Source organism: Sinohyriopsis cumingii, chromosome 12 (genome assembly GCF_028554795.1).
Source record: "Sinohyriopsis cumingii isolate HCF-2022 chromosome 12, ASM2855479v2, whole genome shotgun sequence".
Taxonomy (NCBI): domain Eukaryota; kingdom Metazoa; phylum Mollusca; class Bivalvia; order Unionida; family Unionidae; genus Sinohyriopsis; species Sinohyriopsis cumingii.
The window spans coordinates 5808572-5880257 of NC_142972.1; the positions used below are offsets into that span (position 1 = coordinate 5808572).

Sequence of the window (71686 nt, forward strand, 5' to 3'; positions counted from 1 at the left end):
TGTGTGCTCCCCTTGTATCGATTATGGAGGAACACTGTTCAAATTTGAACAACTTAATTTTAATTGGATGCGGTGGCTTGCCGCCGAATCAAATGAAATTTACAGACCCGAAGCACAGAAATATCTGCTCGATACGTCAAGGTGTCGATAGGGTTAACATATCGGAACCTTGGCTAGCGAAGATGCCATTCCCTGGATGTACATTTTTGTCAAATGGTTACAAGTAAAGAAGATAATGTGAAAAAGTAAATAAAACAGCCGAGAATTGTAAAATAATTTGAAATAGCATGTAGCCTCGTAAAGTTTAATTAAATCTGTTCTAAGTGTTATAATTTTGCAACTACAAACAGACTTAGAAATAGTTTTGCAATTGTATTTGGAAAATACAAATTGTAAATATTGTTTCAAGTATTATTGAATTAATTTTTTGCATGAAATGCTATCTTTAAAAACATGATTATCATATCCCTGAACATTTATATGTAATGAGGCACATATTATTTATCTGTAGCAACAACAACAAAAATAATGTCATAACCATATTCCTTGTTTTCATTGATAATTCTTTTTTTCCGTCACCACATTTATTTACATTAGCTTTTTCAGGTTTTAGGTGGGTTCCAACTTTGGCGCCATGCGCATGTGCATCATTGTTCTGTACAGAGAAAGACTGATGTTGAGGGACATCTTATCCTTCTTTTAAAGAAAACGATTTTTTAAAATAATTTATAATCATGACGGACAAAGAAGGAGGTATTTATTACACATAAATATGCTTACTATGCCATTTACTGAAACAAGTAGTCAAAACGGCGCCATTTACCATTATGTATATTTGAAACTATTGCCGCTTTTTTCCTATGTTGATTTGTTCCCACGTTCTTTTACCCGTCATTTGATGCTAGTATATATTTACACATGTACACATTAGTGATATATTCTGTGTAAACCGTTGAAGCGATGATTAGATGGTGATAAAGAAATCGCGGAAGTTTAAGGCAGGCTGTCCATGGTTGCAATGTTATGGATTTGTATGAATAAGCTGCCATAGCTATGCGCAAGGTATTTTGAAACACCTGTAACATTAACTTCTTTGGATTTATCATGGTCTCATTATTACATATTAATATTTTCCCCCACAAACCCAAAGATTAGCTATGCGCAAGCAAGGAGGGGATAACTCTAATATGCTTTTGAAAACTAACGTTAGGCCCGGAGATCAGAACAGGTCTCTCTTTGCACCATACCCTGTTTTAAAGTGATAACGTCTTGCTTGGAATTATTGGATTTTGTTTTAAGTAAAAAAGACATCTTGCGTATGTGGCATTATTTTAATTTTAGCACGCGTTTTAAGGTGAGCAAGGGCACTACGAAGGATTTAGAGTGCTAGTCCGAGTTTGCACTCCCGATCAAAAAGTTGGAATTTGCCAACACCATTTGGTGTTGGCATAGGGTATCCACTTACTAGACAGTCTGGCAAACTTGAATGACTTTTCATAAAGATATACCTGCATGCAATCGATAGGAATATGATTTATTTTCTAACAAATCGTGAGCACAGCATTTGTCATGTCTTTAATCTGCAGACAGACAAGACGAAAGTACATTGTTGCTGAAATTTTTCAATAGGCAGTGGACTCTGACCCAACACCCCAACAACATTGTTCAAATATCAGAAATGGGGTGGCAAGGGTCAGAGGAAACTTGGACTATTAGGTTGCATTTTCTCCTCTTATTTGGCCAAATATGCTCTCTGCACATAAATTTATAGAAAGAGTGATTGTACTATTTCTTAAGATTTTGATTTTTGTTTTAGCTGATGTGCTTTGCATGACATTTAGTTTTGAATTAAGTCGGTAAGACATGTTATCCAAGCTGGAACATGCACTACCAGCATGATGGAAGTAACAGTACATAGTGACGTCATTCTCAAGGCGCAGAAATGTTCCCTTGCAAATTTATATCAACTTTTTGACTAAAATCGGCACACCAAATGGCAAATTCATAACTTTTCAAACACTAGATGCACAATTTTAATAGGGCTGATCACCATCTTACGAACTGGACTGCTACTCTGCTGATTTTCAGCACCAACCTACATTGTTATAAATACAACTTTTTCACCTTCCTGCTGAAGTGTTGTTAGCTATAGTAACGTACATTTTGCAATTTTGATTCACCTGTATTGTAATAATATTTTGGATTAAATCAAAGCGATATGAATCTTAATGAACAATCAGCTTCAGTTTGCTCCAATTACTGTATGTAGAAAAAATTTGAATACCTGTTTTAAATGTGCTTTGTTTATTTACTTGTATAAATTCAGACTTTTTGGTCTCAAAACCCCTGGAGGTCTTTTTCATTTTCCCCTGAAATTCGAGTAGTAAACACATTTTGAAAGCTATTTCTGAATACATCCTAAAACACCAAATCCCATGTGATCTTTCAATAACATACTGCCTAGCTGTTTTGGAAACATCGTTTTTCATTGGCTATTTGGCTCGCTCATGAGCAGAAGGGTAAAAGTTAATGTTCTTTTGTTTTGTGTTTTTTTTTTTTTTTTTGCTAAAAGGAGCCATTATTTTTGTATCGAGGCCACTCTTTATTCCAAATGCCCATCTTATCCTACTTTTTGCAATGGTTCATCTGTCTGTTTGCAGTTCATATTGGTTTGCCTTTGATGTGAGGCCAAAAAGTCTAAAATCCGGACACAAAATCAGATTCCGACCACGGCCAAATTTTGGGTAGAAAAAAATCGGGTCCAAAAATGAAGATTTTCCATATATTTTGTAGTGCAACTAGATATTCCAGATTATTTGGTATCATTGTAGAGCTACATCTGTCTACCATTCTATAATACCACCCACTTTAGTCTACCATCCATGACGCTACAGAGCTCGGCAATATGCTACTACCTCCTGCCACACTAACTCATCACTAGGGGTTAATGTGTTAAGATCTTAATATTTATTTCGTTTTAGGTATGATAAAAAAATATTTACATTTTTGCAAATTCAATTCCCGTTCAGGAAAAAACTGTTGATCTCCAATAGTCAAAAATTTTGATGGCCAGTTATTTTTAGCTTTAAATTTTTTAAAAGCTCTAGGCATAATATCTTAGGGTTTATGTAGGGAAAAAATAGAAATATGTAATGAGACCATGATAAATCCAAAGAAGTTAATGTTACAGCTTGAAAATGCGTTTTTCAAAATACCTACTAAAATATTTTAAGCGTAGCTTTCATTGTGACATCACAGCATGTGACATTCAATCCAGATTGTACCGGATCACACCTTTATGTTCACTTTGTCCAAAAATGTCTATTTACTTTAACATTGATTTTGCCATGTGCACCTCTTGAGGCATCTACATAATGACCTTCCAAAGGAATATGGATGTATACGAATCCAAATGAAGTGAATACTTGCCACTTAAACGTATATGTAGAATCAAATTCTAAAAAGTGATACCCATTACCTAAATATTTGGTGCCTACATGACCCGTGTGACTTGTACTATTGACTCCAATGCTGTATTCTTGTGGGTGCTGTATTATTATGGCAAATGGGATTTCCCAAATAATTTTGAACACTCTCTGTCTATTGATTGTTTGCAGCTGTAAATCTATAGTCAGGAAGGACGCAGATCTGTAAGAGCGCAATTTTCTAAATGGTGTCAACATTTTTTGGTGCCATATGTACTCGCGTATAAGCCTGTTTGCATATAATCTAACTCCCCCCAACTGAATAGATATAAACATTAAAAAGTGAATGGCCCGCATATAAGCAGACACACAACTCCGAGACATCACAAGATGCACGTGGTAAGTTCTAAATGCATTTATTTAGGCAAACTTATATTAACAAAAATTACCTGTATACTTCTCTCAGGGATGGCACATATCATTATTAAAAAGAAATGGTATTAACTTGTTTGAAAAGGAATTTATTTAATTTTCTGTTTTCCTATTGTCTCTGCCTAATTTAGATTTGTTTATAACTTGATTGAACAATGACAAGAATTGAGCATTCACAAGTTGCTGCAACACCACCTCTCCATTTTGACACAGTTATTGTTTGTTAATGCATTATTGCATTGGACATTTTATATCAGTGCACCAGAAAATTAATTTTTATTTTCTCTTGAGGTTGTAAGTATTGAACTTGTTAAAATGTGGTCCCAGTATGACTACACAACAAACAACAATACAGTTTGATTCAAAGCTTGCAATTAGGCAGCTGAACATATTTACATAATGGTGCTACTGCATGTACATTGTAGGTTGGAACATGCACTGAACAGAGATCTTGGAAACGCTTAATTACACATATTCAGATGCTAATTTTTGATATGGGACGCAGAAAATCAGTGAGGTGGGAGTCCTCCGTATGCATGTAATAGGTGTGTGGCAAAATTCAAAGACTTGCCAGTCCTGCTTCAGCCACCTATTTTGTGGGAAAATGTGTTGATCAATTAGTTGTGCTGATATTTACAATGACAGAATTCAGTGACTGAAAGACCCCTTGGTGTACATGTTGCCATTTTATAAGAGTACATAAAAAAAAGAACATGATGCAATAGCTGGTCGACAATTTCAAAGGCTTTGACTGGCGCCCTGGTGGGCAAATGTACTGATATTTACAGTGATTGAATTAAGAGTCAGAAAGACCCAGATATGTACATGTGGTCATTTATAAAAGTACATCAAATAAACAACTTTAGCTTTCATTATTGTTTTCATTTCTGAATGTATCGGAATAAGTAGTGCACGAGAAGCAAGACATATTGAGACTTAGACAAAATACCATTCGTAAATTTGGATAAGTATGTTGGGGTTAAACGGCAAACTTACGAAGATTGTAATGAGATTCAGAAGAGTGCTAAAGCTGCTAGAATTGATAGTTCAGATAGGACACTAGCTACGTGTAAGAAAGTGTGTGATGCCTAGCTTAGTGTTTAGAAAAAGTTCTTACTTGGATTGGCAAAATTCAGTCTCAGATGGACGAACAAGAGCTATTTAAGAGGTACATAGACTAGTTTTTATATTAATTACATTGACAAACTCTTGCCGACTCACAAGCATTATGTTTTGATTGCTGATTGACCATTAATCCTTTTCCGAGTAAGATATCAGCTTTCAATTTCCTGCAAGATATCATTTGATGATAAAACATACCAACAAGTGTTTTAAGATCAGAATCAGTGATCTGGATATATATTAATTGCCTCTTGTACACTATTTCGTTATAAAAAATAGTTTGAAACTGTAAGTGAACCAGTATGCCTTATGGGAAATAATGGCAGACTTCGCTAAGTCTGGGATGTACCAGTTTATTAGATTGTCTGTTTTCCTAAATCGGGCAAATATTTTCAGAAAAATATACAAATCATTGAAAGCAAAGACAAGGTATTATTTTATTAATGATTTAACTTTAAACTGCAAATTATATAGGTCAGAAATGTATAGAACAATGCTATGTTGTGGAATTCGCGAGATGCGCTTTAAGGTCTAAACTATTTTCTGACTTGATACGTATTTGCAAAAATACGGGGGGGGGGGGAAACAGCAAATCAGATACTATTTAACCATTGCCTAAAATTACTACTAGGACAAATAAACCATAAATTTGCAATCCTGTCAATGGACTGTTGTAATGAAGCTATATTAAAGTGAGTGATTACATTACGAAAACCTCTCCATCTAAATATAGATGCACTTGCGTCTGTGTTGATTCTATAGGAAAGAAGGGACTGCAGCTTTGATGGTGGCACTCCTATTTATACCAAAATGGGAGTCCTGGACTCCTAGTTTTAAAATCCTAGCGAGGCCTCTGGCTAAATGAAGTACATCCCTTGGAGTCAAAACATGGCCACCACTGTACTAAATTTAAATGATACCTCCAAAATACAATAATGAAGTTTCAGAAAATTATGCTAATACTGTCAAAGCTGAGTTGTTTGTTTTGATGTAAGCAACCTTGCACCATACCTGTCAACTCTCAGGGAAGAAAAAAACTAGATTTTTTTGTCATTCGACGCCTATCTTCTGATTTCCTGATATCTCCTGATTTTTGCAGAGAACTCCCAATTATTACATTATGTCTTCGATTTTCATTTCTTCTAAAAAAAGAAAAGTCCTGCATAAATGGATATATCGTGTGCAATCCATGGAAGCCATGTTCTGTTGTATCACCTGTGAATATTGTTGTGACGATTACTTTACTACAATGAATTCACATCTTCACTAAATAGAATGATATGTTTAAACACTATTCACATAAATTTAGCGCTTTTTTTTTTACCTCTACAACAATACAAAAATCAGAAAATACACGAGAATAAAAATATAAAGCACAACAATATAATTGTCATCAATTTCAATCCTGGGAATGATCGCTATGAATTCTGTAGCTTCATATGCTATATCACCATTCCCACAAAAGAAACTTACAAGAGTGAACAGTTGGCATTTTTATACCGTAAATATGAATGTTAAATACCATCGTTAAATTAAAAGATGGAATGAAAATATGTGTCCCGTAGCTGCCAACCCTCAGGATTTTGGTGTGAATTTCATGACATTTTCAGTGATTCAAGGATTCACACTGCAAGCAACATAATGATGAATTCCCCAATTTTCAATTATTTTAAATCTTTAATAAAATAACCGATTTCCCGTTAAGCGTTAGTTGTGATATTGGCAGTTGCCAAAATTATCCAGTACTTCTGGTTATGATAATGGTGGAACTATAGCTGATTGGTACAGTTGGCCGGTAGCAAGCATTTTTGCGTATTGTAATCTATATGTATATGAGTAGTTTTACAAATGCTTTTGAGAGTAACTGGGGCCTAACTGGAATTTTGCTCTGCGCATGCACAGCAAACATTGATTTGGCATCGCATCTAAAAAATGTCTTCACCAACAAGGAAAACGAAATGTATTTCACAAAAAGTGAAGTTTAGTTTGAATATACCAAAAATTGGCTGTGCATTCAGTCATCAAATACAGATATACATCATGCAATTTGCACACAGTATGCTACAAATTTTAGCATTGGGCATGGTGGCAGAGATGATGTGAGGAATAACTCGGCAGCAGATTTCAGCTCTGGAATATTTTAAGCCATGAACGGAAGACCTGCAAGCTACCAATGCTGAAGCATTGTTTATGAGTTTTCTTGTTGAACTTAATTTAACTTTGTCAGCTGGAGACCATGCTAAACATTTGTTTCAACAAGTATTCCCGGACTCTAAGATCACTTCACGAACTTATGTCAAAATTCACTAATTTTTATCTCTATTTTCACTAATTTTGAGCCTGGAGGGTTGGCAGCTATGGTGTCCTCAAAACACTAATCCAGAATACGCATGTTTTATACTGTATTTCTTACATTTTTCAGTACTTAATAATTTTCCGTACACATTCCAGTTAGCAAAATAATAATTTAAATTTATCATAATTGTTCATACATATCAATTTTTTATTGAAAAAAGTTAAATTATCGGACATAACATTTTTAAATAGAGTCTCGTCATAGTAATAGTTTTCACATCCAAATTTTCATTTTTGCAGAAGGTTTCCAAGTTTTATCAAGTTGTTGAGGGAGTGAGAGACAGACACAGATGCATGTCAGACACTGCATTCTGTTGAATACTTGTATAGCAACAAACAATATAGTCTCATCATAGTAATAGTTTTCACATCCAGATTTTCATTTTTACAGAAGGTTTTGATGATGCAGTGGAGGAAAGAGTGATCAACGAGGAGTATAAGATCTGGAAAAAGAACACACCATTTCTCTATGACTTGGTAATGACGCATGCCCTGGAATGGCCAAGTCTCACTGCACAGTGGTTGCCTGATGTCACAAGGTCAGTAACAGTATTACTTGTACCAAAGCTTTCCATGAAGCTGGAAACGGTTTTCTTGTGCAAGCTTGAATTTGACCAGTCCAGTAGGATTCAGCAAAAACGTAACGCACAGTTAATAATAATAAGGCCAAACACAAAAAGATGTGTTTCCAGTTGCAGTGGTTTTGACATTAGGGTAGGCAGGTTGTTTTTTCATTTTAAGCATTATGTGAATTTTGTGTTTTTATAAATTTTTATTACTGTAGGGGAAAATGAGAAACGGGGAGGTTGGCTGGATGTTTTGTTTGGCCTAATAAGAAAATTTGTAATATGAGGGTAACTCTGTTATAATATAATCTTCTAACCTCATACCCTCAATTTTAACCATTTTACATTTTTGGTACACATCTATTATGTATGGAAAAATTTAAGAGTAAAGTCTGATCGTTATAGCTGTGTAATTATTTTTCATGTAAGAAATTTATTTTGCTTTAAAATCAAAGTCAGTAAAGCCACGTGACCAACCATAGCTGCCATTTCTCATACTCGAAATTTACAAGTTCTTCGTCTGTGTCTACATTACAGAGTCATCTGAATTTGATAATTTATAAAAACTAATTGCTACCTACATAAATATAAGTTATTGAAGCTTTCATAGTTGCGATTCTAATCGTGAATAGTTCTGAACGAAATCCGCGACCTCCATTTTGGAGAGTGGAGAATATGACCCAGTTACTTTAAATAGTAGATTTCGACCAGAGCATGAATAGCAACTATGTGATCTGACGTAATGGTCATTCACAGCAATCAATGAGGTATCTAATAGGGGTTTTTCCCCTAAGGTGGCTCTATAAAAACACGCTAAATATGGCCAATGTTTACAGCAGGTGTCAAAAGGCACTTCCTTGCGAATGGAGTAGAGGCGTCAAAAGGCGCTTTCATGCAAATGGAGTAGAGGCATCTAAAGGCGCTTACATGCAAATGGAGTAGAGGCGTCCAAAGGTGCTTGCATGAGGTAAAGGGCTAAAGCACAACTGGTAAAATCCTCAGTCAGAAGATAATATAGTTCTCTGCTTGACCTCAGGGTCACATTAGTATTTTCTAAAACCAACCATTACCATATGGAAAATAACCTAGAATGGTCTAATGAGCCTTGTTTACTTGCAACACAATAATCTATTAAATTCATGTGGGATTCTCCAAAACCCTGACCCAGATCAACGAATTTACCACTTCTTGTTTACCTGAATAATAATTTGGTTAATAAGCTCATACACCTACAATAACATGAAATAAATATAAAATTTGTTAAAAGTAACAAACAATTAAATTAAATATACATAACACTGTCCATAATTAACTGGTCCTACGTTTCATAATACAAGAAGACTTAATGTAATCAGTGATGTGGTAAATTCAGCTATATGCGAATGTCAATACTGTGTAAGTTATTTATGTCATTAAACTTGGAAAATGAAGAAAAAACACAAAATAAGATACTATCATGTGTTTGATTTATTATTTATTCAGTTTTTATTAAATTAAGCATGTTCAGTTTTGATTGACCAGGACAGTGATGCTAATGTTCTTGGGACAAGCTTGTTTACGTCCATTCTAAGTAATGACTGGCTATTACCGTCAGCTAAACCACCTGTTCTTACTAATTGTGTCAGTATGTAAAAAGGCAATTCAAATGGATACCACTTATTTTTTCAAAAGATACTCAGGAAATAATTTTCTTGAAGTGTCTGCCCTTGATGAAATATTTCAGTCTTAAATCGCTATGTATTCCAAGATTTTAGTCTGGATTGTAGCAGCAGACCTGGTTTTGGTTTATGTGACTGAAGTCAGGCATGCAAGATAAAGAAATCAAATTGGAAAGTCGTTACAAGTTTCAAGTAGCCAACTTGTATTGCTGTGTTATAAAACAACAAACCAAATATCTTCCCATTAAGTCTGTAAATGTTTGATAGAAATGTTCTAAGACTAAATTTAACTGATCTTGTTTATTGTCTCTTCAGGATATTGGTTATAGTTGTGGCTTCTCTTCTTCCATTTTAGACCTGAGGGAAAAGACTACTCTTTACACAGATTAATATTGGGGACCCACACGTAAGTGAATTGCCAAACTTTATTGCTTTCAGGTAAGTTTACCTTAAATGATAGCTTTCTGATATTATGTAGATATTTGTTGATGTAATCAGCTTCTATACCTTTTCTTTTTGTAGCTGACCCGGCCTAAAAGCAAAGAAGTCATACAGTACAGTGCAACCCCACTATAACGCGCCCTGTTATAATGCGAATTCGGATATAATGTGGTTGTGGCATGGCTCCCGAAATTTTGTATATTCATTCGTACATGAAAAAATTATTTTTTGGTCCAAGTACATGGAATAGTGTTTAAAATTTTTTTATCGTTTTGGGGAAGAGATCACATATGAATTTTAATATATACGATCGTGGCGTAGCTTCTGAAATTTAACAACTTTGCCAGGTTCTTGAGGTCTTTTGCCAAAATAAATATCAGAAATGTTACTTATTACTGATCCACGAGTAAAGCCAGTAAATCGTCTTTGTGATCGTCTTCAATTAATTCTGTATACAATCGTTGCTCAAACAATAGCCAACATGTGTTTCTTCTTTAGCTGCATACACAACCAAGTTGCAGACAATGTGGTGGTTGATAAAAGATTCTCACAATTTAATAACCATTAAAAAAAACAAAAGTTGCCAACATGTTTGCTGGGCTTGGCGACATTATTAGACGCATTCAGTTGACCAGTAAATAATGTCCACTTTATTAACTGGAAATTGAAAGGGTATCAAATTGTACATGTGTTCAGCTTAAAAATTAGTTCTCTGGTTTTACTTGGGTATGGTGTGTGTTTTTGAACTCGTTATTAATTTTCTATTTTTCATTTAAAAAAATATTTTATCGTTGTGGAAAAGCAGGTTCACAAATGCAAGTCGTTTTCTGCACTTTGTGCAATGGTTAGTATAGTAGTTTTCACACGTTTCTTTCGATATTCACAATATCTGAAGAAAAGTTATATGCACACTGAAAGCATGTGTTGGTTGTTAATTATTCTTGCTATAGTCATTCAAATGAATAGGCATACAAGCGTTAATTATTGTAAATTTGCAATGGATAAATGTACACGGAAACGCATGAGAAAATTTTAGCAGTATGAAATTTGTATAGACACCGTTCATAGACCCTGGAACGTAATGAACCATACATGTGCTTCGTCTTTCTTAACCTAATTGTGCTGTTAATTTTCCCACTGAATTCAGTCACATAATAATGTGTGACAAGATTATTGAATAGTTTAAATATTTATGCAATTTTTGCAATGGAATTACAACATACATGCTAACCATTGCACTTTTTTCACTAAAGTATGCCTTATGCGTAACTATTCGGATTACATGTTTTCGATATATCCCCATTTTTATCAACATCCCATTAATCCCACAGACCATATTCTAGAAAAGACGGCTTCTATGTAACTATGACATAAGAGTATGCTTGTCCGAAGACTTGCATGCACTTAACTTACAGTATTATGTTCTATTTATATCAGTTGCCCTACTTCAAGAAACATGCTGGTTCCTACTTTTAGCTGTTGACCTCTGTTTCTATTTATAACAACTGTATTTAGGAGGGAACAGACTGGTGTTCTGTCTTTTCTCGCAGATCCTTTGTTCTAATTCAGAACAGAACCAGTCTGTAGGTATTTGGTGCTAAAAGTCAAGTGAGATTTTTTTTAGTTGATGCGTGTTAGAGCAGAAATATTTGTCAAATTTCACAAATGGATTAGGAAAAGATGGAAAATCAGTTCAGAGATGAATACATGAATTATACAATGCAGCGTTCCATTCTAGGGATCTTCATGTCCTTTGCATTTAATATTGGTCATGGTGGTAAAACAAGAAACCTTGAATTGGCTTGTTTACTAACTCCAATACTGAGGTAACTTCTTTTTATACAGCAGAACTAAATTGTGGACACTCGCATAATCTCAGCTGGTACAGTGTTTTGAAATGTAATATGAGAGTCGGTTGCTTTTTAATGCTCAAAGTGTTATATACAAAAACTTGAAGCAATAATTGATGTTAAAATTCCAGATGGATAAATAAATCATTTTGTACATGTGCTTCTTGAATTTTGTATCATGTTATATGTGGATTACTCTTTTTCTGCTGGGATTACTCTTTTTGTCCACTTGGATTAAAATTTTTCTTTGCCAGGGTTTGGCTTGTATGTACATGTATTATGGATTAATTGCAAGCCTTGACAGTACAATATCAGACGGCAAGTAAACAGGTTAATACTCTGTTCATGTTGGATATTAGACGTTGAATTCAGACACAATGATCTGTGACAAAATTTTTGAATATTGTAAATCTGTGTGCAATTTTTCAATGGAATTACATGCATTATGGATGAACTGCATGCCGTGACAGCATGATAGTAAATGGTGTTGATACTCTATTTATAATATACATGTATAGCCTTTCTTGTGCTGACAAATGGCGTTAAACCATACCACCACCACCACCCTCTAGATGATGAATTCCTGAACATAGTTTAATCAAACTTGGTATGTGAACATGTATCATCAGATTGTCTGTCATTTTTTATAAACCCTTTCAGGTCGGTGAAGTGGTCCAGGAACAATGACATCTACACATTACTGCAAACCAATATTCCAGTCCCACATGTCTCATTTTGATCATATAGTCTCTGATTGGTTAGTGTTGGGGTTTCCCTATAGTAAATATTTATTTTGTAGTATGATTATTGGATACATTCAGACTTAAAAATAAGGTCCTTACCAAGAAAGGGTGATTTTCCAGTCTATAAATGTCGATCTTTGAACTCGCATAAGTGTGTCCAGAATGTTGGACTTGTCCGATGATGAGTCAGAAACTTATGGAAAATTTTTATCATGAAGATGGGGAGTATTTAAAGCACTGGAGAGATATTGTTGGTGATTTTAATGACACGGGACTTTGAGGGATTTGAATGAATTCACCGATGTGTTTGAGACTCGTGAATTTCATCAGTGGACTAAATCTCATTTGATACATATTATTCACATGTATATTTAATCACCGTATTTTCAGATATTTTATAGTGTCTTTGTATTTTCAGAAATAGAAAAGTTTATAAATGTGAATGCACACCATAAGGGAGTGTCTGTGCCAAATCAACACAAAGGTGCTTGGACTGATGTCACCTTGTCAGAAATTAACCCATGTTATGGCCTTTTGAAATTGATGAAGTTGTGAAATATGACAAGAGATGAACTGTATTGGTGTAAAAAAAAAAGAAATTCTGGCTTGTTTGGATCAAATTTTGTAGAGATTCTGTCACATGATAGGTTTGTCCAGGTAAAATGCTGGCTTCATTTCAGAGACGATCCAGGTGAAAATCTTAAAAGTGACTGATTGCACAGAGTAAGGTTTATATTAGATCACTCTTGTCAATAATTTAAGTTGCAGTATGTTCCAAGCACAGAAGTATCATTGGATGAAGCCATAGTACTATATAAGGGTCAACTTGGATTCAAAAAATGACAGGCAAACCTGTCAAGCTTGGCATCAAGTTGTGGGTGGTTGCAGGTGCAGCATCATCAGCACGTTGCTACAGTTTTGAAGTCTACCTTGCAGAAAATGGAACTGTTGTTGACAGAAATTTAGGTTTGGCAGCTAGAGAAGTTACTGATTTAACAAGACCGATGTAAAAACGAAAAGTTATGTCATCTACACTGAATACTTTTGCACTTGTCCTCAGCAGATTATCAATATTAAGTGAATACTTTTGTGGCAGAGATGCACAGATTGAAAGGACATTTGCAGGATGCCTGGCTAGAGGATCATCAGACTGTGTGGTCCCTTACTTGCATCTTATTGGAAGGACAACAATAGAACATCAAGATCTCTGACACATCTTACTTGGAGTAGAATCAATACACATTAATGATGTTAGTCCTACTGTGCAAGATGTTGGTTCTGATATGCATGATGGGAAGTTGATGTATTAACTGCCTGAATAATTAGTGCTGCATACCATTTTCCTAGGTTAACCGACTTCAGAACTTGAGGCTATGTTTTCAAGAATATATATATCTCGTGGATGACAGCCTGTATTGGCACAGTTTCATAGATAAGAGTGTAAAAGCTTTAGTCGTGCTGCGCTTGTGATAATACCATGTCCATGCTGAAGTTGATCCAGGCATAATCAGGTGGTTGGGGTTTTCCAGAATATATTGGACACAGTTTCTAAGGCCAGGAAGGGGTCCGAAATTGCAGCTTTCAAAATCCTTTTCATAATCCAAAATTAGTTTTTTTTTTTTTTGTTTTGTTTTGTTTTTTTTTTTCTCCACAAAACCAAGATGTCCAATCCTTTTGATGAGCAGCATTACTTTGTATCTGTAATGAGTTCCATGAAAAATGGTAAATAAACTAATAATCTGCATAAATTTTACTTAAAGTTGTTTTTTGTTGCATGTTTACAGCTAATTGTGACCAAATTTGTTGCTGTCCTATGCCGATTATTCACTGGCATATCCTTAGTCCGATAAATCAACCCCCAAATCTGTGTTGATACTGATGGACAATATGTGAGTATGATGTCACTTGTTCATTAAAATGTGCAATTTTGCTGCATGCAAATCATTCTGGAGAACTTAAAAATGGTCACAGGACATATGGTTGTGCAAATTCCAGGCGTGATTTATAAGTCGCCAAACATAAGATTTTCCCTGGATATTTAATGTACATGTCACCAAAAGAACCCTTCAGCCGATGGTAAGTGAGAAATACTGGTACATGTATAAAATGTACACTAATGTGCGCAGCCAAAATTGGCAGCAAATAATTGCAGCTTTAATGAATAGGTGATATCAGCCCCTAACCTGAAAATCAGTATCATAACAGGCGAGGGACTGATTTATCAGCTGAGCATAGTCTTTGTTCAGACCTATTATATGAGCAAAAGTTAGAGATTGCAGTATGATTTTTATTTGGATTTATGAGCAGACACTAAGAGGTATGCCTAGTGACATAATCAACTGCGTGAGAATTTGTCAGATGTGTGATAACTGGTCCACTTGGGCCTTTTCTCTTTTTGAGTAGGTCGGATGAGCAAAACCACTTGTTGATAGCTAGTGTCCAACTGCCCAATGACAATGCCCAGTTTGATGCTTCCCATTATGACAGTGAAAAAGGAGGTATGTCTGGTTGTTGACCATTTACAGAATTGATTAAAAGCAAATTTATTCTTTGCTGCTTAAATCATGGTGACTTCTTTACAAGTAACATGAAAAATTGCAGGCAAGTATGTCTTTTTGGGAATTGATAGTACTATCTTACTACTGTAGCAATATTTGGGAATTTTGAAGCATATTTAATCATCTATATATGAAATCAGTTTTGTTCCGTTAGCTCTGCTTCTCATAGAGATGTAAAGCTCGTGCAATGGCCTGCTGTCTGTTATCTTCCATTGGCACAAGTTTGTTGTCGCTCTTTCTCCTAAAAGAAATCGAAGATTGCAGTGTTTCCCTTTACGCACATTTGTGAAGTCAGGGACACACGCTGGAGAAAATTGACGCACACATTTTGTTGCCGTCCGTTTTTTTGAAGCAAGGGATTTGCATAATGCAATCAGGATTTTTTATTTAATATCCAATGCGTTGGACGAAGGGTGGCATCGAGTATACTTAGAGCATAGGCATTGACTGGTTCCCCGCTTTGTTTACTCCCTGTGTTGGGCTCCTCTATTAGTATAGCAGTGGAACGCAGGGAACATAAGAAATAAGGAACCAGACTAGCATAGGCAATGTTATGACGGAGTAGCTTCCCCTAATCTCACGAGCTCTCACGCGATTTCCATTTAGCTCAGCAACATGTCATCTTGATGTTTAACCTCAATGCTTGTTGCACTAGAAAGTGATCTCCAGATTAAACTGTCGTGCACTAAAAATCATTAGCGAAGAAAGTGAAAGAAGCAGAACACAAAAGAATAACTGTGGATCTAACTTTAATGAAAAATTGAGAAAATAATTCCCTTGACTGGAAGACGGCATATCCATTAAGATTACCGGTGTGACTTCTGATAGCGTGATTGCGAAGACTGCAGAAGTGAATAATCCTTTTGTGACAGGGTTTAAGAATTTTAACAAATCTGCTCTCGTTCGCCACAAGATATCTGGAGAACACATTATAACCCAAGACATTCTTTCACAACAAAGAAATCAGTAAGCTTGCTGAGACAAATGCGTTTATTTGGATTACACAGTCAGGGGGTCATTGCAGATTTTGTTGGTTTTTAACTTTGCTGCAATAAAAGAAACTTCAAGTGTAACATATTAGAAACAAGATGAATCATTAGCCTCCTTCATTTTTGGATAAATTTGTTCTAGGACGAAGTACAATGAAACCGATTATAGTACACATTTTATGACAGGCTGTAACTTGACTGCCATTCGGTTAAAAATATTTATTAGGCTTTTTGTATTGGCTTGTATGTAATAAGATTATAAGGAGACTGTTAAAATTATGATTTTAAAAGAAAAGTTAACTAATAACATTATTCTTTGAATGGACAATGCATTTGTTTGTTAACTGTGCATGTTGGTTTATTTGTATGTTGAGAGAGAGAGCGAGAATGTTGTGCAAGTGGCAATATCCTATTTCAAGCTGAAATAGTACGAGTTGGATGAAAATTTGTCAGTATATTTTTGACCCCCACATTTTTTATTTGACCCCCAGTTCTGACACCAAGGTTTTTTTTTTTACCCTCAGTTTTACACCCCTGGGGGATACACTGAGATTGCCTTTAACTTTTGCACACATATTCATCCCATGGTTTACTTTGTTGTAAATAAAAATGGCAGCCAGTATCGACACTGGTGACCGTCATAAAATCTTGTCACTCCTATATCTGTTTGGTCCTGAATGAAATGATGCCCTCGGGCATTTGGTATGGCCACCATCTTGAGAATCTTGTTGCTGCTATCGTTTTAAATAAATTGTCAACCAGGGAGACTTACTATGATATGAAGTTTGTCAGAAATGATTATGGTGACCCTTGGGCATCCAGTATCTACCATAGAAGCCAAATTGGAAATCTTGTTTCAAGTACTATCCCAGAACATATAGACATGAGGTTTTCACTGAGTTACTTCTCATAATATTTATTTGGTCGTAAAGAAAAATGTTGCCGGTCATTGGTGGCCGTCATTTAAAGCAATGTGTAATTGAAAACTGTGGCATTGACATGGGGTTTTGCGGTCAAATAAAAAATTGGTGGGGGGGGGTCATTGAAACATAAATGAGGGTAAAGAGAAACACTTTCTTGTTGGGTACAACCCTGTCTTGCCAAAGGTGTACATAGATGAGTCATGTTGGATGCAATACTGTCTTGCCAAAACTGTCATTGATTTACATTTCGTGCTTCTTGCTCAGTCCATTTTTGTCTTACAAAAATGAGGTCACTTTGATTGATATTTCATACCTTGAAAGTTGAACATGCTTCTAGATTATAATAAAAAATAAAATTTTCCTATACATTGTATGAAGTACCTGCAGATTGTATCAGATTAATGAAGTCAACTCTTGTTGCAGAGTTTGGAGGTTTTGGATCAGTTAGTGGGAAGATTGAGATAGAGATCAAAATCAACCATGAAGGTGAAGTGAACAGGGCTCGCTACATGCCACAAAATCCCTGCATCATTGCAACAAAGACACCGTCCAGTGATGTGTTAGTGTTTGACTACACAAAGCACCCATCGAAACCTGGTAAGTTTTATCCGAGTTTGGCAAAATTAGGAAATAAATTATGCATACATTTTGTTCTTCTTCATTTTTTAAATTTATTTATCTCACCTGGCCCATGGTATGATCTTGGGTCTGGCATGCATCATCTGACATCTGTCAGTAATTCTTATTTTCAAATGCTTCTCAAAACCACTGTACCAGTTGCAACGTAAAAAATGACAGGAGCATGTTGACATGAAGGCCTGCCAGGTTTGTACAATTGATACTAATCTGCCGTATTAATGAAAGATAAAAAACAATAAATGGCTTCTTAAAAAATCAGAATTTTTACCAAATTTCAAAGAAAGTATCTGGCATAAAGTACTTGATTATTGACATTGGATGCCAGGCCATGTTCAAATAATGCTAAAAATAGAAAAACTTTCAAACAAATTCTCAAAAAAGATTGCTTGATAGAATTTGAATAAATTTGACAGCATCATCATCTTGGTCCTTGAGTTTCTTTTATACAAATACTGTAAATCATCAAATGTGACCAATATTACTAAGCTTCAGTTTCATGGCACTAATACTCGATAATGCAATGATGGGATACATCGTAAGAAGTATTACATCATTTAGACAAAATGCAATGTAAACCAGCTGTAAGGCCATTTTCGGTTTTCTTAACAAAGGTTTTAGTGTTTAACTGCTTGTTGATCAGTTTTCAAATCTGTGCTCACAGGTTTGAGTTATTTATTATACAAAACATTTTCAGTCATCCACACTTATTTCACTTTACATAAAAATGGTAATATGATCAAAGAAACTAAAATAAATTTCTTTTAATTTTTTAAAGAAAATTCATACAAATTGACACCATATCAGTGGAGGATTTTAGAAGGTACAGTGGTGTGTACCTTTACTATCAAAAGTTTGTGCATTTATTCTTTTGATTAGTCGGCTATAAAGAGAACATATTTTTTATTACTTTAGATCCCAGTGGAGAATGTAGTCCAGAACTGCGATTAAAAGGCCACCAGAAAGAGGGGTAAGCTACAAGGCGGGCCTCGTTAATATGGCATTCCTCATCTGCATTTTATCATAAATAAGTTTTATCAAGGATAATATCAGATACGATATCAATGAACAGATTTAAAAAATCTCTGTCCATGTCGAATCATTTTAATTGAGCTTCAACATGAGTCATTTTGGCACCTGTCCATCCAATCACCCTCAACATGAGTCATTTTGGCACCTGTCCATCCAATCACCCTCAACATGAGTCATTTTGGCACTGTCCATCCAATCACCCTCAACGTAAGTCTTTTTCGCACCTGTCTATCCAGTCACCCTCAACATAAGTCTTTTTCGCACCTGTCCATCCAATCACCCTCAACATGAGTCATTTTGGCACCTGTCCATCCAATCACCCTCAGCTTGAGTCATTTTGGCACCTGTCCATCCAATCACCCTCAACATGAGTCATTTTGGCACCTGTCCATCCAATCACCCTCAACGTAAGTCATTTTGGCACCTGTCCATCCAATCACCCTCAACATGAGTCATTTTGGCACCTGTCCATCCAATCACCCTCAACATGAGTCATTTTGGCACCTGCCCTCAACATGAGTCATTTTGGCACCTGTCCATCCAATCACCCTCAACATGAGTCATTTTGGCACCTGTCCATCCAGTCACCCTCAACATGAGTCATTTTGGCACCTGTCCATCCAGTCACCCTCAACATGAGTCATTTTGGCACCTGTCCATCCAATCACCCTCAACATGAGTCTTTTTCGCACCTGTCCATCCAATCACCCTCAACATGAGTCATTTTGGCACCTGTCCATCCAATCACCCTCAACATGAGTCATTTTGGCACCTGTCCATCCAGTCACCCTCAACATGAGTCATTTTGGCACCTGTCCATCCAATCACCCTCAGCTTGAGTCATTTTGGCACCTGTCCATCCAATCACCCTCAACGTAAGTCTTTTTCGCACCTGTCCATCCAATCACCTTCTTGATTAAACTACATGTAACCAAAAATCTTTTTTTTTTTCCTTTTATTTGAATTCCTATAGATCCCACCCTCTTTTGAATTTGGAAGTAGTTTGAGTATGCACTTGCTGCTATCGCTCTCAGTTTTGAGAGATGCATCAATAGCTAAACAAGATCACAATGGCCAGTGTTTCCTCACTCATTAATTAGAGACTTATTCATAATTCTGCACCATAACAATTACTTGCAGATTTGACAGCCAAAATATTGCTTTAAATGGACTACCACTAGTACTTTTATTCATTATACCTGAAATCAGTAAACCAGAGGTGTCAGCATACGGCCTGACAGACTCGTTAGTTTCAGTTTGTATGTTTATTATAGTTCATGATATTTGTGGCCCGAGTGAGGCACATTTATATCAAATCTGGCTCACCATGGCAAGTGAGTTTGATACCCCTCCATCCATGCAGTAAACATTAAATGTACTGGCAAGGAGAATATAAATATATATAGAGAGAGAGAGAGAGAGATTTACATAAATCAAATGCACACTGGTCTTATGAAACACAATGCAGTTATTTCATTAAAAATGCCAGTTCATGAAGAATTTAATATTTTGTTGGTCTTTGATGGAATTTGTGAAAATTCATTGTTATATGATACGTTAACATTATTTCATGCATGCTTATGTAGACATTTAATCATGGATTTTGCTTGTAAATATGTATTATGAAAAAGTTAACATCATGAATTAAAAAAAAACTCTTAAAAATAATATACCTTTCTAATTGACCTGCATTTGTATTTGCAGATATGGTCTGTCGTGGAATCCAAATCTAAATGGTCATCTACTTAGTGCTTCAGACGACCACGTAAGATTTTAAACTTTGTGAACATTTATAACGGGAATACGACTGTAGATAACTTGCACCCACATTTGCTGTGGCATAATTTGCCAGTGTTCCTGCTTTTCATTTTTTAAAGTCATTAGTAGAATAAATAGAACAATCCTGATTTTCTGGCACCCAGTGCGACAGCAGGTCCTGTAGATAATAAAAATGTTTGTGCTCTATTTTCATTGTGAGATATAATCATACATTTTTTTATACAAATTTCATTGTTATATAGGTTGCACAAATTTGAGTGGAAATTCAATGTTTTGGACTGCAGAGCCTGGTACAAGACCTGTTCAAAATGTACTTTTTATTTTGACTAATGGGAGTGAAATTGAGTGGAGGTGGGAGCATTCAGTAAGACTAAATTGTATGGTTAATTTTCATGTCTGTGTTTGCAGGCAAGAAGAACAGCTATTTGATTTGGTAATGGCATTCGCATAAGTGTCATAATTGTTTACATTTTCTTTTTCTTTCAAGAGCCAAATAATTCTTAGTTTCACAGCAAGACATTTTTTTTTTTAAACAGATTCCTTGCACAGGTTAGCTGTCTAATGGGAGTGGGACATGATAGTTTTATAGAAAGATTTGGTGGAATGGGTGCATATTTAAAAAAAAATAGAAATGCATGTTCTATTATATTGTGTGTTTGCAAATAATGTGAATTGATTTATTTCTGTGTATCAGGTTTTTTGCATTTCAAACTCGACACATTCATCATTATTAAATTTGTGGATTGGGGAAATATCATATTCTTTCCAATTTTTATTACATCTATTAAATTCTTGGTTTGTAGCAACTATAAACATGCAAACATTGGTAACCTATGAAATACACAAACATTGGCACCCAATGAAACGTAATGAAGATACTGTATTGTTCAAAACTATTTCATATTGTGAAAAGGCCCCAAGTGGATACAAGGTGCTCATGTTGACAGATCACTCACATCCCTCAACTTTGAGTTTGAGTCTTGCCTTGATCAGTATGGGTATGTGAGTTTGAGTCTTGCCTTGATCAATATGGGTATATGAGTTTGAGTCTTGTCTTGATCAATATGGGTATGTGAGTTTGAGTCTTGCCTTGATCAATATGGGTATATGAGTTTGAGTCTTGTCTTGATCAATATGGGTATGTGAGTTTGAGTCTTGTCTTGATCAATATGGGTATATGAGTTTGAGTCTTGCCTTGATCAATATGGGTATATGAGTTTGAGTCTTGTCTTGATCAATATGGGTATGTGAATTTGAGTCTTGCCTTTATCAATATGAGTTTGAGTCTCGCCTTGGTCAGTATGGGTATGTGAGAAAGCTTGCAAGTAACTTCCAGAGGGTCAGTGGTTCTTCACAGGTCCTGGATATTCCTCCACCAAATACACTGGTTTGCCATTTGTAGCTTATCATCTGTTGAAAAATAATATTAAAACATCAGAAAATCAAACATTTAATATTGTGAAAATTCCAAACTTATTTTGAGACTTGAATGTGTTCATTCTGTTTCTTGCATGCTGAATGAAGCAGCCATCTGATGTTCTATTTTCAGACCATTTGTTTATGGGATATCAATACTAACCCAAAAGAAGGAAGAGTTATTGATGCATTTACCATCTTCACAGGACATACATCAGTTGTAGAGGTATTTGCTGCTATATTTTTATGGCCATACTTAGCATATAAAAGGGGGGAGATAACGTGATTGCTTCTTTTGATCTGTCTATCAGTAACTTCATGTCCTAAACCTCTTGATGCAAATTCACCCAACTTATTGCATAGGTTGCCCATATGATTATCATTTGCAAGAGAATTATAGTTTATTTTTCCCACCCCTGGTTTCCCTTGGAGTGGGGCAGAGGTCATATATACTTTCATTTCAGTTGCATCTGTATTTACAAATCCTTTTTTAATAAACTTCGTACATGTATTTGTTAGTGGAAGATGCAAAACCAGTTAGTAAACTGAATTATGACCCACTGGTCATGGTCTGGAAAGAGGGGGATGTGGGCAGTTGGGGAGTTGTGTGACTCCGAGGAACATATAATAACAAGTATATCAATTTTCATGGTAACCACAGAAGTAGCTCATAATATGGATTTCATGAATTTATTGCGTATTCGTGTTTTATCTGGGGTTAGAATTGGACCACAGAAACCTTGAAGTCGACCTCAGAAAAACCTAAACTTAAATTTTGGCCTTGGAAACCTAAAAAGCCTTTAAAATGAAATGAACATTTTTAAAAAAATTTAATTTGAAAAGAGATCAACTACTCTACCCCAAGCCCGTAAAAAATGCTTTTTTCTTGGCACATTTTTTATTCTTTCATTAGGGCTGTTACAGTAAAATATACATTGGAACCAGGGAAGGTGCTTTTTTTTCATTAGGGCTGTTACAGTAATAATATACATGGGACCCAGGAAAGGCACTTTTGATGTGAGGTACTCACTCAGAGTTGCAATTTAGAATTATCTTATCTTTTTAATATGAACTCTGAAATCTAAGTACTCTGGGATATATTTTTAAAAAAGCTGCCCTGGGTACCAAGTATGTTGGTTAATAGCAATTGCTTACCCATGGCTATTGTTTAGCTTTCTTTTTTGTCTAAAAAATATGATGTGAGTGTATCCAACACCTGTTGGTGTACATAAAGTAACCCCAAGTCCATGGAGGAAAAAAAATTCTGCATAAATATTTGGGAATAAAAATGAATGGATAAAGTGAAACCATTAGATATAATTATTGAAGAGGCCAAGTCGCAATTGCAGTTAGGAAACACTGCAACAGGCAGATTTTCTCTAGTGTTTGGCACATGTCTTATCACATCAACAAAAAAAAAGATGTTTTGCACAAAACGGGGACAAATGAGCTGCCTGAGGAATTGCATTATACTGACAGTTCTTCACTCTAAGGGAGGATGTATTCACATCAAACAGATGGTATGTTTTTTATCAGCACGAAAAAGAAAGCTAAACAATAGCCATGGGTAAGTATTTCATAATTAAAACAAGTTTTTCCTCACACAAAAACTACATTTTAAATGGAACAGCCCGTAGGCAAGCCTAGTGGTTGAGAAAGCACACACGTTTCTTTGTATTCGCAGATGTTTTTTATCTTTTTTTATTTTCACTTCATCTTTATTTTATCAAATTTTTTATGTTATGTTCACCATGGAGATAATCTTGTAACTGCGTTGTTTTGAACCTCAACACATTTTTAAAACCTTGAAAATAATCTATTTAAAAAATGCCCTCAACTTAAAAAATTTAATTTCACTTCTGATCCTGCATATCCAGATAATGACTTGCCATCCATAAGTTAAGTCACTCCATTTATGGGCTTGACATGATGACGATTCCCATCCATAAATTAAGTAGCTCCATTTCTGGACTTTACGTGATGACGATTCCCATCCATAAATTAAGTGGGTCCATTTATGGACTTAACGTGATGACGATTCCCATCCATAAATTAAGTAGCTCCATTTATGGACTTCACGTGATGACTATTCCCATACATTGTAAAGAAAATATATATTGTAAATTAGGTTCTTGTTCTTTTGTCTGAATTTCACATGTTTACTATGTTTACATACTTTGGTTCATATCAGTGATTTATGATACAATTATGCTGTCTTGGTCAACTGTAATGGAGAACTTTTGACTTCTGATTCCTATAGACTGTTTGATGTTTTAATATGTAATTGATACTAAGTCTTCTAATTGAAAACATTAGTCCCCTTAGTTATTTTCATTTTGAAAGAGGTGGCGAGGAATTTTTTAAAAAAGTTTTACAGTGAAATATATACGTAACCCAAGGAAAGCACTTTCTTTGTCTAGTAGTCGCCCATAGATACAGTTTAAAATTTTGTATCATTTTTATATTAAGTAGTACCCTAGCATATATATATATATATATATATATATATATATATATATATATATATATATATATATATATATATTAAAACTGCATTCCCAGTGTACCGTGTTTGTTTAGATAGAATAGCCCTGACATTGACAGTATGCATCTTGTCATTTACTACATGTCTTAGTGATTTTTTTTTCCATTTGTGTCAAAACTGATTACATTTTGGGAGGCTGAAAGCATAATTTAATTACAGTGGCATCAATGCTTTGATTTTGTTTTTGTTTTTGTTTGATAAAAAGTCACATACCATACTGCAAAGCATGGTTTACAATCATGGCATACTATTTGCTATTCTCTTTTTGCTGACAAAATATCTTGTAGTATAAATTATAATACAGCATTCATCTGTTACATGTGCACTATATTTATTAACTATTCCATTATTTTTCCAGGATGTGGCATGGCATCTGTTGCATGAAAGTCTGTTTGGGTCTGTGGCTGATGACCAGAAGCTTATGATGTAAGTTCATTCAGTGCTCTGCTTAAAAAAGAACGCAAAAATGTTAAAAATTGGATTTGTGATATAAAAAGAATTAAGAATTTTATTTTATTAGTGTGAAAATGTTAACTAAATTGTGAAAAGTCTGAGTACATTATCTTTTTGTGAAAAGCTGGCTTTGAGATGCCTTTCTGAGTACAGGACTAATAGCATTTAAACTTTTGCTTTTTAATTACCAAAGGTTTAAAGATAAATAGCCTGTTATATTGTGCATTAGGCTTAGGAAAACCCTCGGCTTTGACTGGATGAAAATTGGCTGAGCCGTGTAACATTACCACTCACTCATCCTTGGGCTGAGAAAATGCAGATTCGCATCTTGAGATTAAATCTGTTTGCATTTTCTACCCGTAACAAACATTGATATTCAGCATCACCTAACCTCCAGCTTGCATCAATTATTGATTTCTTTTGGCTGTTTTTGGCTGCTCGTTATCAGTCATGCAAAGGAAGCTGACTTTGGAATTTTTACACAGGTATTTAATACAGACTTGATATTAAAATGTGTCAATATTTTGTTTGGAGAGAAGCATTCTGTATAATAGACAGCTAAATAAAATAGATCAATGTACAATAAGAGACCTAACTACAATAATTCAATTTCATGCCTAGCCCAGAATTTCTTAATGGTGTTTGTGTTTACAGTGATTTATTTAAGTACTCTAGGCATCTTTGTAATCTGGAGAAATTTTCCTTTTCAATACGCTGTGCCACAACTTTATGAGTTAGACCTGTAAGAAGTTGAGAGTTGAATGTCAAAATTTTGGGATTATCTGGTTAGACAGTGTTAGGTTCACCCTTAGTCATCAGTATTTTGTAGACTATCTAGTTTTATTGATACATTGTTATGCCAAAGTGAAGATACCAGTAGATATTTTGGTAAGTGTGTAATTACTTTTCACAAGAAAACTTGCTAAGTTGCATTTTAATTATCTTTGCAAATTCCCATGCAGTGTTTCCTGCAGTGATATATTTATGAAGCACATGTTGAGACTGATTGGTCAAAATTTAATGATGGTCATAATGTAATCTAGTTCTTGTGGCCAGTCAGCAAGCTTTCTTCAGTAACTCCATAGAAATTAAGGTTTGAGTAAAACAGTTTATAAAAAAGTATGTCCAGTCCAATTCCGCAACAATCCTTGTTAAGTATTCATTCTGTATATTATTTAACACATGATCATTGTAAAGAGTTTTCTGATTGGTCAAATGTTTCTACTCATCCACGTAATCTTTGTGTAACAAACTGATGGAAATGGAGAGAAAGAAGCATGCTTGTAAAATGTGGCATCTCAAGGTTTCGAGAGAACAGGTCACAAAAAGTTTGGATCAAAGTTTTAAAAATGCGTGGAAATGGGACTGGCTGAGGTGTAGAGTTGATGGAAATGTTCTTGGTCAGTTCACAAGAAAGTGAATGGCAGATTACTGGCATCTGATTTTTGCAAGAAATGTTAGAATTTTGCTACTCACAGTTGTTAGAGTTTGGAGCAGCAGCCAGCACCTCTAAAAGAAGCTGAAAACTGAGAAATTGAATATCAGAAACACAAATTACAGCCAATAATAGAAGGTGCTTGAAAGGAAAAATAACTTTGAGAAAAAAAGGGGAAAAACTGGCACATCAATATCAACAGATTGTGACCAATAGGGGATGAGACAAGTTAACTCACATATAGTTGATGTATTTGGGTGTTTCATTTTATAGATTTTTTCTGAAAAGAGAAATTGTCTTATATTTGTTGCAAAATGGACAAATCATTGTGACTGAATAACTGACATGCACATTTAAAGCAATATTATTGAAAACATGTTGCTATGACATTGAACACTGAAATTCTTCAAGTATTATTAAAAGTTTATTTTTTTTCAAATGTTTGATTTTGGGGAATGAAGTAACAACTTTGCAATATATTATGATAATAAGGTTCTTCAGGAGCAGTTTTGTATGAGTGTACAATGCATTAAGGTCTACATGTACTTTACAAACTTTTCAGTTGAACATAATGTTTACCATTGATGTATGTTTCGAATCTGGAACTTTTAAATATGTTTTCTAGCTTTACAATAGCAGTTTATCATATTTTGTTACACCTTACTAGAAACTGGTCTAACTAGTGGGAAAAAATCAGTTGCCTTACTGAGATGGTCTCCTTAGGGTTGGCAGGTCTGGAAGTCCAGATTTTTATTACAGACTGGTTTTTCTTCTTTTTTAAAAATTCTAGTGGACTTTTTTCTGTTGTTTATTTTCTAGGAATATTTTTTTCCATGATATAATTCAAGGAGAGAGAAAGTAACAAAACAGCAAGTCACTCTGTCATAAATTAAACGTGCACTCTGGATTTTTTTTTTCATGGTTTCATTATTTCTTTGTGTATTTTGTTGCAGTTTGGTGTAATGTCTTGCAGAAAGTTTTGAAATAATTTCATGGCATCTATGGAATTGAAATCCAATGAAAGTAAAATTTGTAGACATTATAGCAAAAAGATGACCATGAAAAGGTTTTTTGGAATATATTCGGAAATTGGAGGAAACTAGACTTGAGCTGCACAAACAAAATTAATTATGGATCAGCTGGCAAAAGCACTCCTTAACAATGCTAAAACGAAAAAAGCACAGGCCAGAAAGACAAAGCAGGTAGAATAGAGTACTTGTGTATTTATATTCATGTACATAAATGAACAGTTTTTCAAGTTAATGATGATAATAGTTAATATTCATTTTATACCTATTTTGATGATTTTGAAAGTGTTGTGCAGTTTTTCATTTGCTTGTGAATTATGTACTTTACATGTGCCCAACAGATGCATGAAAATTGTCAGTTTTTTTGTTTTGAGACTGGTTCCATTCCTGAGTGTACCATCACTTTATTTGTACTGTTTTTATACCTGTTACAGCTGGGACACTCGTTCAAACAACACCAGCAAACCAAGCCACATTGTTGATGCCCACACTGCTGAGGTCAACTGCCTGTCCTTTAACCCTTATAGTGAGTTTATTCTGGCCACTGGATCTGCCGATAAGGTATGGGGAATACAATTCTGTGACATAATTGACTTGCCTGTGAAAGGAGACAAATAAATATCATTTGAGCTCTGTTGGACCAAGTTTAAGAAAGTTGATGGTATATGACTGATGACACTTGTGCAGGCAAGCTTTGCTGTCTTTTGATAGTGACATTTTTAACATTGCTGTATTCAACTGACACTTTGTACAATACTACTGTATACCTATATTTTGTAAAATATTACTGTATACCTATGTTTTGTAAAATATTACTGTATACCTATATTTTGTAAAATATTACTGTATACCTATATTTTGTAAAATATTACTGTATACCTACATTTTGTAAAATACTACTGTATACCTACATTTTGTAAAATACTACTGTATACCTACATTTTGTAAAATACTACTGTATACTTAAATTTTGTAAAATATTACTGTATACCTATATTTTATACCTTGATATATAAGCTTGTACTGCTTAAGCAGGAAGTTGTCATAATGCCATTTACATGAAAAATGCTGTCAAGTTCTTTGGAGCACTTGGATTAAAATTTTGACTGTTAGCTTTCTAAGAGTTTTAGACTATCTACAAATAAAGTCATGTGATCTGACAAAATTGTTTAGGGTAGTAATAAGTTGGAAGACCGCAAAAGTCTCCAAAAAATGCCCTATCCTCATAAAAATGTATGCAACTTATTTGGACATGGTATACTTATTGACAAACTGAAACTGGAAACCTCTAGTCATCTAACCATTAGGTATGGTGGGATTAGTATGAAAGTAGTCTTCCTGCTTATTTTTAGATCACAGTTGATTTGTGGAAACTTCTTTTCTATTTTAAAATGTATTTCATACTTTTTATGTGTAAATATGTGCAAAATAACAATATTAACTGCATATTTTGAAGATTGGTCAGAGTAAGCTTCTAACATTGAATTAAATATTCTTGTTTACTTTTCCAGACTGTTGCACTGTGGGATCTTAGGAATTTGAAATTAAAGCTCCACTCTTTTGAGTCTCATAAAGATGAAATCTTCCAGGTAATAATAGTCTTCTGTATATAGGTGAAATCATCCAGGTAATAATAGACTTCTGTATAGAGATGAAACCTTCAGGTAATAATAGACTTCTGCATAGAGATGAAACCTTCAGGTAATAATAGACTTCTGCATAGAGATGAAATCATCCAGGAATTAATAGACTTGTGTGTAGAGATGAAATCTTCCAGGTAATAAAAGTCTTCTGTATAGAGGTGAAATCTTCCAGGTGATAATAGACTTCTGTGTAGAGACGAAATCTTCCAGGTAATAATAGACATCTGTATAGAGGTGACATTTTCCAGGTAACAATAGTCATCTGTATAGAGATGAAATTTTCCAGGTGATAATAGACTTACGTAGAGAGATGAAATCTTCCAGGTAATAATAGACTTGTGTGTAGAGATGAAATCATCCAGCTAATAATAGACTTCTGTCTAGAGATGAAATCTTCAGGTAATAAAAGACTTCTGTATAGAGATGAAATCATCCAGGTGATAAAAGTCTTCTGTATAGAGGTGAAATCTTCCAGGTAATAATAGTCTTCTGTATAGAGATGAAATTTTCCAGGTGATAATAGACTTCTGTAGAGAGATGAAATCTTCAGGTGATAAAAGACTTCTGTATAGAGGTGAAATCTTCCAGGTAATAATAGTCTATTCTATAGAGATGAAATCTTCCAGCAAGGTTCCCAGTTCCTACCAAGAAGTCGGAAGAAAAGTTGGGAGAAATGATATATTTTTCCGGATTGTGAAAAGTCCTTGAATTATGCAAATACTGATAAAAGTTGGTGAAAACTCCTGAATTTTTCACCACCACTTAATGACAGACAATTACTTAACCGAGGCATAAATGAACATGTATAGAGTCATAATTGAACATGTTTAGAGATAACATTGAACATGTTTAGAGTCATAATTGAACATATTTAGAGTCATAATTGAACATGTTTAGAGTACTAATTGAACATGTTTAGAGGTAAAATTGAACATGTTTAGAGTCATAATTGAACATATTTAGAGTCATAATTGAACATATTTAGAGTCATAATTGAACATGTTTAGAGTACTAATTGAACATGTTTAGAGGTAAAATTGAGGTGGTGGGGGCCGTCAAGGCCATGTCCACCCCCACCTTTTTAATTTATTTTAGCTCACCTGCACACAAGTCGCAGGTGGGCTTGTGATAAGGTCCTTCATCCATTGTGTGTTATACATAGTTAATCATCCTCCCACGATTGCAACTGTCCGCTTTTCAAAAACCACTCTTAAGAATTTGACCAGATTTTATACAAAACTTTGTAGCATGAAACTTTTTCAAATGCCTTTATTAAAATAGAAAACATTTAAATGACTTCTTTGCAGCAAACACCACTCAGTATTATTTGAACAAGATTGAAAGAAAGCACCTAGCATGAAACGCTTTCAGATTTGTTCAGATATGTCAATCTGACGTCACATAGGTAGTACCACCATTACTGTCTCGAAGCAGCTCAAAAGACTGAATTTTGATAGCAAACATCCAGGCTTGAATTTCTTTTAAAATGTGTTAAAATGATTCCAATCCACCGTAAGCTGTGGTTGCTGTTAATAATAACAGAAAAAGACTTTTCAAATATCGCTCAACATAATTTGACGGTAATCATCATTGTACAAGAGTTTTCAGTTTGGTTAAAATGAACCTGATCCACCATTAGTTATGACTGCTGTTGCTATGAAATAGAAAATCCTTTCAATGATGACTTCTAATAGAAACACAGAACAGAATTTGACCAGATTTGATGGAAAGCAAATACATTGTAATGCCATGTAGTGTATATACCTTTAGGGTGAAGCTGTCAACAGTTTCTAATTTTGAATTGGGGCCATGTTTCTAGGAAAATGACTTGTCCTTTTAATGCCAAGACAGTGTTCTTTTATATTCGGTCTAGAAAAAAAAGACGAATGACACCAGCATTAATACTGACCACTTTGGTGGCCTAGTGGTTAGAGCATCTGCCTTGGATGCGGTAGGTCACGGGTTTGAACACCAGCCAAGTCATACCAAAGACTTATAAAAATGGTACTAACAGCTGCCTCGCTTGGTGCTCCGCATTAAGAAGTTAGTGTTAGGACTGGTCTGCCTGGTGTCAAGATAATGTGACTGGGTGGGACATCATGCTACATGTCTGTGGCATGAAGCTCCAGTGCTAGACATCACTATAAACTGCTACACTGGAGACGTTGAAGCAATATGAATGAAAAAAATGGTAAAGCTACATTAACATTCCGAATCATGCAGACACCAGCATTAATACACAATGTTGTAACCATGTGCTCAAAGCTCTTTCATTCCGCTCTATAAAAGGACTCCTGTATGTCAGAAGCATAAGTACTGAGTGTTTTTTTTACTAATATTTATCAAAGAAGACTGAAATTAAAATCCTCCCCACTTTTTGCAAGGAAATGCTAAAGAATCAAAATGGTAAATTATTTGGTATATTTTAGTTGTGGAAAAGTTTTGGGTAATTTGAGAGATATGTTAACGGTAATTGTTTTTAATTTTGCAGGTTCAGTGGTCTCCTCACAATGAGACAATCCTGGCATCTAGTGGTACAGATAGACGGCTACATGTCTGGGACTTGAGGTAAGTTTTCTTGTCCTTAACAAAACCAGAAGTGATTGATACACCATTTAGAAAACGTACTGCCTGTCTGAATCCTGTGCTATATTGTGATGATATGTAGCTGGTAAAACAAATTCGGTTTTAAAATAGAGACTTTTTTTTCTAGAATAATAGCATTTTGGGGTTAACTTTACTATTTTAGGGAAAAAGTTCAACCAAATGGAAATAAAATATTCAGGTGTAAATGTTACAGACCTTTGATAAAGTACTTCATATGGCCTCAGGAATCTCAATACAACTGTAATTTTTGTTGACTGAAGAGGAAGCAGTGCCTAAATAGATATTCAAAAAAGATTTTGTTCAACTTTTCCTGAGAAATGATTTCTATACTTAAAGCTTTTCGAATTACAGAATTATGACAATATGTTTTCCTCTGATCGGATCGATCACAATTTTATTAATTTCTGTTAAACCTGTTTTAGCAGAAACTTGATAATAGTGATCACTTGGTGTCCACATGTATGCCTGTGAGGCCGTTCATACCCAAAATTAAAGTCATTATGAAAGTTTTTAAGACTCTGCTCAGGCTCAGACTTAATGTTTTTAAGATTGAACTCTATTTTAAAGTTTTTAAAGTTAAGTTCTGTAAGATTGAGCTCTATTTAAAAAGTTTTTTAAATTAAGCTTTGCATTAAAGATGTTTACTTTTAGGTAAATAAAAGAGTGGCCTTGTAAAAATTAATCTCTTGTAAAACCAGAGATATGGGTTGTATCCAGCTGACACTACATATGAAGTTTTTTTACATTGGTTAAAAAAAATCAGAATTGTTGAAAATGTTATATCTGAATATATCTATCTTTTTTCTAGCAAAATTGGAGAGGAACAATCTGCAGAAGATGCTGAAGATGGTCCACCAGAGCTGCTGGTGAGAATTCTTATCATATTGCATCGCTGATGTCCTGTTTTTTCTTATTTTATCTTTCCTTCCTATTTTCTATGCATCACCGTGAAATTTGAAAGATGTATTGTTACCCTTATCTATCAGCACATCTGCTTTTGCATTGAGGTTGCTTTGTTGATGTATTTAAGTTTCTTGAGGTTATTTCAAGTTTTCATTATTAATGGAGCTTGTTGGTCAACACTGTACAATGGTTATGAAGTCACTGATAAAATTTGCTTTTTCTGCAACTAAAATTGACACTTATTTTTGTTATACAGCATGTCTGCATGACCAGTGTTTTACTAAATGAAGAACCAGTGCTCTTTAAGGAGTTGAGATAATGAACAAATGACAACTTAGCAATACTGTTCTGGAAAATTTAATATTATGTCTGAAAAGCAGAACTAATGAGAACTGCAAAAAAAATTATCTAAGTTTTCAGTGACGAAAGAAGTTAAAAGAAGAAGGCAGAGGACTGATAGACTCAAGAATTGCTTGAAAACCAAATATTTCCTTTCATCAACGTAAAAGAAACAGGATTGCCATTAAAGTCTGTTCTTGGTTTATTAGAAATACACGCATGATTTTAAGATTTTTTATAAATATCCTTTGAAAAACTGTAGATCGTCATACTTAAAATATAACTTTACTTAATGTGCATTTTAACTATTTGATAAATATGATGGTATTGCCCTTTTCAGTTCATTCATGGAGGACACACAGCCAAGATCTCTGACTTCTCATGGAATCCCAATGAACCCTGGGTAATCTGCTCTGTATCAGAGGATAACATCATGCAAGTCTGGCAGATGGTTAGGAATTATTCTTTTTTACTTGCCTTATCTAACAATATTATTAGCTCAGCCATTTTTATGGTTGTTTGACAGCAATGACTCTACTAGCAGGTATGGAATTCATCGATGCAAATCCATGTTTGCTTCGAGGAATTTAATTCATAGAAACCTATAGCATGATGCCTGCATCTGTTGCTAAGAATAGTGTATTCCTTATATTAAGGCACTTTTGACCTTGAAAGTTCAGTCAATACATGTAATTTCACATTGATTATTCTAATCAGTTGAGAACACAGTTAGTGGTTACTTCCCTTGGTATAGTTTGTTTTCTTCTGTGTTGCAAATCAAACAGTACAGAACAGAATCATTTAAAAAAAAATGCTCATTAAAGATAATTGTTAAAATATGTTACAGTATTTTATGAATTTTGTAATCAGATCACTAACAGGAGATGAAGAGAAGTAATACTTGACACAATTAAAGTTAAGATTACTTGTATTTTGAGAGATACTTGTCTTGTTTACAATCCTGTTTAATGTAGTATTAACCTGGAGGGTTTTAATGTAGTATTGACCTGAAGGGTTTTAATGTAGTATTGACCTGGAGGGTTTTAATGTAGTATTGACATGGAGGGTTTTAATGTAGTATTGACCTGGAGGGTTTTAATGTAGTATTGACATGGAGGGTTTTAATGTAGTATTGACCTGGAGGGTTTTAATGTAGTATTGACATGGAGGGTTTTAATGTAGTATTGACATGGAGGGTTTTAATGTAGTATTGACATGGAGGGTTTTAATGTAGTATTGACCTGGAGGGATTTAACGTAATTTTTCCTGGAGGGTTTTAATGTAGTATTGACCTGGAGGGTTTTAATGTAGATTTTACCTGGAGGGTTTTAATGTAGTATTGACCTGGAGGGTTTTAATGTAGATTTTACCTGGAGGGTTTTAATGTAGTATTGACCTGGAGGGTTTTAATGTAGATTTTACCTGGAGGTTTTTAATGTAGTATTGACCTGAAGGTTTTTAATTTAGATTTTACCTGGAGGGTTTTAATGTAGTATTGACCTGGAGGGTTTTAATGTAGATTTTACCTGGAAGGTTTTAATGTAGTATTGACCTGGAGGGTTTTAATGTTGATTTTATCTGGAGGGTTTTAATGTAGTTTTTAACTGAATGCTGCAAATTGTGTTCTCAATAGATTGCTTCTTACATGATACAAATTTGGATCCTTTAGTAGTTATTCCCATATATATCACTTGTCATCTTGTGTAAGAAGATGAGACATGTCATCTTATGTAAAAAGATTAGATATGTCAGCATGTGTCAAAAAGATGAGACTTGTCAGCATATGTAAAAAAGATGAGACTTGGGTACCATCCATTATAGAAATCATTTATAATTCTTGTTGGCATCTAGAAGTGGCCTTGGTTATATTCAGAAATAGCTGTTAAATCATGCAAGGATCTAATTCATAAATGCAGTGGACGTAATTTCTTGTCCCTTTTTGTACTTTGGACCCTATATTCCCTATCTCACTGCCTGTTGAATCATTGATATTACAATTAAATAACAATCCAGGTTGAGTAAAAAAAAGTATGAAAAGTAATTTTTTTTAATTTAAAAAAGGGGAAAAACCCATAAATCAACGTTAATCCAAATATGCAGGGATACTGCTTTCATACTAATACAGCAATTTGCATCAGTAACCCAATGATTAGCTGATTAGAGATTCTGCTTTGTAAATAATTAAACTATGTCCAGATAAGTTGCAGACATTTTTATTGTAAGTAGGATGAGACAGAGTATGGAAATGTGGACTGCAGTCTTCCCAAACTTAATATCAAGTTGTAGAGCCTAATTGAAATTGTTCCAAACTTAAAACATAGTTAAAGGGTCCTTTATGGATCCCATTCACAATACTTGTTTTGGATGATTTTCCGTTCCTGATATCGATTGCTAAAATTCAAAACAAGGCTATCATTGCTGGGTGAATGTTCTTTATATTGATTTGTAAATGGTGATAAGTGTTAAAAAGTCAGAATAATATCATGACTTATTTACACATACTTATACTGTAGATAAACAAATATGATAATTCAAAATAATAATAATAATAATAATACCAATATTCCCTGATGTTTTTTTTTTTTTTTGAAACAATAACACACTCAGCCAAGCAATTGAAAATGTTTTCTCTTAGAAATTAGTTTAATACTTTATCTTATTTTGCACTAAACCAACTTAAGCAAGTTCTTTTTAAGTTTTAATAATATTTGTTAGGTTCTGTTTAGTGTAGCTATCAAAGAATGTTGAGGAGTATCTAGTTTAAATTGTACAATTGGTGGAAAAACAATCACTATTCTTGCAGATTCAGTGGACCTTCCCTACTCTTTCTGTTGAATTTGAATTTAAAATAAAATTTTCATTAGTCGCAAATGGACTAGCACCAGTTTTGTTCTGTAGTGAAATGTACCAGTCTCTTGACTAATGGGCCAGTGTTAGTTCAAACCCTGAAAATGTCTACATAAACATATTTTCTGAATCCTGGATCTAAGTCTTACAATTATCTAAACAATTTTAATTTAAAATACAGGGCTTCCATTAAATTGATATTCTATGGAGTCCTAAGGACGCCCACATTCAAATTTTATAGGGTCCTTACAAGATGTTAAAGGGTCCCGCTTTATAGTTTCCACTGTAAATTGTGTGTCTGTGTGTGTTTCTAAGAGAGAGAGAGAGAGGGGTCTCACTAGAATGTTGGTGTAAATAGGAGTTCCACCAGCAAAAGCTGCAGTCATCTCTTGCAAGCATATTGGGTATACATGAAGTGGATAAAATATCCATTGTAATGCCATGAATAAAGACACTCAATACTTTGTCAGTTTTACTTGTTTGTAATTCTTTAAATATTCATGTATTTAAATTGACATCAGTTGACTTGTGAACATGCTACAGAAGGCCATTATTTTGACAGTAATACGTCGCGCTCTCTGAACAAAAATATCGGGCAAGGTGTCTTAATTACAGAACTGGATGATCGTGAATTTGATTTTAAAGTTTGCATTGAACATTCATGTGCTCAATCTCAAGTGCTGTATTTCATTGTTCTCATTTTTCTTTTAAAGTTTGTAAAACGGTGTTGATTTGTCCTTTTTTCTGATCTGACATGTTTTGAAGTTTGCAAAGATCCATCTACTCCTAACATTTTTCATCACATAACATCCACAAGTCACACCTTAAAGCATCTTGCTTATAATCTGGCACCATTTTCTATAAAACCATAGACTGGTCCACTATGTAATTTTAGTATGAATATAATGAATCTTTTAGGCTAAGTTCAAATTGATGGAACCCATATGTTTTCTTGGAAACGTAATTTGTTGTAAAAAGGCATACTGATTACGACAAAAGCATAATGGCATTGCATGTATGCGTTTAACCCCCAAAATACTTATCCAGATTTGCAAACTTCATTTTGATCAAGTCTCAATGTGAAAGCAACAAATGGTAGTAATGTTTATTATCATAGGGCTTATCTTTTAATTTAATTTGAATCCTTAGCACGTCGTCCTTTCGAGATCATGTCCACTACTGTATACTTATTCTGCTACACTTGGAAATGAACACAATGCATAATTAACGAGCATGACTTCAGCAGACGGCATAGAAAATCCTGTGAGACCATTGTTTTGTGAAACCTTGACCTTTTCTGAAAGCTGGAAATCATTTGGGCAGCAATTTGTTCTTTCATCCTATGGGACTCTTAGGCTGGGGTTTTAATTTTATTGTGTCAGGGATGCACAATTGTGCATTAATGGAAGCCCTGAAAATAACATTCCATAGTTTTGGTATTTTAATTAAAATAAGATTATTCAGTAGTTTGGTATTTTAATTAAAATAAGATTATTCTATTGTTTGGTATTTTAATTAAAATAATGCTTTTCAATGGTTTGATATTTATTAAAATAATATAGTTTTTGTGTTTTCATTTTATCAAAAAAAACTTTTATTTAGGTATTGTAATTTGCTAACATTATTCTATAGTTTGTTATTTTATTTTAAAAAACATTGTTTTCGTATTTTATTTTAGATAATATTATGTTTTTTTATTATAGTTTTAGTATTTTATTTTTCACAGATTCAATCACTTTTCACATGCACAAATAAGGTCACTGTTCCTTGAAACTTAAATCTCAATCATATGCCTTTCAGCCAAAATTGCAAACGCAATTTCTTTTTTCAAAATGTGTTTCTTTCATCACTTTTTTGTTTTCTCTACTAAAATGGTCATTACTATTATGGAAATTCATTTCTGATTTTTTAAAAAAAATCTCCAGTCCATTGAGTGTTTTCTGAGAGCCATAACAGATTGTGAAATGTTGGATGTCAACATCACACTTGCACCTATTATTTTAACTGTGAGGTGTCCTTTTTCATGCAAATTAGGGTGTTGGTACACGATACTTGCATGGCAGTTTGTCGCTGACATTATCATTGTTCAGATTTGTTCAGAGTTTTATGATTTGTTTGACAGTTAAACATGTAAATGCTCAAGGCTATAATACATTTTGATAAGAAATCTTAGAAATCTCCCAAGTTGTAAGCGCCTCGTTTTGGAATTGAGGGGCTTTACTGAGAACATTATTTTCAGGTAATGTGAAACTGGTCCATTGAAGTCTTACCTAAATTGATATTGAGGTGTAGAGGTCTAATTTCAGTCTTCTCAAACTCAGTACTGAGTTGTTGAGGTCTAATTTCAGTCTTTCCAAACTCAGTACTGAGTTGTTGAGGTCTAATTTCAGTCTTCTCAAACTCAGTACTGAGTTGTTGAGGTCTAATTGCAGTCTTTCCAAACTCAGTACTGAGTTGTTGAGGTCTAATTTCAGTCTTCTCAAACTCAGTACTGAGTTGTTGAGGTCTAATTGCAGTCTTCTCAAACTCAGTACTGAGTTGTTGAGGTCTAATTTCAGTCTTCTCAAACTCAGTACTGAGTTGTTGAGGTCTAATTGCAGTCTTTCCAAACTCAGTACTGAGTTGTTGAGGTCTAATTTCAGTCTTCTCAAACTCAGTACTGAGTTGTTGAGGTCTAATTGCAGTCTTTCCAAACTCAGTACTGAGTTGTTGAGGTCTAATTTCAGTCTTCTCAAACTCAGTACTGAGTTGTTGAGGTCTAATTTCAGTCTTCTCAAACTCAGTACTGAGTTGTTGAGGTCTAATTGCAGTCTTCTCAAACTCAGTACTGAGTTGTTGAGGTCTAATTGCAGTCTTTCCAAACTCAGTACTGAGTTGTTGAGGTCTAATTTCAGTCTTTCCAAAGTTAATACCAAGTTGTAGAGGATTGACTTAATATTGATTTACAGAAGCCTAAATGCAATCTTCCTAAAACTTGACACTGATTTACATAAGCCTAATTGCAGCCTTTCCAAAACTTGACACTGATTTACAGATGCCTAATTGCAGTCTAACAAAACTTGACACTGATTTACATAAGACTAATTGCAGTCTTTCCAAAACTTGACACTGATTTACAGATCACTAATTGCAGTCTTCCAAAACTTGACACTGGTTTACAGAAGCCTAATTGCAGTCTTTCCAAAACTTGATACTGGTTTACAGAAGCCTAATTGCAGTCTTTCCAAAACTTGATACTGGTTTACAGAAGCCTAATTGCAGTCTTTCCAAAACTTGATACTGGTTTACAGAAGCCTAATTGCAGTCTTTCCAAAACTTGATACTGGTTTATAGCAGCCTAATTGCAGTCTTCCCATAACTTGATAAGAATTGTAGATGCCCAATTGTTGTCTTCCCAAACGTAATCCTGAGTTGTAGATGCCCAATTGCTGAAATGGAGCAAATGGAAAGAGAATTAAGTATGTACAAGGTTTAAATGATGTTTTTGAATGGTTTTGCAGTGTGCATGACAACATAACCTGCTTGCACATCACACTTACATGAAGAATAAAAACTTATGTATATTCAGTTGAAATAAGTATATTCTTAAGACAAGAAGAACCTTTTAATAATTAATGTTACTTTTAAATGAAGGTATTAAATGCTTTGAAGTATGTAGCTTTCTTACTACGTAATTGCACACACTTCTCAAATTTTTTTTAGCACCCCTTTGGAAATGCCACCTGTCTTATAAGGCCACTTTCCCGGTGCATTAGGGGCAGCCATATAAGAGGGGGACCACTGTACTAAGTAGAGGTCTGATTGAAGTCTTCCCAATCTTAATACTGAGCTTTAGAGGCCTAATTTAAGTCTTCCCAAACTTGATACTGAGTTGTAGAAGTCTAACTGCATTATTTCCAAACTTAATACTGAGTTACTTAGGCCAAACTGCATCCTTCCCAAACTCAGTAGTTATAGTTTTCTGTAACCACTTAGTATTTAGAAGTTTCTTCATAAATGATTCTCATTTAAAAAATGTTCATTATATATCTCCTTAGATTAATTTTCATTATAGATATTTGTGACATTATGTTTGTCCTTTTTTTATAGGCTGAAAACATCTATAATGATGAGGAACCTGACACACCAGCTGGAGAATTGGAGGCCAGCGCTTCATAATTCCCTCCAATATATTGAAATTTATTTATGGAGAGGTTATAACAAATTTATCAGACATTTGATGGATCTTCATTTTTTGAAGAATAAGCAAAATTATTGTTGGCCAGGATAAGAATGACTGTCTGCTACAATTTTCAGATGGTCAGGTGTGTGTATTCTTATTGCTACATAATATGCACCAGGCCGTAAAGACGTGAACATTTTGTAAACACTGGTTTTATGTGTTTTAGACCTGTGGATCATTTTTTTGTAGCAAATATTTACTTGTAAAATGTGTCCCATCAGCATTTGGTTGGATCAAAGTTTTACATTAAAAAGTCATCATGGAGGTCATAAAATGATGTTGTCATTTGTTTCATTGAAGGAGATGAAAGCTACATATTCTGATGAAACAATAAACCTCTGCCATGTATTGATACAATTCACAATACACAGCCTAAGATACATTTTCAGTACATTTATCCACTTGAGGGTCTTTTAATATTTAGAAGGTCTCTTGATAGAGTGGTGCCATTTTATATGTGCAGACATATTGGTTTTACTTTTAATATGCATATTACAAAACGGACATAAACTTAACATCTGTTCATGCACTATTCTCATCCTTGACAACATAACAAAAATACTTCCAAACATACTATCTCTTAGGTCTCTATCTCATCCTTGACAGCATAAAAAAAATGCTTCCAAACGTACTATCTCTTCGGTCTCTGTTGTTTTTTTTACTCAGCCTTTTGGACCATTTCAGACTGCTCCTTTTGATCAGGTGCAGGGCTCATCTTGGTCACCATGTCCTTTGTTTTGCACGATATGAATGCTTTTAAAAGATTTTATTATAAATTTCATGTGTTCACTTAAATTTGGAAGGCATTAGATTGTTTTCAAAACAGCATCGGTGCAGTTTCCTCGTACAAGGAAGGTCTTAGAACATGTTCGAGTATGGGAGCGGATATAACTGCCATAACCTTTGCAAAGGCCTACTTCTTTTCTACACATTAACATGGCGACAGTAATTTATGCAGTTTGGAATGTGCCCCCCTTGCCGATTCTGTCCGCACATTCAGTCAGTTGCTGATTATATCGGGGGTTGAACAAGACATTCTATACCTCTTCTCCATGTTCAATTAGTTTACTTGTCACTTAATTGCCACTTTTTGCAGAAAGTTTCTTTTGCTTTATTTCAAATATAAACACTTTGGTATGTCACAGAGTGCATAAGCTACAAATCCGATTGTTTTTTATATTTTACACTGCACTTGAACAGATAATAACCACCAATCACAATTGAATGTAACATTTCATGCCGTGACGCATTGGAAGTGCAGCTCTTACATTTGATGCAAGTGGACAAAGTATGAAGCAACAGTGAAACTTTATGTACATGGGGTTATACAATGATCAGTAAAGTACATAAATCATATGCTGGGAACAAATTTAACATGTCTTCTTTGTGCGAGTATATTGTCAGTGGCTGAGCATAACTGATAAACAACATGGAATGGGGGGGGGGGCAGATTTCACACCACAAGAGTTAGTCGCTGTGTGTTTGTTAATTTGCAAAGGTTAGTGGTGTTATTAAAAGCTTTTCTTTGTTTCGATGTAAATGCATTTGTCTGCTAAGGCTGTCTCAGATGAATTCTCAGTTTAAAAAATAAGCTGCAAAAAGGACAAATAATTAATCTTGTCTTCTGAAAATTGAAATTTTAGGTAGGTATCGTTTTGTATAGATTGTTCACCTTTTGTATCGATATATAGAAAATATAAAAGATACTGTTCCTTTCTGCATCTCAAATTGTTGAATTTGTGCATCTACATAATTATTTTGGTAGTTTGTATATTGAAATCTGACTATTGTAAATTTAATGTATTAAAATCTCACTATTGTAAATTTAATGCCAATTTTAACTCATTAAAATCTGACATTGTATTATAAATTTAATGCTAGTTGTGATGCATTGAAATCTGACTTGTGCATTGTAAAATGCCAATTGTATGTTACAAATGTTTGGATTCATCAGCTTAAAAGATAACTGAAATCGTATTTTTGTTAAAAGTTCTTTTTCGTTTAGGGATTTAAAATTGTTTTGTCTCCTTGGAAGGAACATGTAATCATTCCTAAGATAAAGAGCATTTTGTGTACATCTTCATTTAATGAGGAAAAAATCATGAATCATGTTGTGTTCTTTTAGGTTGGATTGCTAGCATTTGCAGTCAGTTTTCTCTATGGTCATTTGAAATCTTAATAAAATTTACAATGCATCATCCTGAATGAAATCTTTGTGGTTTATTGACACCCTTATCTAGCAGTTGCATATGCATTTATTTTTTATTTGCCATTCTAGTCAGGTGTTGTCTACTGCAAGTCATGATATGTTATTTTTCACCAGTATATTACGTTTTGTATGTTTGCAGCATAGATTTCAGCAAACATTTTTATTGTAACATATATTTGTAAATTGGTTCACTAAATTAGCAAAAAGCAAATTGTGTGATTTGTATTGAATGGCGAAACCCATGTTACTTTTAAGCTTATATTTTTGACGTCAGTTATTCTACTCGGTTCTGATTTCTGAAACGTGCTGAAATGATTCAATGATTTTCCAAAAGGAACATATTTGATAATGTAAACATTTGACAACAGGGACCTTCTAGTAAATATTGTTGAAATCTGGATTTTTTTACTGGAAGTCATAAAAACACATTGCTTAAATTAACTTGACAAAAAGTAATTCTCCCCAAAATATATTTTTGATTCTCTTTTTGGATTTCTATGTCTGTGGAGGGGACATAACATCGTTACCCATGCCTCTCCATCTTGTTATGCCACACCAGTATCATGTCTGAAGTAAATTCTGTTTCCATTCAATGATATTTTTAAAAAACGAATTCAGTACAAGGCTTTTCATTAGAGTTATGTTTCCTGTACAACTCAAACTTTGCCCTTCGGTTTGTATCAAACTTTGCATCTGCCAAGTAAGTTTGAATGATTTAATTGATTTAAAACAAAATGGTATTTTCACATTAGGAAGATTTCTGTGGGGTTGGATTTTCATTACTGTAAGTGGAGTCAAGCTGCTAATGACAAAGATTGTGATCTGCTATAGCATAATGGCACGTGCATATCGGGGTCTATTTTCTACTGGTTACTCCTAACAAACTGCACAGACCCAGATCTGCCAGTGCATTATGATGGCAGATCTAGGTCTTTGCAGTTGGACTCCTCTTATAAGTGAGTATATACAGTAATTGCAGCAAAATGAAATGGAGTTGTTTTCCCTGATTGACTTAGAAATTTGCCCTGAAATTAGAAATTAGTTCTTCATCTGTCATAAATTTATTTCCACTCGGTAACCCCTCAAGAATTTCCTTTAAAATAAATTTATATTAGGAAGATCAGGGTCAAGTTGGATTCTTGACATTTTTTCAGAAAATTTAATGAGGTATGGACCCTATTTGACATTTGAACTTTGCACTTACGTTTCATCAGAATTTTGATTATGTTCAGTAACTTTAAAATAGACTGATTTTGGCATGAAGCTTAGGACTTGTAGAGAAACTGATTTTAGCATGAGGTGTAGGACTTGTAGACAAACTGATTTTGGCATGAAGCTTGGGACTTGTAGACAAACTGATTTTGGAATGGGATTTAGGACTTACAGACAAACTGATTTTGGCATGAAGCTTAGGACTTGTAAACAAACTGATTTTGGCATGAAGCTTAGGACTTATAGGCAAACTGATTTTGGCATGAAGCTTAGGACTTGTAGACAAACTGATTTTGGAATGAGATTTAGGACTTGTAGACAAACTGATTTTGGCATGAAGCTTAGGACTGTAGACAAACTGATTTTGGCATGAGGTGTAGGACTTGTAGACAAACTGATTTTGGCATGAAGCTTAGGACTGTAGACAAACTGATTTTGGCATGAGGTGTAGGACTTGTAGACAAACTGATTTTGGCATGAAGCTTAGGACTGTAGACAAACTGATTTTGGAATGAGATTTGGCATTGAGAATAACTGGGGTCAGTTTAATCCTCATTGTTTGTTGTCAACATTTAACAAAGTTATGGCACCTGTTTTATGACTGCATCATTCAAGTGTAGGGCTTAAAATTAGTGTTAGCCCACTATTCGGAGGCTACTAAATTTTCTTGCTAGCAGTATTCGTAATTTTAAGTCTGATGGCATGTAAAATGTCAGTTGTCACCAGTTGTTATGCAATCGTATGCAGTTTTCTAAAATCTTGAGATGATTTGCAAATTCTTGTAGGGGTAATTGTGTAAATATCCAATGCTCCCCTGTAGGGTTGGAAAAAGTATTTTACAAATCATTTTTCAAAACTTGGCTCCGTCATTCTTTATCAGCTTTGTTTGATTCATAAAGAGAAGTTTTGTATCGAGAAGTTTCATATGACCTTTCATACTCTATTGAAAAGATGAAATATGTGGTTTTGGCATAGGTCAGCTGTTTACTACTGGGCCTAGCTTACAACCTTGCATGAGCACAACCTTTATGAAATTGATAGGAAGAAGGATTTATCTTTTCAGTGATTGCAACTAAAAGAATGTATACTAGACTCGTGAACTTGTCAAATTGCCATTGTAGTATTGTGGTCATCAGAATGAATCCCTATTAGGAGTAAACATTCCATCTTTACAAAATTAGTAGCATGGAGACATTTTGTTTAAAATGTTGCATCCATCATGAAAAGGGGCATACTGTCTATACTACAAAAATGATTGATCTTCTCACCCTGCTTTTACTGTTTACTGCCATCAATCATTTGCCTGTGGAGTTGAACGTAATGACTAGCATAAATAAGGTCTTTGTTTTTTTCTCTTATCAAGTAATTTTTTTCCAATGATGAGGCTCTAAAAGTGTTCAAAGGGTCCTCTTTTTTTTATAGTCAATTTCTGAAGAATCATTGTTTTACTTGTGATTTTTAATCTTCAAGTAAACTTGGTTATTTTCTAAAGCAAGATTTGTAGGTATGAATTCTGAATCATTTAGAAAACAAGTTTTCATAATCTACACAAATGTCTGAGATTGTGGGATGAACTAGTAAATTTCTGAATTTATTATTTATTTTTTTAAATTAAATACCAAACTTGCAGATTAAATTATGGGGGCCCCGAGTGGTCTAAAGCACTCTCCATTACGGATCATGACCATCTCACCTCTGTCTGCGTGGGTTCGAGTCTTTGATTCGGCCAATGTTTTTCCGGGTTTTTCCGGATTCTACCACCACTATTAATACTGCTTGCTATATATAGCCTATCACATGCTGAAAAATGGCATTAAACCCTACAACAACAGCAGATGAAATTCCCTCTTCAGCTCTCCGCCCCTCCCCCCCACTACCCATTTTGTATATTTACCTGAATATCAGTTGAATTTTTTCACTGATCATAACAGATTACTAATCAGAAAAAATGTTGGTTTTGGAATAACCTAATATGTTTGCAGTAAATAAATTTTGTATATTAATTATTTTACAGCAAAAACTATTCCAATGGAGCAATGCCACAAGCCAGATTTTATTTACTTTGTTTAGGTTGTTACTGATTTAATAAGGAATAATTAACCAGTTAATTATTCCTAATTCCATGGTTCAAACAAATGTTACAGGTTTGAACACTCTTGAAGGCACTCATAGCTAGTGGTCCAAGTTGACCCCTATAATGTGTTGAGATGAAGCAACTAGTGCAGCCCAATCAGTGAAATGAAAGTGTACTTATCAGTACCAGCTTTATAAAGATGGATACAGTGAGTAGACTGATGATGTGAAAAGTTTCAGTAATTCAAACCCGGCATAATTTCATTTGATATCTCTTGGACAGTTTTTAGTTAGGGATTTGTTCCAACAGAAGGTAAAGTTAATTAAGCCAATTGCAAACTACAGCTATATGAATAAAGTCAAATTCACATGATTTTGACTTGGACCCATCATTGACATCTATATATGTATGTATGTATGTATATATATATATATATATATATATATATATATATATATATATATATATATACACACACACACACACACACACACACACACACTGGTCATGTCCATTAAGGATTATACAGGGATTGTTATGGATATTTTGTACCTAGGGTTGAATTTTTCCTCCTTCCCAAAGAAGTCGTCACTGTCTTTATGTTGTATTCACTATTAATATTAAATAATGATTATGTTACCATTTACTTATTTATTACTTTAATAATGCAACTCGTTTGATGTTAAGGATACGAGTACCTTCGATATAATCAGCACCAGTAGTAAATGTTCTACTAATTCATCTGACAACTTCCCAATAATGCTTATTTTTCCAGTTGCAGATTTAATTCGCTCGTGCTTGCTTTTCCTTATTCCACTTGGATTTCCAATGATAATTATATAAGGTTAACATGCAAGAGCCATTTAGGCCTCAAAATGGGAAATCCCATGTTAAACTGGTCCATTCGACAATCTGATTAAGATCAGATCTTCACTTTCCCACATGAAGATAGTGGATTTTATTCAGATTGGTCTACAGGATTAACATTGAGAGTAAACGATAACAATGTTAGAAGTGGCTGATATCAATTTGGGTAACATGGTACATGTAACATTTGCTAAAGTTTATCACAATATATGCCACTACAGGTTTGTATGGGAAAATCTATGTTAAAATGGTCCATAGGTCTTCCTTGAGTTTATTGTCTTTGTATCAAGGATGAACAAAAACACCTTGTATCTACTATTGCTACTGAAGCGGCTGAGTGTTTGTGCAAAAACACATCAGTCACAAGTACCAGAATTCAAAATTCAGAAACAGTGTGTGATTTGGAAAATCAGGTAACCATTATTCCAGACACGTATACATCAGGCAGAGATGCTCGACAACTATTAACAAGTATGATTCCTGGAACTGTGCCTGTGCTACAGAACTCTGGTCATGCTGTGGTCAAAGCAGACATTGTTCTTGGTGCTCATCTGGTTATGCCACTTAGTCATGACAAGACTAGATGTAAAACAACTACACCATATGTTCACAGTGGTGTCTGCATAAGACTAGATATAAAACAACTACACCATATGTTCACAGTGGTGTCTGGACAAGACTAGATATAAAACAACTACACCATATGTTCACAGTGGTGTCTGCACAAGACTAGATATAAAACAACTACACCATATATTCACAGTGGTGTCGGAATAATCCTGAACTGCAAAGACAGCAGTGCTGTCATTAATGAAATTGACAGGTATTGAAAGCATTCTCGCAATGCTGGAAAAATATACCAAGGCAGGATCGGGATGGACTCTCGTAAGGTGTACACAAATTGAGGTCCATCTCTTGTCATATCAGCCGTTTTGTGGGCCAGTTACATACCAACACCAGACTGGTTACCACTATGGTAAGTTATAAACGTAAAATTCTTTGACAATTGATGTTTTGGATGGGTAATTTTGTCTGCACTATATCCAGTAAGTAATAACCAAGATCTACCCCAAAAATACCGGCCACACCTGGGTAAAATTGACTTTGGTGATGTGTATAACAGTTACATTATGTATCTAATTACAATAATTTGTATGGCTGGGCCATGATGGAATCACTTTTGGTTGGTGGATTTCAATGGCTCAATCCTGTGCACATTAATCTACAAAAACATGCACGCGATCACAATATCCATGGTTTTTACAGATACTACTTTTGAAGTTGAATTGGCATATCGTGAGCACTTATATGATGCACACACTAGTTATATGTTGACCCCAGAATCCCTGTCGGTGCCCAGTACATGATTGTCTCAGTAACGGTGCGTGATGAGTCATTGGTGCATAAAATACCGAACAAATTTGTCTCTGAGCGGTTGTAACGGTGCTGGCTGTTTCTGAGTAACAGTAACAGTCTTTTGTCGAATTGCATTGCAGTCATATGTGGGACTTATTGTTTAAAGCTGCTATGACAAATGAAATTCGTGCTATTCATTCCTGAGACCACTCTGGCCTTATCAATAGTTCCTATGCATACTGATGACCGTATAATCGCTAATCAAGGGTAAGATTAAATCGTTCCCTAATAGCTTCGGCACGATGTACATTGACATTCGCGATACGCACTCGCACATGGTGTTTGGTTAGCATCACAACCGCGGATCCGAGAAATTCTTTGCCATGATCCACTTGCAACAATCGTGGCCATGTGAGTGGTCCTCGTGTATAAGTACGCTTGGGTGCATCTGCGACACTTGCAGACTTTTTTAATGTCAGCTGCTCCGCTTCTTTGTAGCTGCTAGTCACATCGACAATGGTTAGCGCGTATTTGTAGGTGTGTAATTTACCTCCTCGATCACGAACACGATCTTGTGTAAGAGATAATAAATCTGCCCGATGGACCTCATAGAGCGTTTGGCATCATACCAACCCCGTGGAATCTTTCTTGGCACGGGTAAATAAATTTGCTTCAGCACTTGTTCGACAAACCATGCTCGAGCAATCCCAAGAGTGACCTTGGCTGCACTGGCTAATTGTTCCACAGCGGCTTCACCTTTCTAATACCAACGCGGACTGGTGTATATTTTGGATAGCGTCCCGCTTTTTGTGTCCATTGTCTATTTGTTTATATCGGTATAACTAATTTTACTTGTAATGAGTACCACCCACTGCAATTTTGACTTTCATGCCTTCTTTGACGACCCATTGTGTGATTGTTCTCCAAGTGTTGGATTAATCGCATTTCAGATCGATGTTGACAGGTTGACGTTATTTTTTGATACTTGGTATGCAAAACTACGTCGGTAACACGCAGCATAAACGCGGTTGATAGGTGCTTCACGGGGCCTTGGTTATTTAGTAGAATCTAGCCGTAGATCAAGTCACGTACCAGGTCCACAATAATTTTATTCAGGAAGATGCTTTTCACTGGGATATTTACTCTATGGTATTCTTATTAACGTTGTTAATACAGCCGCGATATCACAGTCGTCAGTGACTCTTTTTAAACTGACCCTGCGAAACTAGTGCAACTACTAGAACCAGTGATTCAGCCAAAACCACAGCAAGAATTACTTGAACAAAGTCCTTTGTCACGAACACCTCAGCCAATCAGTGTAATACAAACATAAAAAGAAACACAACGTAGATTTAAGAAATTTACGCGCTGGCTAGCACAACAAGATCCTATACCCGAATTCAGCACAAAGGAAGAGGAGACAGTTGCTAGACGAACAAATAAAAAGGTTCTACCAGGAGAAACAACGTGCTTCATCCGTGCCTCCTCCGTCAGCAAAACCCCAAAAGAGAAATGGTTTAAGCAAACCTGCATGGAGACAACAACAAACGAAGCAAGAATACTTGAAAACTTGTTAAATCAAGCTGATATAGATGTTGAAGAATTATATGGACCAATAGAAAAAAAAAAAAAAGAATACGACAAATTTATGGTCGAACGACTAAAAAGTACGAAAAATATCAGGCAACAAAAGGAGAGGGTCTTGGTGGTGGATTGAGCGACCCTAAGGACCTTGCGGATCGATTGGAAATACTTCGTGCGGGTAACATCACACTCGAAGACAGTACTGAAGCTACATCGATGTCAGCGGTTGCTCACCAATTAGCTCGTTGACAGAATCACATATCGTGCGCTGATGTATGAACTTGTTGACGATATTCATGATATATGTAACACCGATGATGAGTTCTGAAACGATTGAAACGGTTCGTATTTTACCTGAAATTTATTATTCAATGCAACAGGTGGTTGTAAATACAGCCCAGAGCAGAGTGCCATCTCATCCACAAAAACAGAATTCAGTATGCTTTTTCGGAACTTGTGACAGCTGGTGACTCACGCACACTTGAGATCGCACTGGCATCGCTGCGAGTGTATTACAGTTGGCCGAATATCCTATCCCAGCTGTTTGGTGGTCTGCCCACAAATAACACATTTGTCTTTTCATTAAAAAGTGGTGTCACCTTGCATACTATTGAACTTCCCTCTGGCGGGTACTACATTACTTCAATGATGACGTCCGACGAATAATTTCGGTGCGGACTGGCAAGGACTCTCACATTTATATTCGTGAACATGAACCCACACTCAGCTGTGTTATTACCATCGAATTTGAACAATATCTTGTTAATATTGGACAGTCGTCACTGAGAACACTGCTTGGTAGACTCAAAGATTTTCCCGAAAGTATGTACATTTTGCGTGCATCAAAACAAAGATCAATTTAACTTGTGACGCCATCAGTGTTAGTTATGAAAGCAGGCCCGAAACGACAGTCGTAGTTGTTCAATGTTACATACTGTTTGGGGTTTAACCAACCATAGAACCAGGCGATTTAATATCGAATACGCCCGCAGCACCTATGTATCTGCCATGACAAAATAATCGGCTGACACACTTTCGTTTTCCCCCGTGGATCGATACGAGCACGTGATTGCTCTGCGTGGTGAAATATTGAAGATACAACTGTACATTAGAGATCGACCTGACATTTAATAATAAAGATAATAATAATAATGACACTCTTGCGTGGATGTGTCAGACCTGTTCGCGTAGTTAATGCAAGAAAACGTGCACATGAAATATTATGGAAATGACTTCGGTGACGTTGATCGTGAATTATTTACAGGAGCGCCAAAAAGCCCTCAGCCTTTTCATCACGAGTTGCCCCCCCCCCCCCCATGTCAAACAAGATGCAATGCGTGTCGTAGATAGTATGGAAAATGTCACTGTGGATCGACTCAAATAACTGGGAGCACAAGCATTTCAGTCAATTCGAAACAGATTACGGTGACTAATAACACGAGCACCATCAAAGACAGTTCCAATTACATCACCATCGACCGAATCAATGCCGTCTACAGTTAGTAAAATTATTAACGAGGCCGCTCAATAGCATATATCAAGATTCGGTTATTGCAAATCTGCCAATGGGGAGTGGATTTGCACGGTATTAAAGAAAATCAATAATTTATAGTATCTCTATAATGGCCCATTTCGAAGAGGTATTTGATCCTGCATTTGACATGGAAGCGCCTAAGTTAGTGGATCTAACCAAGAGAGATTTTCAGGGTTACTCATATGCAGCTAGAGATCCCAATCAATTACAAATATAATTGCAAGTACAAGACGCATCTAGGTCTTTCCATCCATGTAAGGCACTTTCAGAGGTTGAGCGAAAACTGGTATGCGAAAACAATGCCAATTACGATGCCAATACTCTAGTGGAAGTTGTTAACACCGGAATTATGATGTTGTTTAACAGTGCACGTTATTCTATCAATGGAAAAGAAATCAAGTCCATTCTGGATAGTGTTAACGTGGCCACAACAATTCTGAGACTCTCTAGATACAGCGATGATTACATGAGAACAGCTGGCTCAACAATGATATTTGTAAAAGATGCCACTGATCATGCAGATCATAGACCAGATATAATTAGATGACCTCGAAATAATGCAAACAATGCTGACGCAGATGTAGACAATTTAGCGTTTCCTAATCCTTATTTAAACTTTGGGTTGCACAGCGTCGATCACAACTCACAGGTGCTTCATTAACATTTTTGTGCGCAGTTCCTATCAGTCATATTTTAGGATTTTGCATAGATGTTTGCTTAGTTATACTTGGAGTAAAACACAATCACTTTGTTTCTTAAAAACAACTCCACCGATGCCTTTGGCGTGATGCAGGTGCTGTATTAGATACATTAACAGTGTGGATGCCTATGTTATCCCCTTCACTGACTACATAATAATGCTTGTTATCTTTTACTCAGTCGGGAGCCACTTCAACGTTGTCATTTCTAGCATATATCACAGACGCATACCTACCAACTGCTATCGTATGACAGTTTACTTGGCAAATAAGTACCCTACATGATCCTACTGCACTAAAACATGTGTTTGTGGTGTTTCAACTTACAGCACGAGACAATGACCAGGCACAGAATAAAATTATATTTGACAACTTGAAGTGACTGTAGTTCCTTTGCGATTAAGCGACCATCAAGAATCCGCCGAAGAAATTCAATTTAGCTACGCAAAAACCACTCCTCATATTGCACTTGCATATCACAATCTGTGGTCGTACATGGACCGGTATCAAAACGTTGACACGGGTCTGCAAATTTCTCACCAAGACTTCCGTACGTTGTATCCCATTTATTACTTTTCATTGGAACGCTTGGAATTGTTAAGGCAGTCCGACGTTGACACGTATTTTCATGCTCGTGTCGGTAACGCTGGTGGTGCTTATCGATGCTATGCTGTGATACTTTCTGACAAAACAGTTGCTGGAGGGTGCTGATGGTCGACTGAGAGTGATCGATGCACATGTGGAAAATTTGTAGAGTTCATAATTAAACCTGTTAGGCATTTTAATATTAATATCCTATCACGAAGTGTAGGTCGGACTTACTATAAATCAACTTGCAAAAATAAAGAACGCAATCAAAAACAATCGTAAGGTCACACTAAAACATTCTATATCACAATTAACTAGAAATGTCATTGTGTGGTTGACCCAAACACAGCTCGCACAGTTTAATGACGCCAAACACAAAACCATATCAGTATTATTAAAATTATCCAAGTCAGAGGTGACACAAATACAGAAGACTGGTGGGATATTACGATTCCTTCTTTTCATTTCAGCATTGTTGGCAGCGGCAGGACAGTGGTTGCAAAAGCTGCAGTGTTAGGGGTAGTCGGAATTGCATCAGGAACGGCTTTAAAAAAAGGCAGCAAGAGGCCGCCTAAAAAGAGGAAGAGGTCGTCGATTATTAGGCAAGAGTCGTCGAATACCCTCATGCAAAGGTCTTGAATCACCCGTTCGCAGAAGAACACGCCGCTGACCCGTCCATTGACCAAACTTGATTTACTCGCGATGGCAAAATCGATCAAATATTTTCGTGGTGCTTCGTGCTTGATGAACTTGCATCGATGGTTCCACACACACATGAAACTGCATCGTCACTCTGGATTCATCAACAGGCTCTAGCACTCTCTGGGTCACATACGTGGTGACACCTCAACATAGTTTGTATTTTGACTTATGTGGACTTGCACTACCAGTTGTCCAAGTATGGTACACAACCGTTGTTTCATTCACTGTATACAATACAAACTCGGTTGGATAGTTCCTTATGTAGCCATCTTGTTATTGAAGGATTGCGTGCAATGGACACTGATCGATTTCACATTAAAGTACGTGTGATTTTATACATGTCTATCAACAGTTATGGTCGCTACTTTGCTCGATGTGGATCTGATATTTGAAGATCAAATTGGCAAACTAAAAAAAAAATCAATAGTTGACATTCAAGATATTATTGTCAAGCTTAAAAACGACTTTGTGGCCAAAAAAAAAACCTGGCTGAGTCGACTGTCAATGGTGGAATCAGAGACAGCGGTGTGTCGGTTACGAACATCAAAGAGTACGTTCATACAGCTGAAAATAGAAAAAGGCAATACGTGCAAGAACAAATCGCTCACGTGCCCGCACCACCACACATGGTAACTTTTGGAGCGGAATTATAGGAATATTAATCAAAGAAGGAAAGGAAATACCACCCTATCAAATGGCCAACTTATTTTCAGTTATTTTGATGAAAATGGCTTTCATAATCTTAAACGTCAAATCTTAAACGTGCGCTAATCCAAATCATACTTGTTCATCACAACGGGAACTCAAGGTAGGTGGGGTAACACCAATATCACGTGTCGACATACCTGGCACTGTTAGGGATATTTTCACCTTTACAGTACCAAAATCATTAGTCACCGGAGATGAATTTCAGTTTGAAGCATTCGATGTTTATCAGAAAGATACTTAACCATCGGTGGTGTTTGTGTTTAACGATATATTTTATCATTAAAATTATTTTACGTAATAGATACTGACCGCGGTGATGAGTTTGCGGAATTTATCGACTGGATGTTATATCAGCTGGCAGCGGACGCTAACTTCGATAGCGATTTTGTTTCACTTGTCAATGAATATCCGCTTCAAAACGGTGTTACCAGACCCTCGTATACACTGAAATATAATCTTGATAAGAGTCAAATAGAAAGAGATCCTTTGAATTACCCGGATGTAAAACAAACAACTCGAGACCAGCTTAGATCATCTCACGTGTACTTGAAAACGCCAAAGCGTTAACTGTTGCTGTTGCACCAGAGCAAAAACAATCCGGGATAGTTTATACAATGGTGAAATGACATTCACCGATGTATACATCCCAGTTACGTTCGCCATCAAAAATGTGAAACCAACATTGACTCAACTAAGAAAAGAAAGGTCTCCACTGTTATTCAACAAGGATGCACTTGTTCGAGTGACAGGTTTTTGGGCAAACACGATCGTTAGGTGTCAAAGGTCAGGGGTAATCGGTGCTTTTCTATGAGAGTGGTGCGAAACCATCAGAGCACACACTCGCTGGAGATTGAAGTATTCATGATGCATAGTTTTTTAAAATATTAATGCTTGATAATTGGGCCAGTAAAAAAGAATAACTGCTTAGAAATGCGTGTGTGCATTAGCTGACATTGTTTGTATATTGAAAGAGAGAGAGAGAGATGCATTCTCCAGACAACCCAACAAGATATGAACCAACGTAGAGTCATCGGTCTTTATTTGAGGCATGCTGTTTCACCAGAACTGCCCAGTATTTATGAAGGCATTGTGAATGACCACCAAGATGAAGGACATGGTGATATGGAATATAATCAGAGGTAACCCTTTTGAGTTAACAAAAATAAACGACCCTATTCAGCGCCACCCAGCATCACACAACTGACGAAAACAAAATTGAATTTTGTGCTTTTAAATGGAAATAGTTTGAGAATGTTTTTACCCTATGAAAAAGGACATCATTATGAGTGAAGTATTGTTGAGATTGCTTACAATTTATTTCAACAAAGTAAAGCACATGCCACCATCAGCCTCAGCAAACAGTATGAGATGTTGTTTAAAAGTCAAAGACATAATTTCAATTTTAAGTTTATGAACACCTTATCTTAGTTATGTGTACGACTATACCACTAAGATGCAACGTGTACATTTATTTACTCATGGATTTAAAACCAACCACACCCGATAATCTGAAATTTCGTACAAACTATTTCACGATTGGTGTCAAGAAGGATGTTCAGTCACGTACTCATCACCTTTCTCGCTTTCGTCTGTGTGAGAAGAAAAAAAAACTCCATCATTCACTTTTTTCTAAATATTACTTCCTTTCAATCTCATCGTTCTGTTGCCAGATTAATTCGACTGTTTGCCATCAGACGCGGAAAAAAATGCTTAAGTGCGTTCACATTTGTTAGAAGCGAGACTCAAGAAGCGTCACAACAGTTTACTTTGACAGTATATCAATTATTGTAAGGCGTCAATCACATTCCACATAAAACAGACCACTTATCAAGAATACAGTACCGGTGTTGCAAGCAGCTGATCCAAGAATAGATACTCAGACAGTAGACAAATAATTTTGAAACCAAGTGGATTTTTAAGACGTTTCATTAATCCTTCACTTATAAAATGGAAATCTAATGCCGAATCTATTCAAGTCCAACAACCTAAAAAGAAAGCACATTATAAAGAAGCGAGGTGTTGCAAGTTTTCACTTAACGAAGAAGACTGAATTTGTCCAAACAAGAACAAGAAACATTGTATCGGTTGCATAGACCAGTAGTACGTAAAGTCAAATTGATACGATGTCCCGACAATCAGTGGAGACAAACTCCAAAAGCAAAGATGTAATAAAATTAACACCATCATAGTCAATTTGAAAAGACAGCTTCTTCCAAACAAGCTAAACTTTGGGATGTGTTGACAATACTGACCAAATCCAATACCCTGATGCGAAAAACGATTCATTCAAACAGAACCATTGTGTGAATGTTTCTTTATTTATTTAAAAAAAAACATTTTGAAAGGTATGGTGCCATTGACCAAGATACAGAAACAGTTACTAGGACGACATCGTCACCTTTCTCGCCAAATGATGAAAAAACTGTCCATCAATATAAAAAAAAGGCAAATGGAGGAGGATTTTTAACTTTGTTGATATGACCTTTGCTAAAACTGGCTTCTTCTTTGTTAGGATGGATTGCTGAATATCTTTTAAGACGAGTGATGCGATGATGAAGAAGAAGATAAAAGAATACACTTTTCTGGGAAGACACCACAATTGTACCCTTGAATCTTATGGAAACACAGAAACTCGTTTTAGTTCCTTTAACAACGAGAAATAGATCTCCATTGCTGATCTAAAATAAGGACACCATTTTTACCTCCTAATCTTATTATTTCCGATATTCCACACTTACAACAACAATTATAATCGTTAGAAACAAGAATCACAACGGTAACTATTTCACCATAACGTTTTTCATCAGGTGGATAAACCTACTCTGAAAAGTTTGAAGGATGTCATGAAAAGTGAAAAAAATGCAAGAAAGGCTGTTGCAGATCTTTTAAAAGGGATGGAAAAAAAAGAAACAAGAGAAGTATTTCAAATTCTGTCTGCTCCATTCCCTCCTCTTCCTGGTGCGAAAACCATGTTATCTTCTTCCCTTACTCTCAGATGAGAAGAAGTAAAGGCTTGATTAAAAAGATGTCATCGACTTCTTCTTGAGCAGACAAAAAAAAGGAAAAAAGTGAAGACAAACATCATAAAAGATATAAAGAAAAGGTAACTACGCCTATCCTTATTGCTCGTCGGACACGTCAAAGCATAGGAATCCAAAATACCACACGAACAAACTATGAGGAGTATCGAACTGTGCGTGACTTACTTACGGAGGCGCAACTACAACATCAACCACATGGATACAGTTTTAGCCTGCATTTACTCTCATGCTAATGACTTCACAGGAATTAAAACTTGAATCTTGCTACGTTTCCAAGATGAACGACAATGGCTACAATGACAATCGACGTTAAACAAATCCATTCGACAAGATTTTTCCAGAAGTCAAACGAAATTATTTGAAATCGATCATAAATTTCAAGGGAATTTAGCTGACATAACTCATTTAGCGTAGTAAACTGAGATTGCAAATATTGTGTTGTATCGCTGATGCGATTGTAACACCAGATTCTATAGTTCCTTTGACTTCGAAAAGAAGTTCCGAGTTAGTGCGAGGTTTTAAGACTTGTCATGAAACAAACTGGTCAGCTTCTTCTACAATCACAAACAGAAAAATGGACCAAATTTATGAATTAAGCTTCTCAAAAATACTTTTAAAAATCACATTTATTTTTGCCTGACAATCCAGAAACAAAGGCCAATGCCATTAACTCTTTGAAAGAACAGTGAAAATATTTTTATACATTAGTATAGTCACAAATGTATTGACGTGCTACTACGTCGACCGAATGCTTACCACCAATGTAGCGTCAGGTGTGTTCCAGAAAAAGTGACACCTAACAAGAGTGTGATTGTGTTTGATTGATTGTTTTGAATATTAAAGATGGGGAAACGAAGAAGATATGTTAAACATCGGAGCTTGGGTTATGATTCGAAAAACAAAAGTTATTTACCTAAGCGGACAACAAAATTGTTTCTTGTCTCAGGAAACGTTCATGGACATACTCATCCTGCCTATTGATTGGAAGATATTAACGTGGAAGTGTCAACAGGAACCTTTTTTTACACTTCCCTGAGTTACAGTGAGCGATCAGTGAAGAAGACGACGTGTGCGATATCAATAGCATTCTCGATCGAAGAACAGGTAACGTGGGAAAACATCGACTCTATGAAATGAAATTTCGTTGGAAAGGATATCCATCCAGTTCCGATTCTTGGATTACCAATTCACAAGCCATCGTCAAAAAAGACTTAGAAGTTACCAAGATGCTGTTAAACACAGCTACATCTCCTTTTCATGGTCTATCTATTCAAGAACTACACAAGCAACCAATGCTTGTGTGTTGTGGAGAAAGTGTTCCTAAAAATCAAATCGACTTTCTCTGCCAGATCTTTGTGGTGCATTTGTGTCATCTGAGCATCAATAGAAAATCTGAGTTTGTAACAAGGAGATAAGCAGTTTTAATTATTTTACTCAGCCTTTGTATTGGGTAACTTCTTTCCCCATTCCCTCGTTGAAATATAATGACCTTAACAACAATGCTGTTTACACCAACGCCATTCATAATTCTTCCGCCATAGCAGCAGTCCATTTCTAGAACCCGCCTTAGAAATTCGCCCTTTGATAACGATTGACTCTTCTTAGACCAAACCTACCGAACTACGAATACTCAATTTTATTTAATATTACCTAGTGACAGTTATATGGATGTATGTCCCAACAACAAATTATGTTGTTTCACAGCCAAATTACCTCAAGCCATGCAATAATTTGATCCCCAAATTCATTGTGAAGTAGCTTTGGTAGAAACCATCTATCTTCCTCAAGTCATCAATATCACTGAAGGCCAAAACACAAGTTTTGAGCAAATATGTTTCTTGCATTTACAAATCGGAAACGCATCGCCAATGAATCCTCTATACGATGAGAATTCCTACATATTCAATGTTCGACATCTCCTGTACACATTGAATGTAATGTTATTTGTCACGCCTTAAAATGGATTTTGCGACGGTGTTCATTACTTTTTTCTCCCGTTTTATTTGCTATTCTGGGTGGAAACATTTCTGTCGTTTCCATGAAATGCATTCACAACAACGATCGATTCTACTTTTGCTTCCATTATTGATCTGAGCGAAGGACTAAATTTTTTGATGTTTGTGTAATCTGTTGTCATCGAGTACAACGTCGTGGAAAATACAGCCGATTCACATCCTGGGAGTCATTTCTTTCAAAATGGATTCTGCCATAGCTGCTTACGATGAAGGCGAAAACATGTATCACGTTCACCGAGCATTTGTACACCATCGTTATCTTCCTGTCAGTAAGTTGCATTTTAGCAGTATTAATATTCGTATAAAAGTAGACTATGATCGAAAGGAAAATTAACAATGAAATTACATTTTTTAAAACGATTCTTCGGTGGATTGTAACAGATTTGTGCCAAGTTCCAAGGAATCGCTCGACAACGAGGACATGGTGCAGAAGATATGTTAAAATTGTCTTTTCGTTTTGTAGTGCATATCTTATAACGTATTCGAGGATTTCATGTCTTAGGTTAATAGTTCTTTTTGCCCATTGTTATTATGGTCAGATTATTGAATATAGTTCTATTCGTCATACCCATATTATTGATGGCACAACTCTCAGATCGAGAGAGAGATCGAGAGAGAGAGATCACTCTGGCTCTTTTTTTCGGGCTTTGTCACTTTTGGGATGTTGGTTTTACATCGCAAGTATGTGCGAAGAGGTAATGGGTTCGAACAGGAAATAGGAAGTCATAATCTTATGTCTGCAACGTAGCAATTCTGACTAGGCTTTTGAGAGCGGAGTGTACAAAAGGTTTTGCCTGTACTGGCTGACATTTGCTTTGTCCTTAATATGTCGTGGCATACAACATTCGGCTTCAATTTACATGCTTTTGGAGCGCGGATGATTGCTTGTGCTTCCGATAAACCACGAAGAGCCCGCCATTTTGCATTCCGTTTCCAAGATCAAAATGTCTCAACAAAAACTGCCTACAGAGCACTATTCAGAATCTGACTACTAATTTCTGTTATTAAGCCTTTCTCTACATCAGTGGCTGGGAATGTTGTTGGTGTAAATCGTTTTTCTTATGTATTTGCTCCCTTTCTTTATTAGATTATACAAGAATGCTATAGTACATAAGAACAATAGTTATCTCTACTGAAGATTTCTTCTACAATACAACAGTTCTAACGCTGACTTTATGAAAGGCATACAATTATCACGCAGAATACAAAAATTATAACAATCATCACTTTATTAAAATTATACAAATTTAAATTACAATCTCAAAAACTGCACTTCATAAAAATTTCTCAAAAATTCCATAGTGACACTTGCCTTAAAGTTGCAGCTTTGACGCAAGGAAAGGAATTTCTACAAAACGTACTCATGGACCTACAAAGTACCAAAGAAGCCGTGATGAAAGCTGAAAAATGCGTCGATTCACAATGGAAATGACCTCCTAGGTTGCCTGACAACACTATAAATTCGCTTCACACTTCTGAAGATATTGTAACAAATTTAGAGCATGCGCATTTGGTTACAGCGCTCCGTTTGAAGGAATTCTTAGATTTGTGTGGTTACTTGTTTGACTACTGGAACTCGGTCCAATGGAAATATTCATTAGCCTGAAATAATTAGCCAATTACTTGGAGCAAACGTCAAGGAGTGAAGTGTTAGTGAGTTTCCATGATGGCTTACTTTTGGTGAATTCAGGTCGGAGCCGCCCTGTCGTTCCATAGCCCCTATTCAAATCGAGTGCTGTACATTGATTATGTGACTCAAGGTGCAATATTTACGGTTGGAGACTGGTGAATGCCACAAAGGAATAAACAAGAAGGGACTCGGCAGATACCATTTACGTCGCCATGATGGAAATTGATGCAATTTTACATGCGAAGCCATGATTCGACTGGCTTAAGGTGGCGTAGTACAAATAGTTCCCTGTGTTAGGGAATAGTTGTATAGTTTCTACGTCGTGAACTGCCAACGGTGCGGAAAGTTAATGAAGAGAAACCAAGCAGATGTGCGGATGATAGACGATTGGAAAGTTGTGAGACCTGTGACCATGCATTGAGTAGAGTAAAATTTATGTATAGAATGGACACGTTTGGGCTTTCTAATTTACAACTGAAGTTGTATGGAAGTCTTTGGAAATTTGGGGATAATTTATGACTTCTAGCGGAATGGCGCCAGGGTTTGACACTGCTCGGTCAAGCAAATACTCCTGGCTTGTAGCAATATTACTTCTTCCTGGTCACCACAACAAAGACAAGGCAGAAAGAAACATCCCAAAAATCATTGAACCTCATAGACACGATCAAAAAAGAATAACAAAGGGTAGCTGTCAGAAAATGTGACGGTTTTGATTAGTAAGAAACGAAAATTAACTCACAGAGATGTTTGCAAATGTTCCAACTCAGAATTCGATATGTTTGATATGCCACCAATGACAATGATCATAATGCAGGAATCCCAGTGGCCAGAATTTCATCGGTTGCCGTCTTTGACTACCATAGCTGCTATCGAATTTTAATCAAAGTACAAACCAAATATATTACATCGATCTGAGTAACATTTACCTGGAAGTCAAAGGTCTCAAAACAGACAGCAGCAATCCAGGAGCCGATGCTAGAGTAGCTTACGTCAACAATTGCATGCATTCTTTGTCCAGCAAAGTTGATTTGGACTTTCAGCACCATGGACAATTACTCATACAGAGCTTAAGTAAACAATCTTGATGTGCAGAAAAGACGCTAAGAACACATATCTTGTTTCCTCTGTAGTGTAGAAACCTAACACTTTGGACAAGTTGTATGACACCCCTTTCATTGCAGATGATGTAGCAGACCACAATGTTGGAATTAACTATCTCCTAATGAAAATCAACACAGACTTTGTTTAGTAATGATGGGTCGTTTGCATTTGAACACGTGGTTGCAAGACAAGTATTTGTTGAATGACACTTGAGACTGAAATTGAAGTAGTACCGTGTTCTACACATGGTCAGTCATACAGCGTACAAAATGAACATCAAAGAAGCCAGATTCTACGTGCGAATCGTACCTAATGCAGGAAACTACACTAGTGGAATTCTGAGCGGAACGACAGCCATGTATTCTCTACGAAGAATGAAAGTTAAAACTTTCACCATTACCTCTGGACTCGGATCCAAGATCGAAGATCATGTTTTCCAAGATGAACTTATTTTGTTTATCGACATCGACAGAAATGCGGCCTTTGACGGCGCTATGGCTCAAACTGCATTCGAGTTCCATCACTCCTACGTGTCCGAGTTAGACGTCACCCAATATGTTCAGACGTTGTGTACCAGACCCTTTCAAAACTAACTTTGCCCATAAAAATTACCTGAAATCTTAGTGTTTGAAGTAACTGGGCAGTTAACAGTAGCCACGGTATTCCGTACGACGATTATGGATATGCTTGATAGATTTGATTTCAATGCAACGACGAAATATGATTCCACCCTATTCTCTGAGTGAGACTTTGTTTGCACTAGCTCAGGCAAACACAGTGAACATCATGTTGTACGCAAAATTCCAATAATTATATGGAAATAAACAGTTTCAGAGTTCTGATCATATACTATTAAATTGATGGAACGTATAACACACAGGTTATACAAACAAAGAAGTGAAACATATGACAAATTGATCAGAACAAGAACAATAGCTAGTCTCCTGTTTTACGCGTGACTTTACTGAAGCAATCACACAGCTTACCGGAGAACATTATAATGGTTGTCAGATCTATCATCCTAGTCAGAAACAACACGACAAATGTTTGATGATGAGTCAAGAAGACAATCTGCAGTTGAAAAGACTGGATACCTGAGAACTTCATTACCCTCTGACTCTTAGTTCTTTCAAAGCTTCTTGGAATCCTGACACTGATCGACCAGAAACTTAGTGGATAGCCGTTTACTTTTCCAAAGGCTACAGCGTGGAATATTTGCTTTTAATGGATTATCACGACTCTATGGTCTTATAATAATTTATACAACGGAATGAGAAGCAACAAACTTTGTAAAATTCAACAAAGAATTTATTTCCCTATAATACAAAATAAAAATGTAAAAAGGACTTACAGTATTGCGAATTAAATCCCAAATAATCATAGAATTACTAACACAATTGCTAATGAATAAAGTTCTGAGTAACCTTTACTGGTATTGCAAATAATTTCCATCGCTGAAAGTGTTGTGTGCCTGTAATGACCGGTAGTCTCCAATGTACTAATGTACCAATGACCTGAATTATAATGATGTGCCTGCAGTCTTTTGATGAATCATATTAATATAATCTAAAGTTTGCTTGTTTGAATTCACTATAATTCCCAGTTAATGGCTCTTTCCAAGAATATTATAGAGCACTTTGTATTTCCAGAGAAGAGTAATTTGAATCAAGTAAATTCACCCGAACTCAAATTCTGAACACAAAAAATGATTCTGCCTCAAAATCGCATAGCACGAATGAACAATTCATGCACAAGACAACAGTGAGATTACCATTTAGGTGAACAAAACTGGCATGGTTGCAAAGTGGCTTGGATGAGTTCTTGCCGCATCGAAATGGAAATAGAATTGAAGAAAATTGATTTATGATTAACATTATTTACCCTTACACGGCTAGGAACACACACATAAGTAATAAAAAAATCTCAAAAGCATTAAAGGTAGACACAATATACCTATTCCTAAATTCTGTATCAAAAGCAGTCATTGCTTCTGCCATTTCAATGATACTACTAAATAATGAACCACACAGAATAAATGATGTTAATAAACAAAAATTTTGGTTTACTGACAATTTTTTAAAACTAAGAACACGTTCATTATCAACACTGGTATAGCTAGAACTATGTATTTTCTCCACATGGGAGCAAAGTTAAAATACATCTGTTATGTAAATACATCAGTTGTTCATTGTTTAAAAGAATTAACAAATCACGGGTCATCATTTCTCAGAGTGTATTCACAAAAGCAATATTGGACACTGAATCTAAGTACACGTAAGCATGAACCCTACATTTTATCAATAATGCGACACAAAAACTTTTTATGATCCTGTTTATGAAAACTATATCCTGACAGAAAACGACCAAACCCTGAAGTGAAGACTTTCTGACAACGAGTACTCACATTTTCTTCTATAAATTAGAAAAGTTTAATGACAATCTTGGTAACACATGATTCAAGAGATCCTGGAAATGTGTTTCCCACTTCCCATATAACAGAGGGGATCAAACTGTCATTACGCAATAACTTTTGAAAACGACTAGAGAAATATCTTCTTAATGTCTACATTTCAAGGTATTTTCATGTAACAAATAGCGGTAGAATTTTCCATTCAGATTTTGTGGCCGGGAATCAACCTTGAAGATTGTACGATTCTTTAACATCTTTTCGATTAAATTCATTGAGCGGTTTATATGCTTCTGCGATAAAGCCAGTTTGTTTGACTTGCAACCTAGGGATCTGAGAGCTGTGAAGATGAGGTACGAAAACTTGTTTTGCAAAATAAACTGCAAACAGCCTCCAAAGTTGCTCTAAGAATTTTAAAATAAAATGTCAATGCTAGCTTCAATTAGTTAAATATCTAATAGACATAACACCATTTTGTGTATGGCTAGAGATACATTGGCGCAAGATCGATGGTATCTCTCTCGAATAAATATATTTTCCAATGGCTTGGGTTAAACCACGTTTTACAACCACACAATGCTGAGGGTATTAAAATAGCTTCAATTTGTTTATAGCTGTGCGCGGATTACATCAATTCTTATTTATTCCAATATCATAAAACTGAATAACGTACAGACAAGTTTATCTTCTGCGTCGTATATATTCTGCTATATTTTGTCACATTAGCACCTAAATGTCTACATGACTCTGTTTCTTAAACATTCTCAAACCCCCAAAACCTTTGCATATGCTTTCCTCTGTAGTCTGAGGAGCTTTCTCTGAATACTATAATGTTAGTATTCTTTGAATTACCGGTAGATCCAAATTCCCATTTTCTTTAGTACTCGTTACATTTAACCAGTAACTTGTCAGACCCTGACTTCAAAAGACGTCAAAGAAGCATGTCATCTACTAAAACAAGAGAGAAAGAGAAAAAGAAGAGAGGGAAATATAGATGCTGAGAGAAAAGGAATAAAAGGAATTTCAATTTTGATGAAAATAAAAGGAATTTCAATTTAGATGAAAAGATAATAAAAGGAATTTTAATTTAGATGAAAAGATAATAAAAGGAATTTCAATTTAAATGAAAAGATAATAAAAGGAATTTCAATTTAGATGAAAAGGTAATAAAACGAATTTCAATTTATATGAAAATAAAATAAAAGGAATTTCAATTTAGATGAAAAGATACTGAAAGGAATTTAAATTTAGATGAAAAGATATAAAAGGAATTTCAATTTAAATGAAAAGATAATAAAAGGAATTTCAATTTAGATAAAAAGATAATAAAAGGAATTTCAGTTTAAATGAAAAGATAATAAAAGGAATTTCAATTTATATGAAAATAAAATAAAAGGAATTTCAATTTAGATGAAAAGATTATAAAAGGAATTTCAATTTAGATGAAAAGATAATAAAAGGAATTTCATTTTAGATGAAAAGATACTGAAAGGAATTTCAATTTAGATGAAAAGAATTAGAATTGGCGAGTAAAAAACAATCTTCAACTTTATTTACAAGTTTTGATGTTACTAAGAACATTAGGTGAGTATCCATTTTAAAGAGAAAAGTAGGTAAGCATTTTCCACATTTTGAAAATATTGCTAAAGTTTGAAATGGCCCAGAGAGCATTGGACTTTATTATTACAAAGTGTACTTATTGGCCAAGCTCGTGAATTCTATACTTCCTACTAAGTACAACAAAAGTGCTGATTATGATACGCTAAGGAATTGGTTAAAGAATGCATCTTGAAGGGTTATGAGTTGGTACCTGAGACATACCGACAAAGATTTAGGAACTGTAAAAACAAAACTGGACAGACCCATGTCGAATTCGAAAAACAAAAAGACAAACGATTATTAAATAGATGATGCTCAATACAACGATGGCAACTCATATTAGTTGAAGAGTTTAAGAATTGTGTTCACGGTGATGTTAAGACCTACACTGGATGAGCCAAATGTAGAAAGTTTAGAAAATGCTGCTCGTACAGCTGATGATTATTCCTTGACTCACAAAGTTTCTTTTGTCAGTAAGTCTTCCACTCAGCAGCATATTGGTAAAAAAGCCATTTCAATCTCATACGAGCACTTCCAATTCTCAATTTAGCTCAACGTCTAGGAATCAAGTTTCTGATAACACTGAGCAGAAAAACTTATCTCTTCCTACATGCAAGTCAGTTCTGCTGCATACTGAAAGATTTGCAACAGATTCAAGGTAGAGCTATGTCAAATTCTCTTATTTCTAAGAGGTCAAGGTCACGGTCATGCATTGAAAGCAACACATTTATTGTATAAAACAAACACCAGTCTGACTTTATTACGGAGAATTATACACTATTCATGTACAAATGTTCTATACAAATGATTCTGCAAATCAAACTTTAACCTTCTTAAAATTTTAAGTCACACAAGGGCTTCTCATAGACCTTTATTTTCAGGTACTTTATCTTTTTATGAGAATTCTTCTTCTCATGAAAGTGTTCTTATTCAGGGTGTATAGTGCGACTTTGTAGATGCTCGTCTCTATTATGCAAATTTGTCATCAGACGCAGTCTCAGGTCGTGTGGTAATCGGAACAGTTACTTCTTTCCCATATAGGATATTCGTGTATTGCGAGTCAATAACTTAGCTGGAAATAAGGATGTGGTTAATCCACTTGTAACTAACAAGCCTTGTTTGGATCAGAAAGTCGTCCCTGTTGAAAATGAAATCCCTGGTTTACATGCAGCTTGTGCAGTTACTACAGCTATGGCGAAGAAGCTCTTAAGAATGATGTTGATAAGAACATTATTCGTTTATCTGACACATTTTTGGTCAGGTTTTCGACGATGTCACGTTCGCTTCTGGGATGGATCAATCAAAATGTATATGTCACGGCGATCGTCTGTTTGCTAATCGTTTTTTTTAATTCTAATCAGGATGACAAAAGACGACAGTCACTCATTGTCGAACAGGAGCAAGATCCTGAAATCTTTTGTTTGTTTCAGAGGGTTGCTAAGGAAACGGAGGCCACAGAAGTACATGTCTGTTATTTTGTTAAAAATTAGGTCCTTATGAGAAAATGGAGACCACCATAGTTACCCGCTGGTGGCGAGTGCTCAGTGAGCTATCAAATTATTGTTCCTATGTCGTACAGACAGGAAATTCTTAGTTTAGCCCATGAATCTCCTTTGGCTAGTCATTTAGGGGTCAACAAGACTGTTCACGAGACCTTGAATCAATTTTATTGTCCGACAATTAAAAGTGATGTTTGTAAATGCTTAGATCTTGTCAAACTTGTCAAATGGTAGAAAAACTCAGTCAGAAGATACATAAGGCTCATCTACAACTTATTCCTGAAACTGACGAACCAATTAGCAGAATAATGGTAGACTGTGTCCGTCGCTTTCGTAAGACCACGATAAGAATGAAATTAGGGTATGACAAAAACAAAGAGGAAAGTAGATTTCAGCTTGGTGATAGAGTTCTGGCTCTCTTGCCCTTTTCTCAGAATCTTCATCAGGCTGAGCACTAAGATCCTTATACAGTTGAAAAGAAAGTAAGTGAGTTAAACTATATATCATTAACACTCCTGGAGGTGAAAACAAAAACCACCTTGCCATATAAATATCTTAAAGGGGTATGCTGATAGAGATAACCCTGTTAATCATGCAGTCAATTTAGTTGTACCTGTTCCACACAGTGAGGGTTTAGGTGAAGGACTGCAGTCGGACTGTGATGACTTTGGTGTAACTAATCTTCAAAATCAAGAAATTTTAATGATCTTGACCAGACACTTTCATATCTACAGCCACAAGAAAAGAGTGAACTAAAACGGCTATTATTTGAATATGAGCACTTGCGTCCAGATGTTCCAACATGAACAAATGTTCTACCATGACACTAAACTTGTCGACTCCACACCTGTGAAACAGCATCCGTACAGGATGAACCCTCTTAAACAGGAATGTTTGAAAAAATAAATTCAGTATTTGCTACAGAGTGATTTCATAGAACCAATTAAAAGTGACTATATTTCAACAAATATTATTGTGTTGAAACAGCTAATGCTTTCCGCATGTGCACTGGCTAACCCTACCAAAAACAGCTTCATTTTCGTTGCCAGGAATAGCTGGTTGCATTGATAAAATTAGAAATGCAAAATATGGTAACGAATTTGACCTTTTGAAAATATTCTAGCAAATTCCATTAACAGAAAGAGCAAATGACTTTTCGGCATTCGAAACTCCAGGTGGACTTTATCAATATAATATAATGCAGTTTTGGATGAAAGGTTCACCCCGTCACTATACAAAGTTTAGTGAATATGAATGCATCTGGTCTAGATAACTGTCACGCTTACATCGATGATGTAATTGTCTATAACGACACCTAGAAAAATCACTTGGAAACCATCTGGAAATTCGTTGACAGACTCAATAACGCAAATTTGACAATTAATTTAAGAAAAAAGGGAATTTTACCCTGCTTGTTTTGCATTTCTAAGACATATCATGGGGCACGGACAAGTTAAATCTATAGAGGTCAAGGTCAAGGTTATCTTTAAATTCTCTGTGAATATCAGTAAAAAGTAGCTGATGCGAGGTTTTGGGTATGGCTGGTTATTATCGGAATTTTTCCATAAATGCTGAACCCCTGACAAATTTATTGAGTAAGAAAACCAAGTTTCATTGGTCTGAAAATGTCATGAGGCTTTTGATAAGTTAAAGCCCATACCTAAGAGTTTACCAGTTCTTTTAGCTCCAAATTTCAGTCAGTCATTTAAAATGCATGTTTATCCAATTGATGTTGGGGTTGGTTTAGATCATCAAGTGTGCTATATAAAAATAAATAAATAAATAAATAAATAAATACGAGAGAAATTATTCCACAATAGAGAAGGTTGTTGTTGTTGTTGTTCTAGGGTTTAACGCCATTTTTCAGCACAAGATAGGCTATACATGGCGGCCAGTATAACTTGTGGAGGAAGAACCCTGGAAAACCCAGGGAAGAACCACAGACCCACGAGAAGCTACTGACAGGCTTTCCCACGTACCCACGCAGACCGATCCTTGGACTCGAACCCACGCAGACAGAGGTGAGATGGCAGTGATCCGGAACGGTGAGCGCTTTAGACCACTCGGCCACTCGGGGCCCCCACAATAGAGAAGGAATGTTGAGCTTTGATACTGGCTTTGCAAAACTTTGAAGTGTATATTAGTTCAGCTAATTCTCCGAGTATTGTGTTTAGTGATCACAACCCCTCTACTTTCATTGGCAAGATGAAAAACACGAATCAGAGATTATTAAAGTGGAGTTTGTTGCAGGCTTGGGCGCCAGCATATAAGAGCAGTTGCCCCTCCCCCGATTTCACCTCTAAACATGTAAAACTTAATAGCTGACCAGTAGATGTCCCTCCGTCCTTCGAAAATAATTCGCCGGGCGCACCTGTTTGCAGGAATATAAAATTGACATCAGGCTTGTCAAGGGAAACTATTTTCAGATTGCAGATGCACTTTCACGTGTACAGAAATATCATACTGCTTCGTGTATATTTTGTGTCACTCATAAGGCTTCATCTTATGTAATTTTTAATCACATGTATATTTGACTAATGGTCAAAAGAAAGTTTTAGTTTATAAATCTTTCTTTTATGAGGGAATGAGTTATGTATGTTTAATTTGTGTTTTTTTTTCCTCTCTCCATGATTATATGTTATATATAATTATGTTTAGTAACTGATCTTGTCTTTATTATAATTTTAGTTATAGGACTTATTTTGTTGAGAACTTCGAACGTTCTAGAAAGGAACTTTTGAAACCTCATCCTGGTTCTATTTTTGTGTCTTAACTTTTTATATAATGGTGTTTGCTTGAGATTTTATTTATTCTTGCCTTAACATCTTGAAACATAATCAGTCGTGTTGATGTGTTTAGATTTTCATTTGAGTGGAGTGATTTATTCATATTATTGTTCACAATAAATACATCAAAATATTCTTGGACAAAAACAATAATTCGGATTTAAAGTGAATTTGGACAAGAACATTTTTTGGAATATAATGTTATGATACATCAAAAGACTCGGCAGTAGTGAATGGGGCCACCCTAGCCTCAATGGGAATTAGCATTACAGAGACCCCTGGGCCACTCTAGCCTCAATGGAAAATTAACATGGAGAAAAATCGTGGGCCACTCTAGCCTCAAGGGGAATTTAACATGGGAAATAGTCTTGGGCTACTCTAGCCTCAAGGGGAATTGAACATGGAGAAAAAACCCTGGGCCACTCTAGCCTCAAGGGGAATTGAACATGGGATTTTTTTTGTTAATTTTTTTTAAATTTAAATTTAAATTTAAATTTAAAAAAGGGGTAGGCAATTGAATAAAGTCATTCTCTTTTCGAGAAATATGGCTGGCCCTGAAAAGGGCCTTTGGTTTTTCTTCTTCTTCTGCTTCTAATTTCTTCTTTTTCTCAACCAACTTCTTATTTTCTCTCCTACACTCTTTCTCTTCTTTTCTTCTCCTCCTCTTCTTTCTTCTTCTCTTCCTCCTCTTCTTTCTTCCTCTTTTCATTTTCTTCTTCTTTTTCAATTTTTTCGTTCCATTTGCGTATTCTTATCCTTTCCTCTTCATCCTCCTTCTCCTCCTTTATCTCTTTCATTACACCACTTATCTTATCCTTTACCTTTCTTAAGTTATTAATTTCCATCTTTACACGATGGGGACTATAGGAATAGTGGTCTTCAACGAGTCTTATTAACATCTGCTCCATCATTCCTAAATTGTCCAAAACGTCTTGCAATGTTTGCATTTTGTCAATTTGGTTAGAAGCCATCTTCTTTGTAGAATGGTTTGAACGACGAATACTGTGGGTTCTTATAGTGAAAGCGCGTACGTGATGGAAAACATCCCCCTAAAACATAAAATTGATATTACCTAGATCATGACCTAACATCGTGCGGACGTGAAAGAAAACATCCCCTACTTTTCTCATTTCATATAATATACTATCCACATAAGTGAAGCAACAATAAACAAACCCCAAATCTACTATTTACACACGCAAATCATTAAAACAAAATCCATAATCTACTATCCACACAATCGTACGTGAGCGGTTACAAAACCCAAACTATACTCTTCACATACGCTAAGAAACAATAAAGAAACCCATAATCTACCATTCACACAAACTTACGTGAGCAGTTACAAACACAAACACACAAACACATACCCTCGCACTATCAAAAAAGAGTTAGTGTTTATAATCACACTACTCTACCTACACACACACACACACACACACACACACACACATTGGCAAATCGATAGTTATTTCTTTTCTAGAGTATTGGGTAGCCCTGAAAAGGGCTGTTTTTTTTGAACTCCAGATGCAACTATCTAATGATTGCACCTTCCTGGCCTGGCGCCACACACGCATCTTCTTCCCCAGTCTCCTTTCACCTTTCTTCTGGGGAGCGAAGAGGGAGGATGATTCGCTTCAGCACCCCAATCCTCTGTCTCGGGAATATTGAACGACATTCTCTCTTCTCTTTTCTTTTCCTCCTCTTCCCTCTGTCTTCTCTCCTCCTCTTCCTTCTTTATTCTTTCTTCTTCTATTATAGCCTCCGCAGCCAGTTCATTTACCAGGCGCCTGACATATTCCAGATGTATCTGGAGTTCAAGAAGTTTGCTTATTCTGCTACTATTCATTCTTGTGTTGATCAATCAACAAGGGTAGCTAGACTGCCGAACGAGTTTCAATTTATAGTGAAAGCGCGTACGTGAATTAAAACATCCCCCTAAAAACATAAAATTGATCTTACCTAGATCATGACCAAAAAAAAAACAACAACGCGCGGACCTAAAAGAAACACTCACTCACTTTTTTATTCTACCCATCACTATTTTAAAATTTTTTATAAATCACTTCAATTGACTATCCACATACTCAAAGCAATCCAATCTAACCCCGAAATCTACACCTCAAACA

General features: G+C 35.5%; 1 protein-coding gene across 2 annotated transcripts; it reads left to right on the forward strand.

Annotated features, from left to right (window-relative positions):
• The first annotated feature begins 613 nt into the window (after window positions 1-613).
• LOC149785948 (histone-binding protein RBBP4) lies at window positions 614-42157 on the forward strand. Of its 2 annotated transcripts, none has more exons than XM_089976199.1 (15): window positions 614-753; window positions 7726-7873; window positions 9914-9964; window positions 14993-15090; window positions 17486-17659; window positions 18614-18668; window positions 20435-20495; window positions 22059-22151; window positions 24829-24896; window positions 27821-27947; window positions 28898-28975; window positions 31521-31597; window positions 32445-32502; window positions 33219-33329; window positions 39815-42157. In XM_089976199.1, exons 1-15 carry the CDS (start codon window positions 735-737, stop codon window positions 39881-39883), a joined length of 1287 nt encoding a protein of 428 aa, XP_089832325.1. In that variant the 5' UTR covers window positions 614-734; the 3' UTR covers window positions 39884-42157. The 2 variants fall into 2 exon arrangements, with proteins under 2 accessions (XP_089832325.1, XP_089832326.1); XM_089976200.1 differs by having other exon boundaries at window positions 14996-15090.
• Window positions 42158-71686: the final 29529 nt, after the last annotated feature.

Excerpts from the sequence above, each read along its gene's own strand:
- LOC149785948 (XM_089976199.1), top strand. Across the intron at positions 9,965-14,992 it reads TTAATATTGGGGACCCACAC|TAGGTCGGATGAGCAAAACC; the intron begins GTAAGTGAATTG and ends TCTCTTTTTGAG. Across the intron at positions 20,496-22,058 it reads TTAGTGCTTCAGACGACCAC|ACCATTTGTTTATGGGATAT; the intron begins GTAAGATTTTAA and ends TTCTATTTTCAG.